Below are 72,089 nucleotides of genomic sequence, written 5' to 3' on the forward strand. Positions count from 1 at the left end.
TAGAGTCTATTTTTACTGAGACTCTCTCTCCTCATGGCCAATCAAGAGGGGGTGAGTTGCTGCATAGTGCCAGCCTACACAAGTGTAGGTGTGGGTGCATGAGGGTGCCTAGTTAGGTGCCCATCCTTTCTTTTTTAGGACTCCTTTGATAAGTTATGGATTAATTCAATGTCTGTTTGAATTAGGAATCCTAGTCTTATGGGTCATAAAAAATCATCTATAAATAGGAAGGACCTCTAACTATCATAGCATAACAATCAGATTGTGTCCTAAGGTGAGAAAGAGAGAGAGAAGAGGCGTAAAGGAGGAGTTGGCGTCACCCTTGGCATGTTCCCCCTTTGGGTGTCCAATGTTCTCCAAGGCATGGAAGCACTTTGGGCATCCCCTCTTGCTGGTGTGAGGCATCACATCTGAGATTTTCTTTCCTCCCTTATTGCTTTGTGAAGATGCTTCAATCTGAGGCTTCATTCTGCTTTCCTATGAAGTTTGGCATGCATGTGAAGTAGAGAATTTGTGGATTTAGATTTATGCGAGACTTTGAATTCAGCATCTTTGGAGATTTGATCCCTATTTCACTGTATATCAGGTAAAGATCTAATCTTTATTAAGTTGTTATAGAAAATTTTTAGATGCACCATAGCTATCCACCCCATTCTCCTAAAGAAATAGGTTTCTTTCCCTTCAAGAAGTCCAACTAGTTTGGACTCTAGAGTTTTGTTTATTTGGTTCTTAATTAGGTTTCATCCAAACCCAATTAATTTAGACCCAAATAAAATGAGTTAACCTAATCTAATTAGGTACCCAAACTCTTAATCTAATTAGGAATAGATTGAATCCAAGTTCTAATTAAATCAGGACTAATTCTTCCTTAGCAATTAGATCATCCTATAACCTAATTGGATTTGACCTAATTGAATCCAATTAAATTAGACTTAGTCTAGATTTTAATGCTCAATCAAATTGAGTTAATTAACAATCTAATTGTTGACTAATCCTCCTGAATATCACTGACTCTCAATGAATCAATTTATTGCAACTATTACACAGGGTTGATCATCAATCATATTGATAATTTTATCCTCGAATAATTCTCAATCGTCGATCAGTCATATGATCGGAGAGATACTTCTTATGCATGTGATCTCATAGGTTCGAACCTAAATTGATAGCACAAGAATAATTTCTATATCAATCGAAGTAACCATCTAATAATGGGATCCAGTGTCCAAATAGGTCAAATCTATGCCAAGCAACACTCAGAACCTACTGACGTATGGTTATCATATAATTCATCCCTATGACCCAATGCTTAAGGTAATCTAGGGTTTAACTGTCAACCCTAGAATAATCAACCATATTATATTTTAACCTTTCAAATCCATCACATGGATTATCCTGGTCAAGATTTTACTAAATTAAAATACAGTATGCATTAACTTCTATTTATTTGGTGGGGTCAATCCCATCTTGACTCACACACCGACCACCATAAGTACTTGACTATGTCCAGAAATCTTTCATTACTGAATTAAAAATTCAGGTAGTCTAGCATCAAAGCACAGTGAGTTGCTTGCAAGTCACCGTAGTGATTTCAGGTCAGAGGGACACTTTTACCCATATCCCTTTGGAGTAACTCTTGACAACAGAGTACTCCAGAGTTGGTCACGTTCAGTAAAATATACTCATATATCTCACCTGCATGTCATACCAGTGTCTCCACACTTCTTAGTTAAGAGGACAATCTATATGGTACACAACAACCTACACTTGATATAGCTATTATCCTAGTAATAGCATATCATTTGATCGAGAACACATTTAAGGACTAAACGATAAATTCTCCTTTATTGCTGCTAAATAATCCTAAGGACTTCATCATAATACAAGAGTTCATAAAAGAAGATGTACAACTTGTGATGAAAAGATGCCAAATAATTTTTATTAATAAAAATTTATATATATTTATATCAATGAGCTTAACTGTCAACAGGCTGACGATTGATTTTCGGATACAATTTCCAACACCAAGTCCCATTCAAATTTGGACCCATTTGAGTAAAGATGTTACAACTGCATTCTAGCTCGAGGTTGATCTAGCACATACACTATGTTTCTTGCATGATCGACTAATCTAGATACTGTCTATGCCAATGAATTATGTTAAGTTATATTTTTTCTTACTCGATATGATATCTATAATTAAGCACTAATTAGTCATACTCTATGCAATATCAATTCAACAATGCATAATACACGTACTAGAATATATAAAATATATATCAATCATATAGATACATCTATATATAATTTTTTATAACCATATAGATAATTATATTGAAAAATCCTTATCTCTATCGATGACTAACTCGAGTACAATGAATACCAATCCACTTTTCGGTCTATGAACTCAAGGACAAAGTATTCAGCTTACCTCCATCTTGTCCAGAAAATACCTATAGAGTCGGTTGTCACCATCAAATCAATTATAAATCCAAGACTTATGCTCAGACTGGTGTGGGACCCCTCCTAGGGTCAGCCCAAATCCACAAGACAACTCTAGACCACCACTAATTCACTAAACATGTAGAGAGAGAGAAAGAACGAGGAAGATAGAGAAAAATAGAGGGAAAAGAGAGTCAAATATTCTTTTTCTTTGCTCTCTCTCTCTCTCATTTTGTTCATCTTCTTCATGGAAAAATAGAGGAAAGGGAGATTCCAAGGCCGGCCACACCCCTGATAGCAACCCCTGACGACTTTGTCCCTTGGCAGCCCAAGCATGGCCACCTCCATCGATGGCTGCGGCAACATCCAAAGTGATGGTTGTTGGTCGGGCAAGAAGAAGAAGAAGGAAATAGGGGAAGGCTCTAATTATCCAAGTTTGATGATCAATCAACCTTAATTCGACCAACAAAGGCATAGAAAAGGGATCAAAGGTTCCTTACCTCAATTCCAACTATGAATCGATGATGGTTTGCCATGCATGCTCAATGAAAAATCAAGGAGTTTTCACTGGATTTCATCGGTGTTGATCAAGTTTGGGGTGAGATGGGTAGATGGAAGAGGCCATTTTATAGATTCAAATCCTAGGATCTTTGCTGGAGTCCAACTTAGCCTACGACTTTAATTTCCCAATGGAATTGGCAGAGAAGACTCCCATTGGGAGTTTTCCTCTCCACTAGGCACATGCTGAGTCATGCATGCCAAAAGCAATCCAACCCCAATAAATTTGGGCCGAACCGGATTGGGTCGGTCATTACAAGGGTGCCTTGGTTACTTAAGTTGAACCAAGGATCCCAAAAAACCTTTGGTAAAGCCCCTTTCATCTTCGGCAAGTAATATTTATTCCAAAACAGCCCATTGTGGTGTAGTCCACATAGAGGACAAAGTCTCTCTCTTTTTTTGTATTTTTTGGATGCAAATGAGTTAGGGAAAACCTAACTCAGAAGTTGGTATGTTAGGTTAGAAAATAATTACAATACATATTTACACATATGCATATAGCGGTGATAAGATGTTAATTCCAGAGTAACACCTGCAAAGCAGTAACAGGTTGTTTACAGTTCTTTTGTTTTGATATTTCTCAAATCTTCCCGTGTTGTCTTGATACATCGAGGACAAAGTATCATGCTGAAAAATACTAACATATGCATGTCAAGCCAGTTGGAGAAAATTGGCTAGGTGCAGAAGAATACGAAGTCATATTGACCATGCTGAACCGGCATCATTGATAAAGGTTGATCTATTTTGATAATCAGAGCACCACGGGGTGCATGCATGACTCGTTCCAGCAATAATTTGGTATGGTACAACAGGATGGCATGGACAAGCAAGGAAGTCAAATTCTAGTCAAATAGTATTTATTAAGTACATAATTTCGATGGTTGTGTCATAAATGATGAGAAGATTCATAAAGGTGGATTCTCGATTTTAGTCAGCTTGAAAACCCGTTGCAATTGTCTCTTGGAAAGTAGCAATGAATAGGGAAAGAGACATTCAATATAAAGGCGCATCTTGTATGGATTACAGATTTTAGTCAGCTTGAATTAATGGTCGATTATAGATTTTAGTCAGCTTGAATTAATGTAAAGGGACATGAAGATGCATCTTGTATCAATATAAAGGCATAGAACAGAGAAAGAAACATTCCATATTACCCTTAGATACCTTCTTGTCACCTCTATCTTCCTTTGTGCTGCAGTTGGAAGACAGAGCTCCCATGTATCCACCATTATAGGCCGTTGAAGTCATGCCTCTTGCATTTGTCACATCAGCATCTTTTACTATCCTCTTAATTCTAAGCATGCCCATCAAAGAACCAAAACCAAGAAGATAGGGTGTGCCTCTTGTAGTTTTTGCTTTTAATTATAAAAATCTCAAAATCCATAAATGCATTAGAACTAATGAATATATGTTAAAAGTTCCTTCAACGAAATATGATTGACAACAGTAAGTCTTAGCTTGAGTTGATAGCATGTCTTCATGGTTTTATTCTCTACAGGGTGCGGCCACAACATGTTACCCAGCATTGCATCCACAAGTCCAGGGAGTGAGCAGTAGGTATTTTGTTGACTGAAATGAAGCCGAAGTAAAATCTCATGCTGCTGACACAAATCTGGCAAAAAAGTTGTGGGATTTTAGCATGCGGTTGAGCGGTTAATGTGAGCATACCGATGTTATTGCTTTCTTTTTAAATGCTGGACGTGGGAGTTGTATAAATATTATAAATTTAATCACTAGGAACGCAAGCTGAAGGAAAGGGCTCGAACCATGTGTTTCAATAACTTTGTTTACAGGTTGAATAATTTTCACATCCTGATTATCATTTATATCAGGCTGCGGACTCCTTCAGCATTTTCCAGCAAAAGATGGTATATTATTAATCGGCAAATATTCTTAGCTATCACCTCAACCAGAATTACTTGTGCAACGTACCTAAACACTACTTTGGTTCGACCACCATCCAGATATCATGAAGACATGTTACTGATTATTTTGAGACTCAAGCCACTTACAGTTCAGCAGTGTCAAAGTTGCGAGCTCCAAGAATGACCATACTAAATGGACAACCTTTTTATCCGGGCACCTTCAGTATTAGTATTTCAGTCTTTCATTTAAAGTGCACACAAAACAGTTTTACATCGGAGTGGTGAACTGAAAAATTGCATTAATCTCTAAGTGACTCATGGGAAAGGTATATTCCAATTGCAAAGCCTTTTGTTCCAATCTCCAAACCCCTTCTAAACCCCTTTGAAGATTGGCCACTAACTAACAAAATTAAGGAGAATAAAGCTGCTAATAATTGGCCCATGATATGATAATCATATATCATTAGCAGGTTATCTGCAAGCAGCAGTTGTGGCAGTCACTTTTTCTTCAAAGTCATGGCGAACATGTTCCGATTCAACAAAACGCTTTACGAGGTGCCTGCTTTTGAATGAGCTGCCATTGACCAGTCCAATTCGTGAGGACAATGAATGCATTAGGTTTGCTGGTAGTCGAACGGTTGGTTAACTCTGTAACTCTTGTAGAAAGTTTAAGCCCATCTCTAATATTAATTCAGGTCGAGTACAAATCCTGTAAATTGCTGATAAGCCTGCCACGTTAGGTGCAGATCAGAGGTGATGGAACCGGTGCATAGCCTTGGTATGTCAAAACTTTGCCATGAATCTTAGTTGAGGTCCATCTCTTGGCCGTGATGTTCTCCAGAAAAAATTGAAAATTGAGAAGTACAGGTTTAAGAGATTGGTCCCCTCAAACCGAGCTAAAACTTGTTCTGTACTTATGTGACCTACTGGCAGATGGAATTAGTGCATGTTTAGCAACAGATTTGTATACACTAAATACTTAACATCACAGGCCAGCAACTGGAATATCCAAACTCATGGACTTCAAGCACCACTCAACGCAATCCTCTGATTTTAAGAATCGCCTCACAGCAGCTATCCCCCAATCATGATTCAAATATGGAATATGACCAAAATCATGATAATCTGCAGCATTTTAAATCAAGTGAGACAGCATCAAAAGCAACCTGCTGTTAAGTTTCTAGTCTTCTCAATACATTTCCAAACATGAATATGATTAGCCAATTTAGCAAGGAGGCTCCATACAAGCATATATCACGACATGGAAAGCGCATCATAGATTTCTTCCACAATGAACATAATAAAACCATTCTCTAAGTTGGCCTTTCGGTGCCCCTATATACAGCTAAATTACCCACCATGACTGCTTTCGATTGGCTAATGCACTACCAAAGAGCAATATAACAAAGCAGATCCTGTTGTTGCTTATTAGTTTAGATGTTAAGCATCAAGCACACCTAGAAGCATCTTGGAATCCTTCGGACCATGGTTTCCATTAGCCTCATCCGAAACATGTTCTTGTAAAAAGGTCCAACAAAGCATTCTATTTTCCAGTTCATTTAGCATGATTAATTAAACACTGAATGGGCTCATTAACCGCAAGCTGCAATCCCACTCACTCCTAGAACAAATGTCTATGACCAAAAGTTTTCAATGTTCTATATATAAACATGTTGGAAAATTTTAAAACAGAATAGCTAAAAAGGAAACAATAGCAGAAATGTCAAATTATGACTGCTAGCATATCCCAGATTAAATCTCTATCAGCAAGAAACAACAGAAGAAATGCCATAACATCAACAAAGAATGAGAGGCTCTTTTGCAATTTCCGCCAAGTGTTCGTACAGCAACGATATGGCTCGAGTGCCTCAAGCAACATCTAGATATCCAGACTGACTAAATCTGATGAGGTAAGGAATGTATTGACAACACAATTTTTCAAGGGGTCAACCATCTTTGCAGTGCAAAATCTGGTCAAGGAATGAGGTTTCCCATCTTCTATACAATGTGGCCTTGGACCCAAAAAAGGGAGAAAAAAGAAGGTATACAAAACAAGCACAAATCCTACTATTTCCAGATTTTTTTCCCCTCCAGTATGATAGTTTCAAATATACAGTTTATCATCAACCATGAACTGTTGAAAATTCAATGTATGGACACTGCAAGTTTTAATATAACCATTCAATGCCATCCTCAATCAGATAATACAACTTCGAATTCTGACATCAGGTTAACAAGATGTCTATTCTGTGGAAAACCAGGGAGTTAAACAAAGTATTAATACAAAGAAAAGCAGTAAAACTATGCAGTGAGATTTATTTGCAGTCATTCCATAACCTCTATGTTGTCATGACACACCCTAAATTATGGATGTAGAAATATTTGGTCTTAAAACGTGAGGTGCACCAAAAAAAGTCACGGCACATGGAAATAGTTATAGGTGGAGCTCCACAGAAGCACCTGAAATAGTATATCGGGCATGTCATCAAGCAGTGTTGCTCAAAATTGACTGGCAAATTCTTATTCTCAAAGAAAATAATGTATACTATATCCGAAAAAAGAAATATTTGAATTTTAGAATATTCCAAGAAGATTGACAATCCCCTCAACCACTCAGCATCCTTATTTTAACTGGTACCCCTCAATCTCTATTGATTATAATCCTTCGTAAGAACTATCTCACTTCTTGCTTTTTCTAATGCACTCCACTTCCTATTATAGTTACTTATTTCTTCACTTTGTTTACCAGTCAAATCTCTTCCATCATATCCTTATTTAGCAATGTTACCATGGTTTGGAGCTTGTGAAAAATATGAACTGAAGAAATTGAGATGGAGTTTTATTAATTTCTGAGCAAATCTAGAATATTGTTGATGACTAACAGGATGCGGCTTAGGACCTCTGAAAATGGAAGCAATCCCCTGATAAGTGCCCATGGGGATTTTACAAATAATATTTGCATGAAACATATGATTTGTACACACTTCTTTTTTCCCTAAAACTCACGGTTTTGAAATCAGGGAATATTCTTTCAAATTCCATCACATTTTTTATGCTGAAAATATCCACACAGTTTCCTACAATACATAACTTATCCCTTAAAACCCCTCTCAATCTAATTCCTAGTAATCAGTCCCACCTAGCCAAGGGCATGCTTGGTATTGCTTTTACTTCTCAAAAAGTCATTTTCAAAATGTAGATTTATTTAAGTATTTAAATCAAAAGTACTTTTGGTTTATTTGATCTTTCTGCTAATCACATATGCATAACTACATTACTAATGGTCCTATCATGTTTGAAAGATATGGAGCATTCTCACAGGAGGAGCCAAAGTCAGTTTTCTAGCTTCTTCTAAAAGCGATTTATTGACTTCTGCTTCTCATATAAGCACTTTTGAAATGATATTACCAATCATTTCTTTTTAAGAAAGTTCTTTCTTTTATTTTAAAGTTGCAAAAGGACTTCTTTTAAGCAACACAAAAGATGCCCTATAATTCCCCTCTTGCCAACTAAGGTCCTGTAAACAACAATCCCTTTTAAATAAGGAAACCTCGTCCAATAAAAAAAAAGGCAAAAATGTGGATCTTTTTTTTTCAAGACTAGACGTAATAAACATAAGGAAACGTTACTTCCAACTCAAATCCTATTTGTTAGAAATTATTTTTTAAAAAATAATTTAAAAAACTCAATTTGATAAAGATACACAAAGATTGTGCATTTTTTTGTAAAATCCACATGACAAAAATATGAAAACATTTCTTCCCAATCAAGTTTTATTTATTGAGAATTATGTTTAAAATATAATATTTAATAATATCTTGTTTATAATTTCTATATAATGTAACTTAAAATTTTATTTCTATTTGTTCCCTCAAATGTGCATTGCACCTACCTAGTTGCCGCTACATATAGAATACATCTTAATGCTCTCCCTCTCTTTTATAGAAACAATAATAGTAGGTCTACCGAAAGGGCGCATAGCTAATAATTTGCATAAATAATATCCTAAAACAACCTCTTTTTTAAAAATAGATCCTATCTAATATCGAGAAGGAATCTATCATGCACCCGGCCCAAAATTGTGAGATAGGGACATGACAACCACCGAATACTCCGAGGCTAGGCTGTGCATGATTTAGTTTGGATCGGTTTGAGGTAAATCTTCAAATTGAACCGACTTGATTCGCTTTCGTAAAACCGAAACTGAAACCAAACTGACCACATACAAAAACCGATTCAAACTGATCTGAAAAAATCTGTTCGATTCAGTTTATCAAGTTATTAGAGTTGGGCTAACAGGCTTTCCCCAGATAAGTAGTAAATGGGCTTCTAGTAGGTTGCAAGGCATTTTCCTCTAGGTTGCTTAGATGTTTCAATCCTAATGCAGTTGGCATATATTGGTTTGGTACGTGCAAGCATATAACTTGTAAGGTTCAGGAAGATAGAGAGACCGAACTGCTTTGGGCCCATTGATCTAATCTATAAGAAAATTCTAGATGGACCATGATGGGAGGTTCGCGCTTGTTTGGTATCAAGTCTAGATGTGCTATGTCCAGACCAAGATCACAGTGGTCCAAACCAAAATCTAAAATACTATTACAGGTAGAATTTTCACCAATGAGGGTGGGACGGTTTGCCCAAATGATGAACCGCCTTTTATATATATACATGGGATGGATCAGTTTAAGTCGGTTTTTTAAAGACTTAAACCAAAACTGAAATGAATGGGGAAAAACCCAATCCAAACCCAACTAAAATAACCGATTCGGATCAATTTTACGGTTTGGTCAGTTTTCTTGCACATCCCTACTCATAAGGCATTTCCCCCACAAGCATGCAAGAATTCAAGCATAATATTATAATAACATAACAGAATAAATCAAAGCAACTAAAATCGAAATTCTAATAATTTAAAAATCCAACTAACAACAGACATCCAAAATTTTGTTCACAAGAGTCTTACATCAACTATTCCTTAAACACTAATCAAAATAAAAAAGCTATAAAATGTTTCCAGTATTAAATTACGAAAGCAATACTAATTGAAGCTACGTCAGTATGACTGATTCTCGCTTCTAACTATACGCCTATGGCAATACCCCGTCAGCAGCTAATTCTCTAAATCTATCAGGAAGAGAGGCTAGATAATAAGCTCAGCAGCCCAATAAGTAACATGAGTTTTGACTAGATAAAGTGGCATTCTTGCGACATGTAATATCTAAGGATGGGATTTTAATCGATCCAAAGAAAGTTGAGGTTGCAGCGTTGTGGAGCAGACCAACTAACATTTCTAAGGTACATAGCTTTTTGGGTATGGCAGGTTATTACAGGAGATTTATTGACAGATTCTCCTACACAGCTATACCTTTGACCTGTTTGACTTAAACGGGAGTCAAATATAAATGGTCTAAGGAGTGTGAGCAAAGCTTTTAAGAACTGAAGAAAAAATTGGTGACCATCCTTATTCTTACCATACCTTCTAGCAGTGGAGGCTTAACTATTTACAATGATGCTTCTAAGAAGGGCCTTAACTGTGTTTTAATGTAGCATGACACGGTGATGGTTTCAGTTTCCTGCCATTGAAATCTCATAAGCAAAATTACCCTACACATGATCTAGAGTTAGCAGTAGTGGTTTTTACTCTTAAAGTAGGAAGGCACCATCTTTATGGTGAGCAGTGCAGATATTCACTGATCATAAGATTACGAAATACATCTTCACTCATAAGGAATTAAATATGAGATAAAGAGGATGGCTAGAACTATTGAAAGATTATGATTTACCGATTAATTAACACCTTGGAAGAGCTAATATGGCAGTTGCCACCTTGAGCAGGAAGTCTGTAGGCAACTTGGCTACCTTAATCACTACTCAATGGCATACTTTGGAAGACCTGACTAGATTTAGGATAGAGGTTCAGCTGCATAATTTTGAAAATTCAATTAGATAGCCTTTAAGTACAACATACACTGACTGAGAGAATAAAAGCTGCTCAAAATAATGCTCCTCAACTACTGAAGATCAGTGTATCGGTGCAGTCAGGTGATCAGTCTGAATTTCAGATATATGAGGATGGTTCTTTGAAATTTGGGAATAGGCTTGTGTGCCAATGAATCCAAAATTAAAAAGTGAAATTGTTAAGAGAGGCTTATTAAATAGGATATACAACACATCCTCGAGGTACTAAAATGTATAAAAATCTGAAGTTGTACTAGTGGAATAACTTGAAACGGAGATTGTTCGGTTTGTGGCTCAATGTCTAATTTGTTAGTAGGTTAAAGATGAGCATCAGAGGCTAGCAGGACCACTTTAGCCTCTTGACATTTCAGCATGGAAGTGGAAACATATTACTAATGAAGTTTGTATTTGGGGTTATCCAAGACTCCTAGTGCAATAGATGCAATTTGGGTGATCACATACAAATTGACAAAGTTTCCGCATTCTTAACCTATTAAAGTTGGCTTTAATCTCGAAAAACTAGCAGCATTATCCAGAAAAGAAACTGAGGCTGCACAGAATTCATGTAACCATGCTGATAGGGACACCAGATTTCTATCGCAATTTTGGAAGAGTTGGCGCAAAAATTAGGGACTAAGCTGAACTTCAATACCGCCTTCTATTGGCAGACCGATGGTCAGTCAAGAAGTACTCAAATATTAGAGGATATGTTGAAAGCATGTATTCTTGAACTAAAAGGCCCGTGCGATGAACATATACCTTTGGTGGAGTTCACCTATAATAATTGTCACCAAGCTAGCATGTAGATAGCACCTAATAAAACATTACATGGTAGGAAATGTTGATCACCTATCTATTGCAATGATGTTTGTGATAACCAGAATCTTAAAGCAGCCCCAAGAAAAAAAAAAGGGAGATAAAAAAAAAAAAAAGGTTGAAGACTCCAGCTGGGAGTCTTCTTCTGCACCATTTCAATAGATGAGGAAGTGGATTCCGAGAAGGAATCAGCATCCCCTCCACTCTATAAAACCTCCCCTCCCTCCTTCAAAGCCACCTACAGGGAACACCGGTCCCCTCCCTCTTCCTTTTCCTAGGATTTTTCCGTTGAAGCCGTGGACACCCTCACCGTGTTCACCTTGAATCGACACCAGAGACATTGCCAGAGCTCGAAGTAAGCCCCTCCCCTTCTTCCTCTCCCTCTTCCCTTTCTCCCCTTGACCCCAAGCTCACCATCGGCCCAAAAACACCACAAAGAATAATTCCCTGTTTTTGGATATTTTTCCCATGATTTCTTGCTGATTGGTCCTTGTCGCAGGCCACCCGTGCATCGTCGCCTTGCCCTGTGACCATCAATCACTGCTGCCGGACCTCCAGTCATGCCGCCGCACCTCGCCGAAGCACGAGCCACCAGGCCCCCTCGTGTCCCTCTATTCACCCAAGAAAAGAAAAGAAAAGAAGAAAAGAAGAAGAAAAAAAAAGAAAAAGAGAAAAATGATTCTCTTATCTCTCTCTAGGATTTCTCTCTCCTCTCTTCCTCTTTCTAACTAATCAATAAACCCCACTATGAACCTAAGATTATTTTTCAAGGAGACCCCAAATTGCTTTGATATTCGTGCAGTGGATCGGATCTCAATCCGATCTTTAACAGATATTTATAAATTCGATCACTGTTAACCTCCTTTAAATCACCATAATATGACCCCTGATGATTTTGACCATGGATTTCTCTTTTGAGAAATACGAAAATTCTCTCCATTTTCTCTCTATTTTCTCTTCACCTACTCTCTAAGAAGACCTATGAATCCTGTACTGAATCATATTTTTCTCTTCTCTGGGTCCATATATGAACCTAAAATGATGTTTCCAAAAAGCCGAAAAATGCTTCGATATCCGTGCAACATGTCGAACCCTATCCGACCATGTCAAATACCCTTGAAACCTACTATTGATGAGCCTGTTGATTGATCTTGACCTTGATTCCAATTCATGCTTCATGATTCTTTAATCGGGTCACCTAAATCTAATCCTCGTTAGGAGGTCTTGAATTGCCCCGATATCCGTTCAGGCTATTGAACCAACCACCCAACCTACAGTTTTCTTTCTTTATGATTGAATTTATCAAATAAAAATTAATTATGCTTTTAATATGTTAAATAGGTTTGATAAATTCATCAAGTGAAGTTTGAAGGACTAGAACGGAAGAGATAAGTAATCCCGACACTTCTTACTTTTGAAATTATCGACTATTTTATCATGAAAAAAATTATTCTGCATTTTCATAAAATAAAAATCAAGTGTATGCATTGTGAAATTTATGATTCATGGTAAAATAATGATTTATAAATATTTTAATATGAATGACTTTTTATGAAATATGAACTCCATATTTATGAAATATATGTCTTGTTATGAAAAGAATAATTTACAATTGTTTTACTGTTAAAAATTATTTTTAGATCATAAATTTTATGAAATTATCTAGTATCTTATTTATGTATGATTTAAAAAAATATGATTCGATGAAATATGATTTAAGAATGCTTATTTTAAGAAACATGAAAAAAGACTCCCAGATAGCTATGTACGATCCTGCCAATGGATCATAGTAATTGGTACATGACCCTGCCAATAGGTAACAATAATTGGCATATGACCCTACCAATGGATAATAGCAATTGGCATACAACCCTGCCAATGGATAATAGTAGTTGGTATACGACCTAGACAACGGATAATAGTAGGTACATGATTATGGCCCTGTCACGAGTATAATAGTGACTTTAGCATTTAGTTTAAGAGAATTATTAAGAAGTATGATATGACAAAAAAACAAATGATTTCTGACTTTATTGATAAAGTTAATATGATTTATAAATTTATAATTGATTGTAAAATGACATTAGAAACTATGTTTATGAAAATTACATGATTTATGCATATGTAAGAGTATGATTTATTTATGATATACTATTTCGAAAGTTTTATATTCTAATGATCATCATATTCTTTAAGTGATTTATTGATGCATGTATAACCTTATGCTTGATCCGGATCAGATAGTGTAAGGTTTACTTACTGAGCTAGTGTAGCTTATATGTTTTTATTTTTTTTTTACAGAAGAAAAAAATTAGGACCGATAAAGGATGCAGGCTTGAGGATCTGCATTGCAAGCTTGAAAATTTTATAGCCACATTTGGTTTATTTGATGATCATGGATATGTAATCAATTATTGATGAATTTTGACATATGGTTTTGGCATTTGATTTTGAGATTTAGATGTCCTGAACTAGTTTTGGTTTATTTGCTCGATGAATAATAGAATTGAATCTTTTACTATAACTTATTTTTGATTGATTTTAGCTAATTATGATTGATTGACTTCATGTTATCGTAGGACCCATCTCTCGATAGTATAGCCGTGTTATGTCTCGAATTTAGGGCGTGACATTTTATAGTATCAGAGCAATAGGATTGATCATAGGTAGAACTCTAGCAATGGGGTAATTAGGTCTTGTTTAGCTAGATCATATTTTATTGAATGAGAATAGATAGTTTTCTTGGAGTTTCCGTTGCTCATTAAAGAAAGTTGATTAAGGTTAGTATTTTTTTATAGGTGATGATGAGCAACAGAGAAAATGAAATCTTGGCGAACCATGCCACTAGAAAGAGAGCAAGAAAGATGAGGGGAGTTGCGAACCAATCGATTGAGCAGATCCCTAATGCACCAGCCACTCAGACAGACATTACTGGAATATGCCAAGCAGTAGCCCACCTTCTTAAGCAACAGCAAACACAAGCCACTTCTCGACCTACACCATCTTTAGAGTTATATTATGAAAGGTTTAGAAGGCTTAACTCACCATTGTTTGAAGGTGGATCTGACCCTTTAGTTGCAGAGATCTGAATTAAGGAAATGGAAAAGATGTTTGATGCACTATAGTATCCTGAGGATGTGAATGTTAGACTAGCCATTCCCATGCTAAAAGAAAACACCGAGTTTTGGTGGACTACAGTAAAGGCTGTATATGAAAATAATGATAATCAGCTGACATGGAAAGAGTTCAAAAAGATATTTTATGATCAATATGTTTCTGAGTCAATTAGATTAGTAAAAGAGAATGAGCTCTTAATCTTAAGACAAAAAGATGACATGACAGTACTAAAAAATGCAAACAAATTTAATAAGTTAGGTCGATTTTGCCCCCAGCTTATAGAGTCTGAAAGAAGCAAAACAAATAGATTTGAGCATGGTCTAGGATATAAAATTCAATCTCGCTTGTCCTCTCACCTTTTTAACAACTACAAAGATGTAGTAAAACGAACTTTGAAAGTTGAATCAGATATTAAAAGATCAGAACAAAAAAAGGAGTATAGGAAGAGATCTAGATCACTAGAAACTCGAAGTAACCAACATGACAACTTAGAGAATAACTCTAATAAGAAGAAAGGCACAAAGACTTGTGAGTATTATGGTAGAAATCATGGTGGGCCTTGCTATAAGAAACATGAAATGTGCTTTGAGTGCGGCAAGAAGGGACATTTGGCATGGGATTGTCTTAATAAAAAGAATGACTCTTAAGTCTGCCAGTATTTGCTTTGACTGAGCAGGATGCCAATACAGGTGATCAAGTCATTACAAGTACGATTCTAGACAACCCGTAAATGCCCATATGTTGTTTGATTATAATTTTCTTATTCTTTTGTGTTTTCCAAATTTAACTACATATTCAAAGAATTGAATAAGTTACTGTATGTGATCGCTTCACTTAAGAAAATTTATTCTCACTGATACTTCATTTAAGAATTGCATCATAAGAAAACTAGGATTGACGGAAACTAATCTAAAGTATGATAAAGATGATATGAAGATAAAGTATCCTCACTGATTTGAAAATGAAGATACGCCAAATTTCGAAAACGAAACTTGTTTTTAAAGGGGGTAGAATGTGATAACCCGAATCTTAAAGCAGCCCTAAGAAAAAAAAGGAAAAAAAAAGTTGGGAGTCTTCTGCACGATTTCAATGGATGAGGAAGCCGATTTCGAGGAGGAATCGACCTCCCCTCCACTATAAAACCTCCCCTCCCTCCAAAGCCACCTACGATGAACACCGATCCCCTCCCTCTCCCTTTTCCTAAGATTTTTCTATTGAAGCCGTAGACACCCTCACTGTGTTCACCTTGAATCGACGTCGGAGACATTGCCAGAGCTCAAGGTAAGCCCCTCCCCTTCTTCTTCCTCTCCCTCTTCCCTTTCTTCCCTTGACCCAGGGCTCACCGACGGCCACCGATTTGGCCGGAAAATGCCACAGAATAATTTTCTATTTTTGGATATTTTTTCCCATGATTTCTTACAGATTGGTCCTTGCCACTGGCCACCCATGCACTGTCGCCTTACCCTGTGACCGTCAGTCACTGCTGCCGGACCTCCAATCGTGCCACCACACCTCGTCAGAGCACAAGCCACCAGGCACCCCTCGTGTCCCTCCTTTGTTCAGCCAAGAAGAAAAGAAAAGAAAAGAAGAAAAAAAAATGATTTTCACTCTTATCTCTCTCTAGAATTTCTCTCCTCTCTTTCTAACTAATCAATAAATCCCACTATGAACCTAAGATGATTTTTCAAGGAGACCCAAAATTGCTTTGATATTCGTGCAGTGGATCGGATCCCAATCCGATCTTTGCCAGATATTTATAAATTCGATCACTGTTAACCTCCATTGAATCACCATGATATGATCCCTGATGATCTTGATCATAGATTCTTCTTTTGAGAAATACGAAGATTTTCTCTCCACTCTCTATTTTCTCTCTTCACCTACTCTCTTTAAGAAGATCTATGAATCCTGTACCGAGTCATATTTTTCTCTTCCATGGATCCATGTACAAACCTAAGATGATGTTTTCAAAAAAATTCGAAATTGCTTCGATATCCGTGCAACATGTCGGACCCTATCCCGACCATATCAAATACCCTTAAAACCTACTATTGATGAGCCTGTTGATTGATCTTGACCTTGATACCTTGATTTCAATTCATGCTTCATGATTCTTTAATCGAGTTACCTAGATCTGATCCTCGATTAAGAGGCCTTGAATTGCCCCGATGTCCGGTCAAGCTATTGAACCGACCACCCAACCTACAGTTTTTTTTCTTATGATTGAATTTATCAAATAAAATTAATTATGCTTTTAATATGTTAAATAGGTTTGATAAATTAATTAAGTGAAGTTTGAAGGGCTAGGACAGAATAGATAAGTAATCCTGACGCTTCTAACTTTTGAAATTATCAATGATTTTATTATGAAAAAAATTATTATGTATTTTCATAAAAGAAGGATCAAGTGTATGCATTGTGAAATTCATGATTCATGATAAAATAATGATTTATGAATATTTTAATATGAATGACTTGTTATGAAATATGAACTCTATATTTATGAAATGTAAGTCTAGTTACGAAAAGAATGATTTCACGATTATTTTACTGTTAAATTATTTTTGGATCATGAATTTTATAAGAATGCTTATTTTAAAGAACATGAAAAAAAGACTCTCAGATAGCTATGTACGATCCTGCCAGCAGGTAATAGTAATTGACATACAACCCTGCTAGTGGATAATAGTAATTGGCATATAATCCTGCAGGTAGGTAATAGTAGTTGGTATACGACCCTGCCAACGAATAATAGTAATTGATACATGATTATGGCCCTATCACGGATATAATAATGACTTTAGCATTTAATCTGAGAGAATTATTAAGAAGCATAATATAACAAAAGACATGATTTATGACTTTATTGATAAAGTTAACATGATTTATAAATTTATGATTGATGGTAAAATGACATTAGAAACTATGTTTATGAAAATTGCATGATTTATGCATATGTAAAAGTATGATTTATGTATGATATACTATTATGAAAATTTTATATTCCAATGATCATCATCTTCTTTAAGTGATTTATTAATGCATGTATAAACTTATGCTTAATCCAAGTCAAATAGTGTAAGGTTTACTTACTGAGCTAGTGTAGCTCATATTTTTATTTTTTATTTTTTTTACAGAAGAATAAGACTAGGATCGATGAAGGATGCAAGCTTGAGGATCTGCATAGCAAGCTTGAAAATTTTATAGCCGACATTTGGTTTATTTGATGATCATGGATATGTAATTAATTATTGATGAATTTTGAGATATGATATTGGCATTTGATTTTGGGATTTAAATGCTCTGAACCAGTTTTGATTTATTTGCTTGATGAATAATAGAATTGAATCTTTTACCATAACTTATTTTTGATGGATTTTAGCTAATTATGATTGATTGGCTTCATGATATCGTGGGCCCCATCCCTCGATAGCATGGCCGTGTTATATTCCGAATTGAGCGTGACAATGTTGGTGAAAGAATGATGTTAGGACCTAAGCTTGTACAATGAACAATGAAAGAGATTCGATTAATAAAAAAGCGACTTTTTGCAGCTCAAACTAGACACTAATCCTATGCGAATGGGAGGAGATGGAAACTAGAGTTTCGAGTAGGTGATCATGTATTTCTTAAAGTGCCTCCAACAAAAGAATTTGCAAAGTTCCCAGGTTTGTTAATTCATTTGAGATACCGGAAGGAATTGGTAAGATAGCTTATAGAGTTGCTTTTGCACCTTCACTAGTTGGTGTACATGATATCTTCCATATTTCTATGTTGAGGAAGTATGTGCCAGATCCAAACCATATGGTAGAGCTTGAACTTGCCTTAGAGAGGAATTGTCACATGAGGGGCACCTTTATGAATTGTGGACCGTATGGATCAAGACTTGTGACATCATATCATTGGTTATGTCAAAAAGTGTAACGAAGTCACCATTCCTAAATGCTGTTGAAATTATGATATCTTAAATTGTTCTTGTACATGTGAATATGAAGATGAACCAAGGTTTGCGGACTCGATACCAGAACCTATGTCAGCCGACCGACAGTACGGGTTCGTACCAAATCGGACCAGTGCGAACCAACATAAAGGAAAAACGGACCAACCGAACCGATGCAAACCAACATAAAGGAAAAATGGACCAAGAGGAGAGGGGGAGGGAAAAGGGAGGGAGGGATAGTGCGGCTGAAGGAGATGCTGGCGATAGCCATAAGCAAGCCGCCAACGCGCTCGGAGGGCCACCAAGTCTCTGCTTCATCCGCCGATCCTTAGCTAAGAGAGAGGGGGAAGGGAAAGAAAAGGAGGGAGGGAAAACCACCGAAGAGGCTGCCGGAGGATCTTCGACTGGCTGCCAGACGGCGCAATCGCGGCCTCCAGCGCCGCAAGCATGAAATAGGGGCAATCGCCCCGTTTCATGAGATTTTTTTTTAAACTCCAATTACAGTGAAGCCAGCAATGGATTTGTCGGCTTCACTATTTCTTAAAATTTTTGAAAAAAATTCTCAAACAATGAAGCTGACAATGAGTTTGCCAGCTTCACTATTCATCTTCCTTTTAAAAAAATCCAAGTGAACAAGGACGACCGCCCCTGTTCCATGATTGCAGCTCCGTCGGGGCATTTTCTACTGTCCAGTGGCCACGGCGGCCACCCAGCACCCTCTGACAACCCCTCCATTGGCTGCTCCTCCCTCCGATACGATCACTCTCCCTATCTCTTTCTCGCTCGATTAAATGCTCTATCAGGCGATCTCGCCGCGGAGGCTTTTGCGGCCCTCCGATGACCTCAACAGACGACCGTCAGCCTCCAACAGTGTCATGCTGTCTCTCCCTCCCCTCCTCTCTCTCTCCCTCTTTTCCTCTCTTTCCCTCTCCCTCCTCTGGTGTGCCATTTTTCTCGGCCGAACTATCCCAGTTTGTCGTCGAGACAACTCGAAACACCCTACACCATCTGGTTTAGGATGCTTCAGCATTCTATGATGAATATAAGTATGATTACTTGAAGAAACACAAACGTTCTTGATTATAAAAAAACTTAAATAATGATTTTGCTTGTATGCTTAATATTAGAAAAAACATTTGTCAAAATTACTAATTGAATGATCTAGTTAACGAAATATTACTTATTGAGCTGTTGGGCTCATTATCTAGTCTCTTCTTTCCTTGCTAATTCAAAGAATTAGTCACTAATTGGATACTATCATAGGTGCATAATTAGAAGCTTGAGCTGGCCGTACCAACATAGCTCAGAATTAGTAGTATCTTCATAGTTTCATACTGGAAATATTTTACAGGTGTTTTATTCTAATTAATGTTTGAAGAATAGCTGAGCTGTTGGGCTCATTATCTAGTCTCTTTTCTTTCCTTGCTAATTCAAAGAATTAGTCACTAATTGGATACTATCATAGGTGCATAATTAGAAGCTTGAGCTGGCCGTACCAACATAGCTCAGAATTAGTAGTATCTTCATAGTTTCATACTGGAAATATTTTACAGGTGTTTTATTCTAATTAATGTTTGAAGAATAGCTGAGCTGTTGGGCTCATTATCTAGTCTCTTTTCTTTCCTTGCTAATTCAAAGAATTAGTCACTAATTGGATACTATCATAGGTGCATAATTAGAAGCTTGAGCTGGCCGTACCAACATAGCTCAGAATTAGTAGTATCTTCATAGTTTCATACTGGAAATATTTTACAGGTGTTTTATTCTAATTAATGTTTGAAGAATAGCTGATGTAACACTCGTAAACAAAATTCTAGATACTCTTCTTGGTTGGATTTATTAATTATTGGAATTTGGATTTTAGTTGCTTTGTTTTTCTTTCGCTGCATGATATCATGATGGAAACCTTGCATGCCTGTGAAGAAAGTGCCCTATGAGTATACAGTAGTTGCAAAAACATCCCAAACTCGCAATTTTAGGTTGGGAGTTGGGACCATGACAGAAACAATTACTCCATTTCTAAAATTTCATATCAGATTCCTTGATAGCCAAGAATCTAACTTAGCCCACATATCTCTCTCTTCTCTTTAGCTCTCTCTCATTTCATATTTCATTTCCTCTTTTAATTGCTATTCTCTACTTCCTCTCCTGATTGATATCCAGCATAAAAACTCTCTCTCTCTCTCTCTCTCTCTCTCTCTCTCTCTCTCTCTCTCTCTCTCTCTCTCTCGTTCTACACCCACAACATTCCTATTACAGTTGCTGATGCAGATGGTCCACCTTCCTCACCATTTTTTGCCCTAATGGACTTTGCCCTATTTTGTTTTTCTTTTTCACCATTCAAATCTCTTTAACAGTATGCTTATTTAGTATGTCACCATCCTTTGAATTTGGGAAGTAATGTGTCATACATAACCCTCCTTTTTCATATTTACATAAAATCTCTTTAACTCTTTCCCTCTTTACCTTCGGGAGTAACTAGAAAGGCAAGTCCAGCATGAGGGGTCTATTTAACAATTTTTAAATAAATAAATATTTCTAGAGATGTCAATGACCGATGATTGGATGGCCAACTGATGGAATATTTTTGTCATTTCTTTATTTTATTTTAACATTATTTTTGATTAACCATTTTATATTCTGTTTTGCTTGTGTTTTTAGCCTTTTCTATATTGTGTTTTATTGTTATTTCATTCTATATTTTCTATTATACTTCTAATTATATTATTTATTAATTTATATTATATTTTTTATTCAGTTTTATTTTATTTTATTTATTATCTTTCATCTGATGTGCATTGCATGTGTCCATTTGCCAGAAAGAAGCCAAAGTCTAACTGTTTCAATAATGCCTAATTTTGCACACTTTTTGCCCATATAAGATATTATATAATTATAAACTAGGATTTGTGGATCACTACCAAGAGGTCTTCCAAGACTACTTAATAAATGCAATAAGTTGGTGAAGAGGAAAAAGAAATGCAACCCCAACCCCACCCCCACCCCAAAAAAAAAAAATAGAGATTACGAGTAAATTACACTTATACCCAATAGTTTGAAAAACGTACACGTAGCTCCTTTTATTCAACTGTTTAACTCATAACTTAACAAAACATTAGTCAAACTGTTAACCCCAAATGAGACCCAAATACCACATTAGAAAAAATTTCAAAAATAAACAAAATAACATTAGGTGACCTGACAGCTATCAAAGGACATAAGAAAACATGTGCATCCTCCTCCCCATCCAAGGGAAATTTTAACTTTTCGCATGAGATAAACGGTTTCACTAACATTATTGATTTAATTGGGTATAAGTGTAGGTTTTACAAACTATTGAGCGTAAATGTAAAAAACATAAACCTCAAGGGTGTTTTTGTAATTTACTAAAGGAAAAATCATTTGCAGATCAATTAAATGTTATTAGAAGGTCTACGACCTACTTCTGTAACTTGGTTAATTTCTATCACTCCAGACAAAAATGACAAACTTCCCATCATTGACGTCATCAACTGAGAAAACAAGCAATTAGAAGAGTAACTTACCAATACGAACTCGATGCAAAGTAGTGCAGGTACGGACTTCACACGATCATTGCTTCAGCCTCCAACTTTCCAGAAATTTATTCTCTGGTTAACTTCATGCACTTATCATACAAGACTGATTTCCTACACAAATGAAGATGATCTAACCACGCTAGAACCAAAAAAATAATCTGCTAAGCTCAGAGCAAGCCAGCACTGGCTGACCAGCTCTTAACAAAATCAGTACCATTTGTACGGCCAAGGATGGAAGAATCAAGGCTTAAGGTCTAGTGACACGTTCAGTTTTGTGGGATCTCTCAAGATCTGATGAGGCACATGATAGTCCATTACAGACTGCCTATCACATGGGTCCCAGAGATTTCCAGGTCCTGCCCTTCCAAATTGAGTACCGAGAATGTCAGCTTCAGATGCCATCCTTTCTCGAAGAACAGGAGAGCCTTGCTGCATCCCTATAAAAAGATCAAGCTTGGGATCATGATAGGTCGTCCCACTAGTACACAGATCATGTGGGGATCTTAACATGCCTATGAATCCCTCACGAAGGTAAGCTGACTGGTTGGGATGACTAAATGGAATGGCACCATTACCACCTGTCAAAGGTGTGGATGAGCCAGAGGTGGTTCTAGGGCTTGATATGGGCGATGGGGACATCCTTCCATTGATATGTTGTGGAGACCTTGAATTCAGCAGAGGGCTTCCAATGGGAGAGACAGGACAAGATATGTTCCTCATATGGATATCACTGCAAGGCACAACAATTTAAGTCAGAAACATATCGAATTTGACCTTAACAAGACACGGACATTAGGGAGAATAGGAAAAGAAAACTGGATAAAGCTGACATTCAAGATAGGTGTGATCATGAGGAACCTTTTCTAATGAAACATCCAGGAACATTACATGTACAGTTGTGGCTTAGAAAAGATGCAGATAAAATAAACATTAATTGTACTTGCAGCATGTACAGTTTTCACAGCCAAACTAGATATCCTGCATAACCTCAAGCTATGTTTGAACCAGAAACTAGAATAATTAGTCTCAGCCTCATGAATGAACTTCTGTATCTCATCTGACCAACCCTTGGACACGTATATGAGATCAAAGCATCAATTATTTTACAAAATACCGAGCAATTCATGTCAAAACTGTCTAAAAAGAATTGTTCTGTATACAAAGTGACACCAGGACAATTCAAAAAAAGAAAGGTGATACAAGAGTAGGATTTGCTCAATGCCTTAAAAAAAAGCCAAAGCATTGAAAGTACTCTTAAAAAGAAAAACCAAACCATCATTCAGAATAGCAAATTAACTAATTTACCCGTCAGCATATATAAATATTGATAGCCTGAGAGTCATGTCCCTTAACCAAACTAGTAATTTTGTTGATCTAACCAAACATAGACAACGTATTACCTCAGGTAATTGCTTCCACAAGAGGCTAAAAAGAACAGCATACCCATCAATGGGGAGGAAAAAGGGGGAATATAGACAACAAAATTATAAGTCTATAGTATATTATTCCTGTATTAAGACCCTTCTGTAAGAGAGAACTTTTCTGATGAGCATCCTTGGTTTGGTAAAAGGTGTACTGAAGAGAAATCACCATAGCCAGTATTTTTTGCTTTTGGCCATGAAAAAATTAGTGATCAGCTCAGTTCATCATCTAAAATGAATCAAATTGGAGTTGATTTCCTTTTACTAATTTGGATTCATTGTTAAAAAAATAAAGTTAGATTCACCAAGTTGCCAAAAAATTGACTGCTCTCTCATTCTTTTAGTGATTAGGGTTGTAAAAACCATGTGGGGAACTGAACTGCTAACAATTGAATCAACAGGTTGGAAAAAACAATAACAATGAACTCTAAGAAACTTTAAGGCAATGTTTTCAAACTAGACCAGACTGGCCGGTTGGCCCCCTAGACAACTACGAACAAATCAGCATATTTTATTATAACCACCTGATCACTGGTAAACCAGTGACATACTGAAACCATTTAGAATTCAAATGAACAAAAATGATTTTGTCATATATAAAATCAATTTGGGGGACTGGGACTAAGGAATGACTTTTATGTCTTCCATTTACAAATACTCTCTTCCTCAACAACTCTGGTAGCGAGCAGTTGCAACAGCAGCTCTAGCAGCAAATAGCTATGGTGGCAGCTCCAGCAGCAGCCAGTAACGGACAGAGGCCTCTCTCTCTCTCCATCCATCCATCTATCCCCCCTCCCCCACCCCCTTATTTCTTCTTCACCTCCTGCCCATTCTCTAACCATGCTCAGCCCCAAGCTCTAGCAAGGACAGTAGCTGTCCTGCTTTGCACCTCAAGCTCTGGCATGACCAGACTAGGTCCTCACCCTCCCACACCCCACCTTTTCCCCCAAAACTTGTACCAACATGTGCCGCTTCTTGTTTTTTTCCTAGTAATACTCATTAAATGAATAGATCCCATCTTTGATTCTGTTCTAATGTAAGCAGATATTATTGTTGTTGTGATTCCCAACAACTTTGGAAGAAATCTTTCCATATTTCTGTCATGTGGATTTTACCCCAAAAAAAGAAAAAATCCACAATCTGTTATAATGTAAGCAGATATTATTGTGGTTGTGATTCTGTTCTAGTAACAACTTTGCATGAGATATCTGTGCCAGGTTTTGTATTTTTCAAATTATTTTTAGAGGGTTACTTAGGAACTTATATGCTTATATTAAGGTACATATCTTGGGATGTATTTTTTGTTTCTGCAATCAGATTTTTCTTCTCCCAAGAAAGAAAAATTTGATATACTAATGCCCATACCAAAACTAGTAAAGGATGGAGACGAAACAAGAGAACCATCATTCCTTCAAATCGCCCTTTGCTGTGTTTAGAGATCTGAAGTTTTAAATGAGGGCACCCAACTTCCTTTGATAAAAAAAACTAGTGTATTTCATGTGACTGTCTTCCTCTTGATGGACTTGATCCGAAGTCTCTCTCTCTCTCTCTCTCTCTCTCTACAGTGTCTACGTGAGTTTGCATGTGTCGCTGTGAGTGCAAGTGCTAGTGCATAACACCTGTAGATGTGGTGGTTGGATCTTTGTCTAATTGCATTATAAGCCACCCTCCTCGACAAAGCCATCTTAGCGAAAAATTTCCTAGCATAATTAAGAACAAATTCTCAACAGCAAAATGGCATCTCAGATCTAATGTGACTGCATGAATTTCAGCAGTTTGCCACTGGAAATAGTCATTAGCGATATTTGTTACCCACTCTTACTACCACTGAGGCTCTAGTATCAGAACATGTATTTGTTAAAACAAGTCAAAAAACCTCAGCCTTAATAATATTAATCATGTCAACAACAAGCAACACTAACTCACCAGTAAATACTAATCTGATCCCATAAGAACTATGGTTACATAAAAAGCAGGAATCAGCATTGACAATTTGACATATTACAGCTATCCTTGATATTATACTACTAAAGTAGGTTTTCTTTATTTATCAATTTAATGAGAGAGACATTTCCATCCATATGGAAATTTTAATGGTTGAACCAGAATGGAATAAGAATGCACCAATTTAGTCCCATCCTAGTTATTTTGCTGATAATTCTCTTAAATGGTACTGCATTGTTCTCTTGATGTATATTAGTCTCCATATACGCCATCCAATGGTCAATAGCACAGCCATCCAGTTTATCGTCTAAAACAACATCCCTACATCTCCAATTCTTTTAACAATTCTAACTACAAACAGAAGTCCAAAATGCCACTTAAGTTCAAAAAACAATTCCAAGTCCTCACAACTATTAATGTTTAAGCTGATGTCATATCAAACTTATGGAACCTCGATGTTGGTGTTGAACAAAAACTGTTGACTTGAAGTGCTCTAAAGCAAGATACTTTGATCTCAATGCTTCAATAATTAGGAATTGAAGTAAAGGAGGATCAATACCAATAACTAGATAACTGTGATGATAATTGAAAGCAAAACTTTCTACAGCTACATATGTTTATTTATTCAACAACACCATTTCATTCCTTTAAACCTGGTCCAATATGACATGTATGCTCAAAACTGAAAAGCAAGGACAAGGAGAAATCACACTCATTGAAATAACAATTTTTCACCTGTATCTCCACCCAAATGATCTTATGATTAGAGGACATTTTTTAGGCCATGACTCCAGTTTTGTGATCCAAATTCATTATGATGCAATAGATAGCATATACAGAAGACATGTGCTGCCCACCAACTTCTTTTCATGTGCTTTAATCATTAAAGGAAGTTGAATGTGAAAGGGAAAAGGCTGGATAGGTTACCTGCTCATTGTACAAGCCTTTGCACCCCTTATCTGGTGAATTGCTACTCCTTCCATATCCAAGGAAGAAAGGTTTCTAGCATGCCCAACACCATGAAAGTTTACCTACAGCAACATGAAAATCAATTGTGATGCATCAAAAAACAAAGTACATGTTGCATGCCATAGGAACCCATAAAACTAGTGAAATTTCCTCCTCTTTCCTTGATTGCACCTAAGACATTCAATGCTACTAGGCCTGGCTACTTAACATATATAGTGACAAAACAAAACCAAGAGAAAAAGCAGACCTAGTGGTCACATTTCCATGAACATTAAGTTCGACGTAATAGAAAATCCAAATTAACAAACAAATTCTCAAAACCTCAAGTAGTAAAGCTTGCATGAAGACAAGCAAATGCATGAGATTTTGTTTATATGTAAGAATCAGTAAATCTTGATGTCTGATCAAAAATCAGTTACTCGAACAGGGTCTCAAACATGAAAATTTTGCTGAAAAAAGCATCTTGAAAATTTAGTGAACACACGCAGAAATTCAAATTCAAACATGCTAACAGAAATGCACGTGGCCCTAGGAAAATATTATTTTCATTTTTTATCTCAATCACTGTCACTACAAGCCATCGCACTTTGTGTTGGTCCATCCAACAGGGAGCTGGTCTTGCTGCAATTTTATATCTGAGACATGATGTCATTTCCATTATAATTTTTATATAAGCTTCACATGAATATCATACATAACAGTTTATCTTCTAAGTGTGTTAATTTATATTAAGAACTCATTCAATATGTTCACGGCCGCATATGCTTTGAAGCATGTCAAGATTTTAGCTCACCAAAAATAGTGCAACATCTGAAAATAAATGAATTAGTTGAATTTAAAAAAAAATGTTCCTACTCGGTCACCTAGGTGATCATCCAGGTTCCTAGAAGACAGGCTAGGTCTTTGCCTGAGATAGCTTGACAATAAGCATTAACAGATGAAGAAAAGAACCAACTACACTTTTGCCAGAAAATGATAACAAAATTTTTACAACTTCATGCAAAGTCAAGTCAAATCTCAAATATTACATTTTAAAAAATTAAATTAGACATAACAGGTGATACCTTGGAATTTGGCCCACTTGAAACCACCGTAGGCCGTTTCAAAAGTTCAAAATTGAAAACAGATTTTTCCAGTAATGCTGCAGTTTGCACAAATGGATGCTGCAAAAGCTCAGCTGCTGTAGGACGATTAGATGGTTCACGTTGCAGACATTGCCTTATAAAATCCTTGCCCTCGTCTGAGAGATGATCAGGGATTGCTGGAAGCTCCTTACTGTTACCAATCTTGAACATGGCTGCTATCTATAGACCACAACAAGCAAATGTCATAACTCAAAAGTGAGTGTAAGAAATAGCATGTATTGGAAGTATAAAAAGTGGTAAAATGACCAAAACATCCATGGGATTTACTCATATGTGGTGAGAAGAACTGAGGTATGCAGGTCATTTGACTGGTGCAGTTATGGATAAGCTTTTCATTCTTTCAGATGCACCAACTAAATTACCAAAATGCCTTCTACTTTTTACCATTCCATGTGAATAAAATCGAGGGTGTATTGCTTGTTTTAACACCCACATGTAAAACTTGCAGAGTTCAATATGTGCAATTGTATGCGCACATCCACATATCTAGATAACTATGTCTGGAGATGTACATGTTATTGCACAAACCATGGTTGGAAGAAGTTGGTATATAGAATTAAGACTTACATATAGTAAATATCCAGGCACCTTAAATTCAAGAAAGGGAAATGACTAGTTACCATAAATCTCCAACTAGCAGCATACGATACAAACTGGTAGATTTTTCAATGATAAGATAAACGATTTCTTGAACTTACGATTTTCAAGTATCCAAAACTGCTAAAACGTTATTGGTGTTTCAAGATGCGAAATAACTGATGATCGGGATTCCCATATGGCCTATCACACAATATGGCACCCTGGCTTTAGTGGCACCTTCCAGTTTGCCTAGTAGAAGCATTTAAGTCTGGGATGTGAATCTTTTAAAATTTAAAGTTTTAAACCTTACATCTTGAGATCCAACCGATCATGGAAGGTTTTTAAGTTCTCTCTATCAAACATTACATTTTCTTATACAAGGAATATTTGCAGTGAGGACAAAAGAATAAGTAATAGGATTCGGAAACTGTCTTCAGAGGCAGTTAGATTACTCCCTTCCCAGCATTCTGTCAACTGCAAATGTAGCTGTTTTCTCGATTACAAAAGTAAATGCAGTCATTTAGTTAAACCCATGGACTTAAGTGTCATTTGGCAAGGCAGCTACATGAAAGTTATAATGCCGACGTATTACTAGCATGCAACACTGGCATGGTATTGACTGCAGGCCAGTACTTGGCATGCTACCATACCACTGCATGTGTCACAACACAACACGAAGCGTTTCCTGCCATTGCCAAGCCATCATGTCACCTGCACGCACTTTGGTTAAATCTGGAGAAAAAATACCAAAAAAAAACACTCTAAATATATTCACAAGTTAAAAGAAAATGGCATTTTAAACTCAGTAGAACATGGCAAGCTAAGTTTCTGCAGGAATTCATGCTTCTCAGACTTCATCCTTAAAATGCTAGGCATTACTAGGGGCCTCTAATTTAGACAACAGTTGAGAGTTGCTCTGATGGTTGGAATCTAGTAAGCTAATGGCAACTTTCTAGGGCCAAGTGTTGCAAGTTGCAACATCCCTTCTTGATTGTACTAGGTGACATTATTATTTTTTTTTTTTGTTAAACACGTTGGTTTTACATATCAATCCATTTCTAAGACTCAAATCCATCATTCATTCATGGAATGTAAACTGTAGACCTGGCAATCACTTTGTGGCCAACATGAAGCCCCGTCTTTGAAGTGGAAGCTGGATTCTGTCACTTAAAAGGAAAGGATTATAAAGTGTCTCTATTCCTAGATCTTCAGAATAAGCAAAATGAAGAAATGTTAAAAAACATAGATCTTTTTTTTTGGGTAAAAAAACATGGATCTTATGTTTCAAATGCAAAACTCCAATTCATGGTTACCCAAAAATAATTAAATAAAGGAAATTAAGCGAATGAAGAAGAAACCATCACAATTTGAATTTGGAAACAATATACAAATATGAAGATATTTAGTCAAGATCATAGATTCTTTTTTACATTTGGAAACCATATATATCTATATGTATGCATATGCACACACACACACACATATCTGTCTGTCTGTCCGTCCGTCCGTCTGTATGTATGTATGCATGTCTGTCTGTCTGTCTGTGCATGCCCGCGTGCGCGCATGTAAATGTATCATATATGAAGTCGAGTTAAATATCTGAAATTATTTGGACTGTAGAAAGGAAGAGTCCAATCCAAACCCAGGTGAACCAACACAAATGGCAGATGAAGGCAATATGCCTTTGGTGAGGGCCCCTATAAGCAGGGATTCTTCTTAGGTAGATTGGTTGGTTTTCCACATCTGGTTGAGAAGGCCCCAAATGCCCCTGCTATTCCATAAACCCATCTTTCTTTTTTTCTCTCTCATCCCCAATCCCCACAAAAGCCACAGGGTCCTTCTAATTCCACCACTGCCTACAAGGGTAGAGGTAATGGCCCATCTAAACCCTCAATTACCATTAAGATTTAAGACCAATATCAACACAAGGGATCAACACTCGAGAAGCAGAATAACCATGATGACTCAGACACAAGGAAAAGATAGCTAAAGCACATGCTAGCTCCTCCCCATTTATTTCACTTATGTTATTTTACTTTTCTTTGTTGACTAGGATTTGAAATAGGACCAATTTGTGCAGGAAAGATGACCCTTTTTTTTTTCCTTTTCATTCAATAGCGGGGAAACATAACAGCTGCAACCTCAAATCAAGCAATCAGCAAACCACAGTGTCTATGACAAAATGCACATATCACACATGTAGTGTCATGTCCAAGTAGAGACCATTGTTCATGTAACACTGATCACTTAAGAATAATATTAGAGAAAATCTGAAAAACTAGCATAAGCTTATGTATTCAGAAATCAATACTTCCTCTAAAAGCATTTAAGGAGCTTGATCTTTTCAGAGAAGATTTCAGTGGAACCTTTGTTTTACCTATCAGTTAATTAAAAGCAAAACCAAGGCTGGAGGAGGACTAGTTGAAGTGCTCAACGGTAGAGCAACAACATATTAAAGCTAAAACCAAGATACTGTATCTAGAGAGTGGAGTTCGAAACATGGAATTTTTCACTCTGCTCAAGCATGTAGACTGTCACAGGAACAATATCAGGCAGCTTAAAAGAAACATTGGTACGCTAACCACTAACAATGAGGAAATAATTACATTTTGGAGCACAATCGCAAACAATCTACTAGTAGTTAATGTTTTAATAAAGATTTTAACTTATCCAAGCCAGTTTTTGACTGAAAGAAGAAAATTTGTGGGAATCTGAAAAAAGAAATGACTGAATTAACAGACTGCTGATCCTGACAAAGCTCCAATATTAAATGGGTCACCAACAACTTTTTTGTACCAGACTAACTACATTGTGGTCATAAATGATGCTTGCTGTCTGGTCTACAAGTGCTAAAATTTGGGAAATTTCTGAAACAGGTGGATCAGATTTCCAGCATTGATAAGAAAATCATCAACAACAGATTCAGTGGACCACTGCAGACCAATAACACTGTGCACCAAAACTACATAAAATAATCTCGAGAATATTATTCCATTTACAAAAAGTTACAGTGAAGTCATAAGCACAACATATGGCATTTAGTAAATAAAGAGGATTGCAACAATATTGCCAAGATTATTACACCACGAACACAAAAAGATCGAAATATGTTTTCCAGTATATCAGCATATCAGACCCCCAGATACTCACAATAAAAGAATTGTTTGGTTATAAAAATTTCTAAAGTGCATCAGAAAATACAAATAGCTTAGATGAGAAGATGATTAAAGAAGTGAACTTGTTCTCCATTATATTCAAACAATAAACTTTAAGCATATATAATTTATTTATTTATATAAACTGTAAATTGGGTTCAAAAACTTCTATAGCAGAGCATAACTACTTTTAAAGAAAATGAAACAGAAAAAGGCACTTCAGATTGGCTTACATAGTATATCAGTATATTAAATATCATAATACTACTTTAATGAAAGTGAATGGGCTTAGGCATCCCTTTCTATCAAACAAGGAGAAAAAAAAACCGACTCAAGATTAACCATTTATCTCCAAGTCCAAGTACAAACCCCTTCATATTGGCTCCATGGTGGTTTTGATGTAGCCATCTCGAAAACAGTGCAACCTAGGCTCCATATGTCCACAGCAAGATTGCAGCCATTGGTGTTCTTTATAACCTGAGCAAATGGCATCAGTGAAATGAAACAGGAAGCACAGTGTTGTAGGGGAAAGGAAGGAAAAAAAATGCCCAATTGGAACTTATGAAGGAACAAAATCTATCCATACTTAAACATGCTCACCTCAGGTGCCATCCAGTAGGGACTTCCTTTGAACGATAAGGGGCATGATTGTCCAGTAATCTGGAAAACAACAAGCATGACACATAGGATTATGCATAACACTCAAGTACATAACAACTGAATTGTCAAGTTTTATGTCCCTAGAAGTTCAACAGTTATATTATAAAATACAATTGTTGAATTGTGTCATGGCCATGGTTTCAAGTTCCTGCATGTGCTATGCCAGTATCAGCACTTGCTACAACATACCAAGCAAACAGCTTTTTATGGGTGGTGCTGACCCATATAGAACCATGTCAATTCCTCCCAGATTGACATGGTTGGGTACCACCCAGCACCAAGACAAAAAGGTTCTTAAGTAATTTTCTTTTTCATTTCATACGAGCACATCAAGTATGTCGGTAGTGGCACTACATGCCAAGTGACAATGGCACTTAAATCCTTGATCATGGGAGCATTAAGATAAATTTGAAATGTAGATTCCACAATATTTATAGAAAATTGAGAACTAAAATTGAACATTAAAAAGTTATGAAATTAAGAAGTGAAAGTTGATGAAGATGGGTTTAAGTGTCAAGTTGCACATGTAACATGGTTTGCTGAAACGCCCTAATCCATCCGATTCAAGGCATGACGAACAATACCAATGGCCGACCGGGACAGTTCCAACATTCAAAACGAGACACCAGTGAGGAGGGGGAGAAGGAGAAGGAAAGAGAGGGGGGCACAATGAAGTAGAGGGAGAGGGAGAGAAAGCCTCTGGAAGCCGCTAGAGGATAGTTGAGCTTGCTGCACATGGTGGAAACTGGAGGACAAACAAAGGGAAGGAGAGGGAGAAGAGGCTGCCTGAGGGCAGCAGGCGAGGCCGCCTCGCCGCTGCCAAGGCCAATGGAAGCCGAAGGAGGGGCTCCGCTCTCCTTCCGATTGAAACAAGTACTTCCACCCCTATTTCCCTCTATTTTTTTGCTATTTATCGGATAACATTGGCAACACATTTGCCAACTTCACTGATTTTTCTATTTTTTTTAAGATTTTCGGATTTTCAGTTGAGATTTATCAGGTTGCCAACTTCAATCGAAAATCTCAAAAAAATAGAAAAACCAATGAAGTCTGCAACTTTGTTTCTGCAATGATGTTGCCGACTCCACCCGATAAATGGTGCAAAAAAAAAAAAAGAGGAAACCAGGGCCAAAGCCCATGTTTTGATCTGGAGAAGGGTGGGAGCCCCTCCTCCAACCTCAATAGTAGCAAAGCGGCATCACCAGCCCTCCAGAGGCCTCCGACAGCCTCCTCTCCCTCTCCCTCTCCTTCCCTCCCTCTGCCCTCCTCTAGTTTCCACCATGTGCAAGCTCAGCTGCCCTTCGGAGGCCCTCTCTCCCTCATCCTCTCTCGTTCTCCTCCGCCCTCTCTTTATCTCGATTCGGGCCCAATATGGAACGCAATATACACTGATAATAACAGAAATAAGGCATAAAAGAAGAAAACCATGACATCCTAGAGAGTTTCTTCTTTCCATTTGTTATTTTTAATCTCAGTTAGTAGTTAGTTGAAAGTTTCTCCTTCAACCTGTTAACTTTATTTTTCTGTTAGCATGACATTTTTAATCTCTACTTTGGTTGAAACACATATTCCTCTCATGCCAGCAGACACTTGGATCAGCTGGCTGGCAACACTCTTTTGTTGGGGAGAGGTCCCGAGTTCAAACCAACATGGTGGCATTCTCGCTGTGTTTCTTAGAAAAAAAGGGAAAAAAGCTTATCCACTAATAATCAACCAGTCGACTCCATGAATCATCAGGAAGTCATGCCTCTCCTTTCCCTTTACGATTTCATCTTCAGCCTCTCTATAAGACAGTGAGATATGATGAGAACACACTCATTTCATAGGACACTTTTTCTGTCCTGTCTCTAAAGCACTTACAGCTCAAGCATCATACATTATAGCAAATATATTCATGCCTAAAGTTAGCAACAGATATAAGACCACCTCTGGATGCTGATAAAAAGCTGGATCTCTAAAGAGTGGGAAATAGCAAAAACTTTGACAAATGATATGAACATAAGCACCTGAGCATCAGAGAAGATAAACTATAAAATCATCAAATTTAATGTTAAGTGCAGCAGCACAAGAATTAGGCAAATGCATATTCCCAAAATTATGAAAGGCTATAATAGGAAATATAAAATTATACATGCTTTGCCATCCCAAAATCTGCCAGCTTAACACGACCATTTGGGTCTACAAGAATATTTGCACCTTTGATGTCTCTGCACAGGCAGGAAAAAATTAATTAGAATCAGAAATAATAATCTAGGAGCAGGAGTATCAGACACCCAGAGGGAAATTTCAGTAAAATGAATTCTGATATTGAATTATACCTATGGACAGTATTCTTAGCATGCAAATATGCCAGGCCTGAAAGTATTTGTTGAGTATAGCTACGAATTGCTGGTTCACCTAATTTCCCATACTCTTGAAGAAGTTTATGGATGGAACCACCAGAGACATATTCCAGGTATATATAAAGCTTATCATCTATCTGTTTAAGAAAGAAAAATACAGTATCAGGTCACTGAACAATAAGAAAAGGCATTGCTGCTGACCTGAAATCTCAACAGGCATTATGACAATATCTACTAAACATGAAACCATGTTAGATATTTCAATTAATTCCTGCACCCCCTAAATTAGATGTATTAGTTTCCTTTACAATTAAAAGAAGTATTTCTGTTCACCTACCACAGCTCTAGATAGAATTATCTCATAAATATATGTACACTGAGGTAGCTGTAGCTGTCGCTGTAGCTTTCATAACAATCAACAAGTCATCCCATCTATATTGCATCATATGTTAACCCTTCATCTTTATTTGTTCCTACCAAGGCTATAGCATTGGTCATCAATAAACACCAGCTCGTCAATGCACTCCTCTCACAAGTGACAATATTAATCCAGATCTTCGTATAGGTCCTCATCTCATTTTTCCTCAACTCTCTAGGACTTACACAAACCAAAACACTCTATTTATAAGATATTGCATCATTCTTTATTGCAGAAACCCATATCATCTCAATTTCCTCCCCTTCCTTTCTTTTCCATTGCAACAAAAGTCTACTATGTTTACACATTCTTTATTGTCCAACCTTATGAACCAACAATGATCATGTCTGACAATTTTTGTCTTAACATTCAGGATTCGCTTGGTTCGTGGCAAAAATTTTACCTCAATATTATGTTTTTCTTAAGAAGATGCCTGAGCAAATGACACCTGAGAAAGTAGTTTTTGCATATTTGGTAGACCATAGGAAAGTGGCATAGGAGACGCACCTTCAAGAGTAACTTATATTTGGTTGAACATCTACTTTCTCAGGAAAATTGTGTAAAATACCTTATATGCCCTTAATAAGGGGACTACAAAAAAAATATATCACATGCATAAGTTTTGTAATCAAATACTTGAAATACCAAGGTCTAAAGGTTTTGAAAGTTCAACACCAAAGAGATCAGAATATATTTTTAACAGCTATTTTAACTATTAAACTTACCACAATTCATAACATATTTGGATACTTGTCTAACTATTAAAATTAGCACAATTCATAATATATTTTTAATAGCTATGTTTAAATATTTTTAAATCCAAAAATATTTAAAAATAGCTATTAAAAATATCTATTGGGTTGAGTTTTTAGTTAATAGTCAGATAACTTCTTTATATTGTGATAATTTCAAATAGTTCCTCATATATTTTTATATCAAAATTACTACAAGTCCTTTATATTGTTGTAATTTTTAATAGTGTAAGATTAACTATCAAAAATAGCAATTAAGAACATAATGATGGCTTAAGGGCACTTTTCGAAAAAGATTACCATAATTCCCATCCCGTTGGAAAGTGGCTTTCCCACATCCCACATGGGTTTTTCTTTCCTATGAAATATAGAAAACTTATTCCCATTGGAAAGATACCTTCCCATTGTTGGGGATGTCTAGTCAGGACACCACCACCTCAAGACCTTTTCGATACCACTCGCGTCGCAACAGGAAGAAAGAAGAAAACAATACAAACACAATCAGGTACGTGGAATAGCCCAAGCGCTGCCTCCACGGGGCATGCAAGCTTCACTATGAGAAAAAAATAAATACAAGAGGAGAACATCCACTCTCAACTCTCTGTATACCACCCTCTCTCAACTAGAAGCTATCCTCACAAAAGCTCTCTCAAATCCTCCAAAAAAAACCTCACAAGCCTGCCAGTACCAAGATCCTCAACGCCCCTGGACACTTCCTATGGAGCGAACCGCTACATCGTGCCTCTCCACAGCTCTCTGTCTGATGCTCTAGTCTGCCCCTGATCTCCTATCGGTGCTCTGCAGTGTCTGCTCTGCCCGCTGCGCACACTCAGCACTCTACCGGACTCCTTCCGATGGCTACTCGATCCTCCCTCGCACTGATGCCTCCGCTCACGGCTCTCTGCCGCTGTCTCTGCATGTTCATGATTCTGTTCGCCGACACGACCTCTTAAAGGCCCTAAAACCCAGCTCGGATCGAAATCAAACTCTGGATTGGACTCCTATAGCTTCTCGACCATCCGATTGCACCTCAGATCGAAAACTGGCCATTAGATCGTGCCCCATCGTGACCCTGCACATCCTCTGATCATCTGGAACGGCTCACAACCATTGGATCTTGACCGCAAGCCTTGCAAGCCGTCCGATCGTGCACTGGTCCACGAGAGCGCCGCATGAGCTGCGAGAAACCACTGGGAAACCATCTCCAATCCACGATGGACTGTGAGAAACCAGTGGAAAACATCCGCTTGATCCATAGAGCCTCCCATGGACCATTGGTCCACGCACCGCACATGGACCACGTGGAGTCGCCCGGGCTGTGCCTGCGCGTGCCCGCTTGGGCCTGGACCACACCTGCATGCGTGCCAGCCTGGGCCTGGGCCGTGTACCGCACGCTCCCACCTTGCCGGCGCTGGGCCACACGCCCGTGCGTCTACCAGGCCTGGCTGCACCGCCATCGGCCTCCGCCGTCCTGTGGGCCGTGCCACCTGCTCCAAACTTCTCTTGCGTATATCTTTGCCATCTGGACTCCGTTTGGGCTGATCTTGGGCTCGTTAAACTCCGTTCGTCGTCCTGAATCTCCTTTGGACTTCTTATGGAACAAATCTCGAGACGTATTTTCTACCAATCTCCATCTCGACTCGATATTCGATCTCTATCTGACTTTGAGAGTTCTGAATCTCCTCGCCCCCATGCTCTGGGACAAACGTCTGCTACTCATGGATGGACAAATATGGGAGTCGAGCAAGACCGTTCCATCCCATCTCCGTCATATGCTGTACGCACCTCACAACACCTGACCTGAGACCTACTCGGGGTAGTAGCCTCCTAGTGACATCACTTATCCTCCTCTCGAGTCTCCCGTACAATGCCGAATCCATCACCTAGAGCTCCACCTCGCACTAGGCTCTCACTGGCATCCTCCATATAGATGGCCCCTTGCACCAGAGAGCATCGATCAACCCTCCGCGATTGATCTCTACCTTGATTGTGCATGTCTTCTCCATCTTTAATCTTGCTCACCACCGCCGCAACCTGCGCTGATACCGTCTAACTCTGATACCAATTGTTGGAGATGTCTGATCAGGACACCACCATCTCAAGACCTTTTCAATACCACTTGCGTTGCAGCAGGAAGAAAGAAAAAACAATACAGACACAATCAGATACGTGGAACAGCCCAAGCGCTACTTCCATGGGGCATGCAAGCTTCACTATGAGAAAAAATAAATACAAGAAGACAACACCCAATCTCAACTCTGTATACCATCCTCAACTAGAAGCTATTCTCATAAAAGCTCTCTCAAATTCTCCAAGGAGACCCTCTCACAAGCCTACCAGTACGAGGATCCTCGACGCCCCTGGACGCTTCCTATAGAGTGAATCGCTACATCATGCCTTTTCGCAGCTGCTCTGTCTGACGCTCTGCTCTGCCCCCGATCTCCTGTCGGTGCTCTACAGTGCCTGCTCTGCCCACTGCGCACACTCGGTGCTCTATCGGAGTCTTTTCAATGGCTACTCGAGTCTTCCTCGCAGTGATGCCTCCGCTCATGGCTCTCTACCGCTCTCTACATGTTCACGGTTCTGTTCGCCCACAGGGCCTCTTAAAGGCCCTAAAACCCAGCTCAAATTGAAATCAGACTCTCGATCGGACTCCTGTAGCTTCTCGGCCATCCGATCGCACCTCGGATTGAAAACTGACTGTTGGATCGTGCCCCATCATGACCCTGCACGTCCTCTAATCACCTAGAATGGCTCAGAGCCATTGGATCTTGACCGCAAGCCCTGCAGGCCGTCCGATCGCACCCTAATCCACAACAGCCCGCATGAACCGTGAGAAACCACTGGAAAACCATCTTCGATCCACGGTGGATCGCGAGAAACTAGTGGGAAACGTCCGCCCGATCCACAAAGCCTCCCATGGACCGTCGGTCCACGCACTGCGCGTGGACCACGTGGAGTCGCGCGGGCTGCGCCTACGCACGCCTGCCTGGGCCTGGGCCACACCCGCACACGCACTCGTTTGGGCCTGGGCCAGGGCCGCACACCACACACTCCCACGCTCGCCAGCACTGGGCCGTGCGCCTGCACGTCTGTCGGGCCTAGCTGCACCGCCGCCCTATGGGCCATGCCACCTGCTCCAAACTTCTCTCGCGTGTATCTTCACCGTCTGGACTCCATTTGGGCTAATTTTGGGCTCGTTGGACTCCGTTTATCATCCTAAATCTCGTTCTGGATTTTTTGTGGATCGAATCTCAAGGTGTATTTCAAAAGAGATGTGTATCTCTCTCTTTGAGAATTCCAACCAAATATGAGGTATTTTTTTTATTTTTCTGCTAACTACACTTCCCCCCTCCTCTTCCTATGCGCCAAATGAGTCCTCAAAGGCATGCAGAAAAACCTTGCAATCCATCGATGATCCACCCACTCTATTTATAGTACAAACGACTTCATTCTCAAATACACTATAGACAGCGAACAATCACATGGGGGCATCCCTATGCCATCAATTGCATTACAACTAATGGGACCTAGTTGAAAGTTTTCCCCAAGTAAATAGCATTATCTTATGATTATTTTGAAAGAAATTGTCATACAAAAAATCAAGTCGTGGATGTGTCAATTCATTCTATGCCCATTCCTATCTCAAAGCAAACACATGCAAAATGATTGAACAATTTCCATAGACAACAATTCCCACCACATTGAAACCGTATTTAATGCTTAAGTAGACTTTCAACTTCCCTATAACTTATAAGAAAACTATGGAAAAGGAACATCTCTCTCCCCCTCTCTCTCTCTCTCTCTCACACACACACATATTTAGTCCAAGTATTGATACTCATAGCTGGGTAAGACATACCAAACAACAACTACTATAAGAGTTACTGTCCTAACAACAAACTCAAAGTTTTTATCCTTATTGTCTTGCCTAATGTTCATTCTGACCATTAAGGCAAAATATCAGCCTTTCAAAATACCATATTCCAAAATATCTCATTGATTTTCAATAACTAAAGTTACCAAGAAAAACATAACAGCTGCGACAAATTTATGCATGTTACCAGCCTCTAATTGGTTAGTTATAAGTCTCGTGAAGATTAAATACTGCAGCTTTTTGGCAGGAGGGGACCAGCTAAAAGATATCCTTTGGCTGGACCATGCCAGCAAGGAGGTCAGGCAATCAATTCAATTGGCTCCTTTCTTGGGCCTTAAATTTACCTTATTTTTTTTTTCAATGAATCTTATTTTCAATTTTGGGTAAATTACAACAACACCCCTTCAATGTTTCACAATTTACACTCGCATCCCAAAAGCTCCAATTTTTTCAATTAGACCCCAAAACTTAGGTTTTTGTTGCAATGTGGTCCAACCATCTAGCTCCGTCATGATCTATGAACACATAATAGTCACGTGAGATAACTTTAGATAGGAAATATCAACAACACCCTTGTTGGCAGGAAATACCAACAATACCCTTGTTTTGGCAGGAACAGAAGGAGATCGACCCCTTCCATTCCTCTTTCTTTCTTACTGAACAAGCGCTTCCCAATCTAATTAATAGAGAGAAGAGGAGAGAATGAAGGAAAAAGAGACTACTGATAGAGGGAAGGGAGAAGAGAGGAGGAGAGAGCATACGGAGGAGAGGAACCTGAAATTTCCATGGCTCCAAGTATGAACTCTACCCAAAGCTCTAGTTAGAGCTCCCATCAGCTCCTTCCCATATTCTACAAATGTGGGCTGAAGGCTCCATTAAAGACCTCATGAACTACGGCAAATCCCGGCCACCAGTTCTAAGGGTGATCCATATATGAACCAAGGCATCTTTAATGTTAGGCATATTTTTTCCAAGCAAGAAAATAAATTTAACTGATTTTTCCAAGCAAGATCTCTCGCAAATCTCTTAAATATATGGTCACAGGGCACTGAAATGAAGCGTTGAGAAGTGGAATGAGATGGTAAATATGAAGAGTTTCACCTCATAAGCAGTTGTAGATATAGCAATTCGGGAAGGGATGAAGTATAACTTTTAGGAAGTTTTGGGGTGCACATGCAAATTGCAAAAAGTTGAAGAGATGTCTTTATAATTTTCAGACAGTTTTTTTCCAAGTTTAAAATGAGAGGATAAAATACTAATTTGACGGTCATCAGTAACAGCATTAGACATCTACTGGACAGTTGGGCCACATTGCAACAAAAATGTATGCTTGGGTGTCTAATTGAAAAAATTAGAGCTTTCGAGGTGTTGCTGTAATTTACCCTTCAACATTTTAGGGATATTTACATGGATCTTTGGGCATCAACATGGGCTGCAATTAGCCTCCCAATATATACTTATTTTCTTTTCAGGTACCACCCAGCCTCATATTTGGGCTATTATTAAGTGGCTAGCCACTCCTTTCAATGGGGCTAAAAAACAGTTCCTGGTTTCCAATTCTGAAGAGTCCTGATGTCGACCAAACAGGACCCAGTCAGTCTATTATAGGTCTATCAGTCAGCTCTTCTTGCTGATTTAGGAGTTCTTATAAGAATCAGAAGGGTACTTGACTACTTTATGTTTCAGAAGATTTCAGGAGGCTGCTAGGTCCAGGTTTGTTTCCATATATTTGTATATCCTATTGGGAATAGGAAAGGTGGTCAGTTACACCTAATAAAAGGGACTTGTGACCGGTTGTTTGGGACATTGCAAATGAATTGTAATGCCAAGATACTGGTGACAAAAAGAAAACCAGAATGCACAATGCACCTTGAGGATAGGCTTAATAAAGCAGAAATCAGAATATAGAAACTATGAACAACAATAACATAACATAAAAACAAAAAATGTTGTTATACATGGAAAGAAAACCAAAAAAGAAAATACATAAAAAAAAAATAAAAGAAAATAAAATAATTGTATATAAAAAATAAAATTAAAAAGAGAAGATGTTCAATGGATGGACATGATCCCATCAAGCCTTGATATAATGGAAATTATTCATTTACTAATTTGTGCATGTGAATTGCTGAATGTACTCATGTTTTTAATTAACTCACCCTTTTTATGTATTTGCATTCTTTGTGGAAGAAGATCAAGGAGAACATACTAAAAAAAGGGCCATATATTATTGGATCTCGTGAATTTAACAAAAAGGAGAAATTGGATACCACTGGACATGGTTGTTTGCTTAACAACTTGAACACAGACAAACTGACACAGTGAGAGGGGTGGGGAGAGAGATTTTAGATGCAGGTTAAGTTGAAGAGAGAGGGTTCAAGATTATCAGAAAGGTTGGTGGGGCTAAGAAAGAGAGAGGAAATTGATATGAAAATGGGGGAGGCAAACATGAACACTTCTCTCTAGAGAGAAACTTTAGGTGGAGTTTGTACATTCAAAAAAAGAAAACTGACGATTATCGGGCAAATGGCTGAGTGAAATTCGAGAGGGGTGATGCAGCCTATGGTCACATTGCGATGGAAAGAGAAAGAAGACGCACGAAATAAAGAAAAATGGCAAAAGAAGAAGAAACTCTCTTCTCTAGAGTTGGCTTCAATAATCACAAAATAAACTATATTCTAATTACAACATTGACCAAAGGGACCGTATTTATAGGAAGAAAGTCCCAATCTAATAGCAAAAAGACTCTGAAACAAAATAGAAAAAAGATTAACATACGAATTGAAACTCCCAATTTGACTAGAATTCTTTCGGACTCTCATTGACCTATCAAATAATAGAATTAGGCTCCGAAATTCAAAGTGGAGATAAGGCTGCCAGCCTCGTAGAACACAAAAAGAGCTTTCCAAAATTGGGTCATAATAGCAATTTTGACACCGGATGAGAAAGTTATGGCTATTCTAGCATGGAAGTGTCAAAATCTACAGGATTAGATGCAGTCAGCCCAATTTCTTGATCTTTTGGGTCCGTTTTTCAAATCAAGGTATCTTCTGACTAAGACATCTGCGTCATACTACCCAGGCTGAAAAAAACTCATCCTCGAGTTCGAAGAATCCAATACTTCCTATAAGTAAAAGTAATTCATTAGAAGGTTGATGCTGATCTCTGGCTTTGGTGTGGGTAGATCTTCTTTCTTCATCAACGTCAGAGTAATCTTCGGACGGTCCTTCCAAAACGTGTAGGTATTCCAACGACCATCATAGGTGACACTGCAATCATACTACCAAGACTTCCTAAAAGCTGATAACAAGCATCCATGACAACGATGTCGCACCAAACTTCATCAAAGTACTTCTATCCGATAAAAAATAAGACAAGAAAGTGACTATTGACAAACACCTAGCTCTCTTTCCGAAACCATGATAGCTTGCATGGCTGAGAATGCTTTTCTGTGATCAAGTTCAACTTAGAGACGGCCCCTTAAAAGATGATGTTCTCGTAGCTATCTCTATCGATGATGACCTTGCTGACCTTGTCTTTAATAGAGCAGTAAGTATGGAAGATGTTGGTCCGTCTCCACTCTTTTTTTTCCTCCTTTTTTGAAGCAAGCAGACTCTTTCGAACAACTAGAACCTCTCCTCTATCTCCCAACAATAAAGCACCATCATCTTCTTCACCTCCATCACAGATAGGCTCTTAATCCTCATCAGATGGTTCTTCTTCTTCGTTCAGCAACTGCTTCTCGAATCGTCCAGCAACTATTTCTCGGATCGTCCAGCAGGCATCTTGCACTTGCCTTGCATATATCCAATCTCGCCATAATTATAGCACCACAGAGTTGACGATCCAATCGAGATTGGCTTCAATGACCTTGCTTCAACAGCAGCACAAACAGGAAGGATAGATGTTGGGTTGCGCCGTATATCCTCCTGATTCTCGGACATTTGGTTGCTCTGCAGGAGAGGATCAGATCTGGACATGCCTTCGTTGCAGCTGCTCCTCAACAATCATGGCTCAATGGTACGCTTCCTTGACCATCCACAGGGAGTGGAACCTAAAGACGTCTTGAATCTGCTGCCGTAGCCCACCAAGGTACCTCGCGACCATCTGCTCCTCACTATCCATCAGATTGTTTCTGATAATCAGTTGATAGAACTCCATGTAATCGTCCACAGATCTAGGCCCTTGTCGAAGATTTTGTAGGTGCTAGTACAAGGACTGCGTATAGTTGAAGGGTAGGAATTGCTCTCTCAACATCTTCTTCATCTTTTCTCAGTCCTAGATCTTTGGCTTGTCTCTGCGCTTCTTGATCTTCTTTAGCTATTGCCACAAGCCAGAAGCCCAACCCGTCAACTTCAGCATGACAAGCTTCACCTTTTTGTCGTCTAGGACCTCCTTGTACTCGAAGATGTGCTCGATCTAATCTAACCAATCGAGGAACACCTTCGTTTGTAGACTATCCGAATATTCAGACAGACCTACTCTGATAGAATCAAACCAGTGGTTGGACGCTCGAACGAATCGCCTCGTCCTTCATGTCAGTGGGTGGAAATACCCCTATGGAAGAGGTTCTCGAAATCTGAAGCCTCTTCATCAGATCTGTGATCTTCTGGATCAACCTCAAATTTCACCTCCAAAGTTTCCAACTGCGTAAGATGCGCAGTCAGTTTCATCATCTGTCTCCTAAAATCTTCGCACTCCATCATCAGATCCCGCTCCTACTACATGATTTCTTCAGGAGCCGCCATCGTCTGGATTGTGGTTTGGTTTCGTTTGCGGCAACCAACACCACCCGCCATCTCAACTGCAGGGAAGAAGCTCCGCTCAAGGATCGTTGGGCTCTGATACCAACTGACGCAGCCTATGGCCACGTTTTGATGGAAAAGAAAGAAGACACATGAAACAAAGAAAAAGGACAAACGAAGAAGAAACTCTCTTCTCTGGAGTTGGATTCAGTAATTACGAAATAAACTATATTCTGATTACAACGTTTGCCAAAGAAGCCATATTTATAGAAAAAAATCCTAACCTAATAGCAAAAAGATTCTGAAATAAAATAAGAAAAAGATTAACATAAGATTGAAACTCTCAATTCGACTAGAATTTTTTCAGACTCCCATTGACCTGTCAAATAATAGAATTAGGCTCCAAAATTCGGAGTGACGGCAAAGTGGCCAACCTCATTAAGCACAAAAAGAGCTTTTCGAAATAAGGTCATAATAGCGATTTTAACATCGAATAAGAAAGTTATGGCTATTCTAGCACGGAAGTATCAAAATCAACAAGATTAGGTGCAGTCAGCCCGATTTCTTGACCTTTCGGATCCATTTCTTCAAATCAAGTATCTTCCGACTAAGAAGTCTACGTCAAGGGGGCACAAGAATCTTGGGGATAGAAGAAAATGTTTGTATGCTTGGTCAGAGAGGTGGCATGCATGAATTAGTTCTATCTGCGAGTTCATGGTATTTTGGGAACGAAATGTGATAAATGATATATTCCTGGAATATTGACCACATTCAAAATTCACATATTAAATTATATAGTATAGAGAAAAAGCACGGGACTAGTCCTAGTTTTCTATACTTTCCTCCTTAATCCTCTATTTTTTATTTCCTAGTTTATTGTGATAAAATGCTGCAGTTGGTTATCAGTTGACCATTACAAATAAAATCCAAAAAAAAAAACAGAAAGAGAGAGAGAGATGGATCAATTTCTACTCCAAAACTCTTGTCAACTTATATTCTTAATTATTGTTAATTAAGGTCTAAAGCTTTTTACAATATTGAGTGTGAAATAAGGGACTTCTTTGTAAATTAGTTCCAACTAGCATTCTCCGAATTGGCCAATTTGGGACATGCCGAACCATATGGGCAGCCGACCAGCATGGTTCTAGTGTCAAAACAGTACACCAATGAGGAGGGAGAAGAAAAGAGAGGAAAACAGAGAAAGAGAGAGAAGAGAAGGAGACGAAAGGCTAGAGAAGCCGTCGGAGGCCTGCTGAGGCCACCGGAGGGCCGCTGAAGCATCCGGAGCTCCGCCCTCCATAGAGAAAAAAATAGAGAGAGGCACAGAGAGTGAGAGGGAGGTAGAGAGGAGCGGAAGGAGGAGTCAGCAAGGAGGCCGGTGGTGGCCATTGGAGGGCTGCGGAGACCCTCAAAGGGCGAGATCTTCCTCCCCACCCTCTGTCGAGTCGAAACAAGGTTGTCAACTTCACTATGGATCACAATAAAAAAAAAATTGATCACGATCGAAACAAGGGCAGTCGTCCCTCTTTCAACCCAACAAAGGGTAGGGAGGAAGATCCCGCCCTTCGGGGGCCTCCACGGCCCTCTAACGACCATCGCTAGCCTCCCCACCCACTCCCCCACCTTCCGCTCCTCTCTCTCTCCCTCGCTCTCTCTCTCTCTGTCTCCGATTCTCCACCTCCGTTGCTTACTTTGCTGTGTCAGTTCGCGCCCAATATGAAATGGTACGAAGACATACCGAACCGTACCGCCAGCCAACTAGCACGCAATCCAGTTCCGGCATGGCAAACCTTGGTTCCTACTAATCTACATCTGAACCATTTCAATTCACTGTTCAACACTCCTACAATTATCATTAAAATATCCATCATGCTTCAGAAGCATGAATATCCGCGTACAGATGAAGCTCTGCGACAATATGTTGCCACATGGGTTAGATTGCAGATTCTTTTTTTTTTTAATCTACAGTGAATGTCTGGAATTTGGGAAGTATTTTAATCATGGATAGCCTCATACTAGAAACTAGAAAGCAAGCTTATGCTCGTATAAACAAGAAATGAACACTGAATCAATTTCTGTGGAAGACAAACCCATAGATCTTCCTTGGCTGGCCTGATACTTGCACTAGTTTCTTGGATTGGCAGAAACTTTCTAAAGATATAAATATGAGAAAGTTACATATATTCAGTGTTTTGGTGTACCATCTGGAGATTGGTGGGTTCCAGAAATACATCATTCCAACCAAATGTATCCAGAATCTATGGAGTTTGCTAGCAGAACAAAGCATAGTGATACATTGGTTCACTCTGTTTCCTCATTGACCAAAACATGCAAGTACTGCTGCATATCTCAATACGGACATTTATCCAGCTAACGCTCTTTCAATCAGTAAAGTTGATTGGCAGCATTAGAAAGCATACAGGGATGTCTGTGAGCATATGTATCATTTAAGTATGTGCATGTTGTGAATCCATCCCTATTGTGCATGCATGTGTGCCCATTTGTGTATGCAAGCATACAGAATGAACAAGCAACTTTCCTGACAAACATAAGTATTAACACACTGAATTTTGATTAGCAATCAATATGACAGCTCAAAAGAAACATTTCTGTCGAATATGTCTGGTGGACTTCAGTTCCAGATTGTATTTTATATTGAGTGATGAAGTTATTCGAATCAACTAGCCAGTGTCATAAACTACCGGCCAGCAGTATGTGTCATATGCATCTCTCAAAACGAAAATTATTTAGTTGACTAGCCAGTTTCCAGTAGATAAAGAGATCAAAATCAATTGATAAGATATGGCACAACTTAGAATGGGACACAGCCAACAAAAAACTACAGAATCACAGGAACTTCAAGCAAAAGTAGAATACTAAAATGAAAACTAATCTTAACCCAAAAAATGACAATCTAGTTTAAACAATAGACAAAAAACATTTAGCTAATCAAGGGAACAATAATACCATTTCACTTCCATAATATTGCACTATATTCTGATGACGCAACCGACTCAAGAGAGATATTTCCTGTGAAAATAAGCCAATAATAAGGAACAAAATTCTTAACCAAAAAATGAAAAAAAAAAAAACATAAATTATATGCAGTGCCCATGTTGCAGAATAGACTAGTAAGATTTAAAAAGAAAAGTACTCACTTGCCCCAATTGCTTTGCACTTTCTTTTGACTTAGCATCATCCATGAAGAGGGTAACCTCCTTCATTGCACACATTTCACCACTCTCACTAGATTAAAATAAATCAAGAAAAGAAGAGTAAGACATAAACACAGAAAAGAACTAAAACAACTAACAATGAATAAGATTTAGAAACATTGTGGATGACCATCAATATTACTAAAAGGACTTCAGAAAATTATTTATGTAAAATTTGGAAAGTGAAAATGATATGAGGATTCGTTTTGAATTTCAAATCCCTGTTTAATTAGCCACTAACCATATGCAAGGTATTAATATTGGCATCATCAATCTTGTTTTGCCATTTACTATGATGCACCACAGAAGATTTTGTACTCCATGATGCAAAACTTTCCTCTATGATAGATATCTTTTCTGCTTTTCCTTCTCTAAATCTAAATTCTTTACCTTTCTCTACTATATTGGTTATCCCATTTTATACAATCATATTTCTGAATATAATATCATTTCATATATGAATTTGTGTGTCACAGCAGGCATATAAGTAATAGTAGGTTAATATAAGATTTCCTTATGAGCTGTCTGACAATTGTCAGCAAAGGAACAATAAGATTTTTGACAAGTTTAGTCATGTGTGATGAAAGATTACCCTACAAGCAGTTCCATGGTCACTAGAAGAGAGAAAATAGGCATGCAAATCCCTGATGAAAATTAAAAACAACATATGCACCTGTTAAAACCAACATAGACATGTCCAAATGTGCCACGCCCAATCAACTTGCCCTTCTTCCACCGTGATCCAGGGCTTGTGGGATTCTCTGCCCTTCCAGGACTTCGAGGTATTGAGGATGTAGTATTTGATGTTGTGTTGTTTGAAGGAAAAGGAGAAGCAGAAATATTTATGGGGGGTAGGGGCAACCGGTGGCTTTGCTTCTTCCCGTCATCATGCCTACTAGTAGGTGATTCTGGTGCTGTCCCTCCAGCCCGTGGATGCAGTGGAGAGACAGTTCCACTATGTATCCTAGAGCTAGGACCAGGACTTGTCATTCTCGGGCTAGGCATTGGAGAACACTCTGGGCTACCCCTGCTGTGCTGCCAGAATAACTGCCCTAACATATCTCCTCCTACTGAATTGTGCCCAGAGGTCTGACCAGAGCCTGGACTGGAGCATTGGCCTGATCCAAGAAAAGTGACATCTGCATGAGGCTTCGCTGCCCAAAAAGCTGAGGCAGGAATCTGCTCAGGGCATACAACTCTCATAGGACTTCTAGAAGGACTTGACATTGAACTATCTGGGGCACTTCCAAAAACACCAGGCAGAGGTACATGTATATTGGACTGGTTGCTGTTCAGAACACCCTGCTTGGGTGATGTTGAAAGAATTTGATTTGCAAAAATCAAATTTGTTGGCTTTGTCATTTCTCTCGAGTTCTTTCGAGTAGCCACAGGAGACTGATCTTTATGCCCCACACTTAGACAACAACAAAAAAGGCAGTTAAGAGGAAGCATTAGAGTGAGTTTACAACATATTCATATTGAGATTAGTAGCAAATCACATAATTCACATCGAACTACAAGGAGCTTACCTGGACTGGTTGTTTGCGATACCTCTGTTTCCATTTTCAAGATCATTTCCTATAGGGCTTTGAAGTTGAGAATCTGCCGGGTCATCACTGTCAACGGAGCAGTTACTAGAAAATGAAGCAATAGCAAAATCTCCATCCATATCAGTAGGATCTGGCCTTTTTGGATTGTGATTTGGTCTAGGAAGTGGTAAATGCAGCTGTGGTCTGCCACGTTTTTCCAACATTGGCTTTGAGGTACTGACATCAGATGAAGTGCGCATAATGCCTGAGCACAAGCCAGGGAGAGGAAGTGGTTGGGCATGTGGCCTATCTGCAAAACTTTGACAACGCGATACCTGTGTTGAGGGTGATGTTGATCGTGATTCTACTCTTGATCTGGACCCCTTCTCAGAGGTTATATCATTACTACGTCTTCGAGTCCCTCCAGATTTCACGACACCCTTTTGATCAGTTGGATTTATAAACCGATGAAATGTATCAATCAGATTCTCCTTTGCTGTCTTCTTCTTCACATCTTTAGAGGAAGATTTCCCCCACCATGAAGGCATTTTAAAGGTGGAGAGAACTCTTATCACAGATGTCTAAATTGCAGCACAGCTATTTAATAATACCAATCATAACCCAAAGCTCTAGAATCAACTGCAGAAGAAACTCATATACTCATTTAAAGCAACAGCTTCCACACGCAGTAGTAGCATTCACAAGAAATGACTGACGAATGATGAAGCCCATCAAACAATGAATTTTTGTCCAACATCATCCAACAGATACCACAACTCAAGGAACTTCCTTTCTTGACCTGAATGAAATTGCATCATTAGCAAAGCCCCAGAATATCATCATAAAAGATCATCAAAAAAATATATCATACTAGCCAACCAAGAATAACATTTTACAATTGCCATAACTCATTATACAGAGAATGACAGATAAGCAAAAGGCTTGAAAGACACGCATGAAGAAAGAAAAGCTTGGCAAGCTACATATCTCAAATGTTTTATCTATAGGAGAATTAATAAAAGAACTTAGATGAGCAAAGTCAATGTTGACTGCAAGACCATTCTAGGACAACCTATGATATCTAGTCTCGAACTAACTCCCAAGTTTTTGGATAACAAATAAAACTTGAAAGGCTATATTTGGAGGTTTTTTGCATAAAAATTTCCCTTTTATAATATTAATTGCATATAAGGACCCCTCAAATACATATTTGCGTATTAAGAATTTAAGACCTCCTTTATCCAACTCCAATAGGACCCAATTTACTTGCTATAGGAGAATAATCCCATGCCTCTCATCATTTAGCATCTAAAAGCTTCTAGCCAGTGAGCCACCCATGCTTTTGGAAACCTAGTTGTCCAATTAAAGATTTTTGCCACCACCATTGGCATAATTGAGACTGTGATTCTATCTTGAATTTGGATGGAAATGTTACAAAGTAATGCATCTCACTGGCTAGAAGGTCCAAACCCCAAAGGATCGAGTGAGAGGAAGAATAGGAAGAAACATGGTAAATATTCTACTATAACTTATCGAAAGTTATTTTGGGGCCTATTGAACAACTTTTATGGTACGGAGTTCTTGAACTGCAAACATGGAAAAGAGGAGTCTCTATATACAATTAATCTATAGCCGAAGGGATTATATGCAAAAAAGAAAAAAACTCATGTAAATAAGCGCACTTCTAGTTGATTTTGCCCATCAAAAAACCAGAATCATTCATAGCATTATCAAAATAATATCCATACATCCTTTTGCCTTCGTTCTCTTTATTTCTGAGTTTGCTTTTGTTCTCTAAGAAGAAAAAAAAGATTGTCCTACCCAGGGTTATCAAGGCAGCTAGGTGATGGCCAGTCAATAGGGATCCTAACTACTTAGGCACCTCAGCAAACTGCCATTGACTGAGGCGGTCCATCTTTAAAAGGAGCAAAAAAAATACATAAAAGGTATAAAATAACTTAATAACATCTTTTTTTTTTCAAATTATACATATGAATAACCACATGCACCATTGTAGCAAAACAGGAGCTAAGATTAATTCAAACGATTATGATTCCATCACATATTAATCAACCAAGTCAAATATAAGGGGGATAAGTAATAACAAAAGCAAATTGTTAAAGTTAATCTAAAAGTACAAATTTGAAAAAAAAAAGTCTAAGAAAAAATCCAAATCTCATAAGTCACAATTGGAATCCCATATTTGCATGCCGAGATAAAAAAGAAGGAATGCAACAGGGATGAAAAATATAAAATAAACAGAGAAAAAACAAAGAAATGAAACAGAAAATGGACAAAGGTAGGGTTAAAAAGGAGAAGGAAAGAGGAAGAAGAGAAGAGGAAAAAGGAAGGTTCTTTGAATGAGAAAGGAAGTTGAGGAATAACATGAGAAGAGAAGAGAAAGGAAAAAGAAAGAGACATTTAAAAAGAAAAAAAGACACTTTTATGGGGCCCTTGGGTGATTGAACAACTATGGACAACCTATTGAATGATTGTTGGTGGTTGAATGGCTGTTTCCACCAGAGCCACCTCCTGGCGGTGCATACATGGGCTGGTCAATAAAAGATGGTAATGGGCAACTCACAGACTCTAACAACAAGAGATGAGAAAGGCATCACGTTGGGGGAGATGGGATGGAATATGCATGTTATTTAAACTTCTACTTTATTAAAAATAGGTTTATTTCACTCATGATAGTGAATATAAGGTCACATACATACATAGAGAGAGAGAGAGAGAGAGAGCAAGAGTGCTTGATGATATTAGTCCTACTACATTGTTCTTTTTTTGTTTTATATTTTCTTTTTGTTTATGTTTTATTTAAATATGTATCCAAACATATTTAGAAGTCAAATCATTATAGCAGTAGTGTATATTTAGGAAAATATCCTATGTTTTTCTTCTTTTTTTTATTTTATATATATCCTCTTCTAAAATGTAACTGTGCAATATTTTAGTTTCCGAAGCATGCCCAGCACATGGCTGTTTACTGTTATGAATTAAACAAAAACTTGAACTGTAAAAGGACTGTGACATCATTGAATAAATTACAGAAATATTTAACTTTCTTTAAAAAATCAAATGACATTTCTGTTTTACATGTTCCTTTGAGTTTACAGAACACTAAACATTGCATACTATAACTATCATATATGTGAATTAATGGGCTGTGGAGGCGTCTGAAAATTAAATTGCCTTTTGAGAATCCCAGGAAGCTAATCTACAAGCAACGATCCCTTTCTGTCTTCTTCCACTCAGTACCAAGCTAATTATGAATCATTACAGATAACATTTATCACAGAATTACCTACCATAGTCAGCATTCACTGGTTAGCTTTCGGCCCAAACCTCTTAACAAATTTTACAATTGCCATAATGCTGTGTCTTGCCTTAGTGCCTTATATTCCAAACAATAAGGTTTTGGTTAGTGATATGTGAAAGAGTGAAGGTAAGGCATAAGGTGATGGGGTAATTAGAAATAACACATGTAAAGTCAAGAACCCATCTGAAAAAATCAGCAAGAAACTTGCCAAATATTGTCAGAACACCTTGGTTTAATTATATAAAGGAATGATATGTCAAGGAAAGCCCAAATAGGATCTAAGAAAGGTACAATAGGTATGTGCCTCCATACTTTCATGGGATCTTCTTATATTCATCAACACATAAAAATATGAACTTCTATGACAATCATATGAATTTTGCATACGAGTAATAAAGAGATTGCATGATAATAAGATGACCCATAAGATACGAAGAAGTTAAGGCGGAAATCTGGCAATGCAAGGAAGGATGAATTAGAAAGGAAAAATCAAGGAAGCCCAGAAGAAGCACTGCATGAGCATCAAGTGACTGAGAAATAAAAAGTCCTGGATAAGTGTAGGCCAAAGATCCGTCTAGTAAGTAGGGAGTCTCATCAACAGTGACTAGAAACCACAATATTAAAAAGGAAAGCTTTCAGAAATGTCTGAAAAATCAGCCAAGCATTGTGCAGAGTATATAAGAAAACATGCTGATATTCATTACACATATCCAGTGGCTTGTAGATCATGATTGGATAAGTATTGTTTCATTGGTATCAAAACACAATTCTGCCTTTTATAGGCTATCAGAAATAACTGCATCAATAAATCAAAATCATCAGTCCCAAGCCATGTGTGCTGATCTCGTTTGAAGCCTCAAAGTTCAGCAGTCACATTTCACCATACCAATACATACTGCCTAGTATTAGATGCACCATACCATACTGGTATTGTATTGAGACTCAACGCGGAGGGAGCATGGTACACTGAACCGATCTCCATATAGGGCACACAGACACTGTACCAAAGTGGCACTGGTACAGAATCCAGTACCAAGACAGGGAATTTTGGCCTGTAGATATCAAAAACAATAGGCACAAGCATAACCATCAATTAATTGCAGTCTATACATGCAATGTACCCTTCCATGATGGACTAAGAACTTGATAAGGGGCTTGACAACTGAAATCCTATGTACAGGTGAATGTTGTTGTCCTCAAATTAACAGGATCAGACATGTGTTCATGCTTACACTTGCAAAGCCAAAGGACCCAAACCTTAGCCTTCCAACTAATGGTCCTTCCTACCCTTTTAATGGTACTGTAATTCTTTTTTTTCTCCTTGATTTCTTTTGCTTGTTTTAATTAAGTCTGTGCATGCCCTTAATAGAACATAATAACAACATTGCCTTATATTCTGTCCTAGGATACCAGCTGAAAATAAAATAAGTAGCTCACTTATAGGAATAGAAGCAAACAAACCATACTAGCCCTGACACTTCCAAAAACAAAAAAATACCAAGATGTAATAAAATAAATTTTACTCCAAAAAGCAGTATGCAATATATAAATGTCATAGAAACTACAAAAGAAAGAATTCATTAAAGGACTCCACTCCTCCTCCCCTCAATCCACTTTCTGACACAATCGCACAGAAACCCATTGGCTCCCACACCTTCATCACGTTTGTTGGTTCACCATTCTGCACGATTTAAAGATCAATGGAGGAAACTTTTCAGCTATTTCAGCATCTCACCAACCATCTCTGATTTTCTACCAATGATACCGTTCCTGGATTAGCACAATAGAAAGATTTATTCCCAAAAAAACCAATTGACATACTTGCGACCAAAATTCAAACTTTGATGCCCGATCTCTTTCCTCTCTCCGATACAGATCTAAAATCTCAATGATCCACTAAAATCAACAAGAGAAACTGAACAAAAACAAATCTTTCACTAAAACACCAGCAAAAGTAACAATTCCTCTTACTTATCTAAGCAAAGCCATCCGAACACCCGAAGCAAGCAAACTCCCACGAGCTCTTGCAGCAATCTACAGATCAGCGCCTCGCAAAACCCTCAGATTCCACCCAGTTGAACTAGTGAGGACGACGAGCGGCAATCCCAGCACCACTACTGTTCTTCCTTGCCCAGTCCTTACCCTAGATGGGGCCAGCTCTCGGCGCTCGATCCCGCACCGGAGCTCGAGCTCGCTCCGGCGAATGGAGCGCCCAGAACCCTCGAAACCTTAGACAAGAGAAGAAGCCAAGAGAAAAGAAACAGATGAGAAGGCATTCGGAGAATTGGAAAGCGCGAGCAGAGAAAGAGAGAGAGAGGAAATGGAGAATGGAGAGCGGAAGACGGAAGAAAGAGAAGACAAAAGAAGGGAAGGGACTGAAGAATAAACGGGGGAGAGAGAGAAGAGAGAGAGAGAAGGGGGCTTTGTCTGCTGCGGTGTGTGCGCTAAGCAAATGGAGTTGTCCTGAAACATTAAAAAAATTAATTATTAAATTACTAGATATTGTCCCCGAGTCATTTTTTAGGAGACTTACTAACAAGCCCCATTTCCTACGTCGAGATCTACCTGCCTCAAATTGTGTGGAACCCACACGGCATTGAGGAATGGTGAACTTAAGGGTCTTTTTTGTTTCTCAAGGAGTGCGTTTTTTGGAGTTTGGTAATTAGTATGTGTTAATACGAGATTAATGGGTGGCTTTAGCGCTTAATCGACGCACTTGCGGTGTACGCAATAACATTTTAAAATGGTTTTGAGGTGGGGCTGGGTTGGTTAGTTTATTCTTGTGCAGTCTCATTTGTTGTCACGTTCCGACTCCGTCCCTTTTGGGAATTTTTGGGATTGACTAGTGACCTCGTTTTGCATCAGTAAAAGTGATTTATTTAATAAGAGTTTTGTTTTGACATGAGATGTTTAAAGAATCTGATGGATTGTGATTGGTTAGCCATGTTCCATTGTTCTGCTTGGGTTCTCAAAATGGCTATAAATGATTAAACGCAATCATCAAATTATTTATCCTCTACTTGGTATGATGGATGGATTGATGGGATGGTGGATAGAAGAAAAAAAGATGGATAAAGAAATAATGAATAGATCTTCCATTCATCTTTTCACATATTTGCTAAAATATAAAGGATAGATGTGAATGATTTCATTCTCTAAGAGATAGTGATCAAAAAAGAGAAATAAATTAGATTTTTTAAAATTAAAAATTTAACTTCAACAATATATGCACAAAAATAATTCAAAAAATATTTGTGATGGGCTTAACAAAATAATAAATAAATACAGTGAAAATAATAAAGCAAACAAAGGAAGATAAATACAAATATAAGATCTTTTATAGTAGTTCGGCACCAAACTTGGCACCTACGTTATTCCTCAAGTAAACCAGCTTAAAAATTAACTACAATCTTTCAAAGATTACAGTTCGATTATATTTTTAGATTCACAATCCAACCTAGTTAGTTTTCACTAGATCACCAATGATAACTATTAGAGCAAAAAAGATTATCAATGACAAAAATTTTGAAGATAAAATAATTTTTATCAACAAAAATATATATTTAGTGACGAAAATTAGCATTCATCATGCTATTAAACTTAGCAATTTCTTTTGTGACAAAAATTATTTTTATCATAAAATTACATCCACTAATTAATATATCATTAATATATAATTTATAAATTTTATGATAAAATATCTTACATCACTAAATATTTATATTTTCAGTGACTTGAATTTCTCGTCATCTATTTTTATTTCTTTTTCAAAAGTGAGAAGCTATTTATAACTGCTTCTTGTAACAAAAATAATAGTATTACTAAATATCTGACACCAATTCCTACTATATAGAGAAAATTTTATTTCTGACAATATTTACTGTATAGTGACAAACTGTAGTGTCATTAATAATTAGTATATTTCTTGATAAAATACCTGAGATTATTAAACATCTATACTTTTGATGACTTGAATTTGCATCAATTTTTTTGTTTTATTTTCAAAAGTTAGAATTTATCTATAACTACTTCCCGTGACAAAAGTAATAGCATCACAAAATATTTGGCGCCAATTCACACCATATGGAGGGAATTTTATTTTATAACGCTATTGATTATATCATGACAAATGTCAGCATCACTAATAATTTTTATATTTCATGATGAAATATCTTAGGTTACTAAACATGTATATTTCAATGACTTGAATTTATGTCAGATATTTTTATTTAATTTTCAAATATTAGAAGTTATCTATAACTTTTTTTTTTGACAAAACTAATTGTACCACTAAATATTTGATACTAATTTCCACCATATGGAGAGAATTTTTTTTGTAATGATATTTACTATATCATAATAAAATTTAGTATCACTAACCTTCTATATTTTTTATGACTTAAATTTCACGTCATCTTATTTGGTTTATTTTAAAAAGTTAGAACTTATCTATAACTGCTTCTCATAACACAAATAATAGCATTACCAAATATTTGTCATCAATTATGACCATGTAGATAAAATTTTTTTGTGACACTATCTATTATATCATGATAAAATTTAATGTCACGAATAATTTGTAAAGTTTATGATGAAATATCTTAGATTATTAAACATCTATATTTTTAATAATTTAAAGGTCACGTCGTATATGCTTATTTTATTTTCAAAAGTTAGAGTTTATTTGTAACTACTTTTCATGATAATAGTAATAGCATCATTAAATATCCAGTACTAATTATCACCATATGGTGAAAATTATTTTATAGTACTATTTACTATATTATGATAAAATTTAATATCATTAATAATTTATAAATGCATGACCAAATATCCTGAATCACTAAATATTTATATTTTTGATAACTTAAATTTTGCATCACCTATCTTGTGTTATTTTCAAAAGTTAGAATGTATCTGTAACTACTTCTCATGATAAAAATAATAGTATCATCAAATATCTAATGCCAATGTTTATTATATGGAGAGAATTTTTTAGTGACAATATTTTCTACATCATGATAAAATTTAGCTTCACTAATAAGTTATAAATTTCATGATAGAATATCTTGGATTACTAAAAATTAAAACTTATTCTATTAGTACTTTTCATGACAAAAAATAATCGCATCAATAAATATCTATCATCACTTTCTATTAAGGGTGCAAATGGGTCAAATCGGATCAAGTTATGAGTGATCCCGACTTGACTTGGTTCTTTGATCAGATTCTAATATTGGACCTAAACCCAACCTAATATTTGATCAGATGCAAATTGAATCAAGTAAAGGAGATGATGTAGAGTGGATCAAGCTAGATAGACAAGATAGGTCGGGTCAGGTAAGGTACTTATCATGCAAATATTTTAAAATAATTATGACCTTGAAAGGGGGGGCTTAGATTAAGATTATATCAAATTAGATTTGAGGTGAGGCACACTGTTACCTACACTCGATCCAAATCTACTTCAGATACTTTATCAAGAACACATGTCCATCATGGGGTTTAAACTGGTCAGATCAGGTATCCGATGCTCTAAGGAATCAACATCAAATTTGATGATCCTGTTGATGTTTAAGCTGCATTATTATTAATCTTATTCTTATTTGATGCAGAAATTGAGTAGATGAACCAATTCAGTCTTCAAATTAGTTCAAGCCAAAAATTACAAATCAAAAACTAATTTAACCTTCAAATTGAATCCACATGTCTAGCCTAAGAGATTACCCAATAAAGATGCAAATCTAATTTTTATATAAAAAAAGAAATAAGATAATTTTAAGTGCCCAAACATCCAAAAGTGTATATTACTTTATAGCCTTTCAATTAGGGGTGCCATCAAGTCGAATCAAGTAGTCAGAGGCTCGAGCTCAACTCATTTTAAAGTACTCAAGCTTGAAACTTGATTTGAGATCGATTGAGCCTCAACATGCAAGCTTGACTACATTCAACCAAAAAAATAGATACTCGAAATCAACAAAATTCAACTTGACTTGAATATGAACCAAGTCATACTCAAGTTTGGGTTTGATATTTGATTATAGTTAAAAAATATGGTTAAAATAGAATATAAAAGGCATAAAATATTTAAAAATAAATATATTTATCTAAGCTCACGAGCTTTTAAGTCGATATTAAAATCAATAATTAAACTTGAGTTGAGTTCAATCAAGTAAATCCTAAAATCTAAAATTTGTACTAGACCTTTACACCATGAATGTCAAATCTCGCAATGTATTTTTTTGGTTCTTAAAATTTTAAATGTGGTATGATTTGTTAATTTATTTCATATATTCTTTATCTAGATCTTCCTTCTTTTAGGATTCTAATATGCTTGATTTTTTTTCAAAAGTTGCCTTATAGAAAAAAGTAAAAATCCCCACACATCTACCTATCTTCCTAATAAAGTGCCACACCAAAATCCAATTTTTTTCTTAAGAAAATCTCACACTTCAATCCCAAAAAGTCTTTCCTCCTATGATTCTCACGCCTCCAATATTTTTAAAATAAAAATCCCATGCTCCCACTTCAAAATACATTTTATTTTTTTCTTTTCAAATATACTCGACAGTCTATGATAATCGAAAATATTTTTTATTCCCTAGAAATATATTTTCATATGTAAATCTTCCTCTCTTTAGGACTCTCAAAATATTCAAAACAAAATATCCACACTCCCTATCCTTTTTCTAAACAAAGTCTTACGCTTAAAATGCCAAAATAAATTCTCACGCTAAAACAAAGACTCCACACTCAAAATATATTTTTTGTTCTCAATGCTTGCTATCCTCTTCCTAAATAAAATCTTATGCCATATTTAAAATCTAAAATTGTAGATTTTTTTCTCACCAAAATTCCACAATCCCATATAAAAAGGCCTTTCCTTCTATGACTCCCAATCTCCTAATTCTTTTGAAAATAAAAAATCCCATATGGAATATTTTTTTTGTTCCTTATAAATATATTTTCATATGTAAATCTTCCTCTCTCTAGGACTCTTAAAAACGTGCAAAAAAATCTCCATGCTACCTAGCTATCCTTTTTCTGAACAAACATTCAGCTCCACGCTATCTAGCTATCCTTTTCCAAAATAAACACTCACACCGAAAATAAAATCTCTATGCCCGAAACAACTCTCATGCCCAAAAATCCTCTTTTTAAACAAACACTCATGCCCAAAATAACTCATGCCCCACACATCCAAAACAACTCTCACTCCCAACAACTTGTGCCATTTTTTTTTCCAAATAGATTTGGCACTCTGTGTATATAAAAAATATTTTTTTAGTTTCCTCTAAATATGTTTCTGTACCTAGATCTCCCTGTCTCACTAGGACTCTCAAAATGCCCAAAATATAGAATCCCCATCTCTTCCAAAATCCCATTCTTCCAATCATTTTTCAAATCCCTACCCTTCCATCACTTTTCCTCACCAAAATCCATCATGAGGCCTTTAAGATCTCTTCCAAGCATCTGATTTTTTTTTTTTTTAATTACTTTCAGCATCCACCATCAAGCCTTTAAGATCTAGGCATCTATTTTCTAACCTTCGTCTTCGAAATTTTCTTTCCCTTGCTATCTAGGTACTCTATCTATTTTTATTTTTTTGATATTTTTTTAATATTTTTTATGCATGTAATGCTTGCTTTTTTGTAAGATAATATGTCTCATATGTTTTAATTAAACTATAAAATAATGTCATCATGAAGTCATCAATATAGTTTGTTCTTACAATCATAACTTCTCTACTTGTTTATCTAAGCATTTTATCATTTTGTTGTAGTATAATTAAACTTTGTAAGTAATGCTCTTATTCTTATCTATTGCTATTTTAGTTATGGTTATATATGTACCGATCCAACAGTCCCATATTAAGAATGTGTGCATCATGAATCATATTAATAAAATAAAAGTCAATTGTTGCTATTGTCTAAATTTGATTGTGCAAGAAAATTGGTTGCTTTGCATGGGCATCACATCTGAATAATTTAAGAAAAATAAGCAAATATTTGGTATAGATTGAAGTGAATTAACAATGATCACATAGATGACACAAAAGCCATCAGCTTATTGTTAATCATGGTATTGGAAAAAGGATGTAGGATGCACAATACTGTACTTAAACTTCTAGAGTAAATCATACAAAACATCACTTCCAAAGTCAAAATATAAGTCAATACTAAAAGATAAGATCAAAGATTGGTGATAACATCAATTTCTATAGCACTAAAATATAGAAACCTCTACTTATACTCTATCTAAATATTATTCAAGATAAACAAGTTGTCGCAGAGTTCTATCAAAAATTTAGTATATTGATACTCCACAAATCAAATATTTTAAGATATTTTTTAAATACAAACATGGTAAAATAGAAAGTTGCGAAGCTCTAGATCAAAAATTTACTAAAGATTTTGTTATTCCCAAAGATAAATAACATAAAAATTGTTAATTTATCAAAGAAGAAAATGTGCAAGGGATCTAGGAAAAGGGAATATAAGTTAAATCTTAGCATAAATTTTTTTTTTTTCAAAGATACGGCAAAAAATACCTTAGTCCTAACTTCACGCTGGTTTTTTTTAGCCTCTAAAGCTTGATGTTTTTCTTCTAACTTCAAATAAAACTAAGAAGAAAGGGAAAAAATAATAGATAGGATTTTCTTCATAGTCACTATAAATATTCACAATGCTTAAATGGTAAGAGATGAGAAAACAACTACCTCCTTCTGCTTTTCTGCGCGCTCACTAATCTGAAAATAGACACAGATGCCATTGTAAACTTGCCTTTTAGTATTTTTACTGATACAGTAATTCTATACACTATTTAAGAAGCTCATATCAATCCTTACCTCTACCTCTCAACTCAAAAAATAAAAAGAACAAAGACCAAACAAAATAGCAAGAGGATACGAAGAGGCAATAGAGCAAGCATCTTCTTCCTTGGTCTATTATCTCCTCAATAAAACTAAAAATCTAAAAACTTATTTTCTACAAAGCTAAAAAATTAAGAATTAAAAACCTGTAAATCTGAAAAAAGGTAAAGCAATGAACTTGAAACCTATAACTTACAGCCCATAAACTTGCAATCTGAAAACTTGTAATCACATCCCCTTTGTTGGTTGACCAAAGCCAACCAAACCCCACTTCCATATTTAGTGGTAAACTTCTCTTATAGAATAATAATTTAGGGGGACAATACCTCTCACTTTTATTAAAAAAAATAAATCAAGCATCTTCTTCATCTGGGTGCTTTGTATTATCAGGTTGTAGATGCTTCCTTGATGTGAGAGTTTAGTCAGTCTATAACATATTAGAGAAAACTATAACAAATTCAAAATCTTTTCTGTTTGTAGTAACCTTATGAATTTCTATAAATCTGAGAGCTAAAGTTTAAAAATATATAATCATATTGATGATAGTCAGTAAATTAAGGATATACCTTAAAAATATCAAGCTAGAATGATACCAAACATTTGCTCATATCACGAACTGCTTGTATCACTTCAATTTAAAGAAGAGCTAGTTTATAAACTTTGAATTCTTTCTTTTTGCCTGAATTAAGTGTTTAAACTGTGAATAGAACACACCGAGGAAGACATATAATTTGCAACTTCTATTTTCTTTCATAACTGAAATAGAGGAATAATATATTTAAAGGTTTTAAAATATATGTTGTTGTTTATATTCATTTAAATATTTACATGTTAATATATTTTTAATATATTATAATATTATATACTTTGTTCCTTTTGATTGCATTAGCTAGAGGCTTGATTATGGATAGAAGTTGAATGCATGCAAAAAACTACTCTCACAAGTATGAGTTAGGAGTTAGATCCTTCATGTAGTTTGTAAGAGATCATATAGGTCCAGAGTGTGATATTCACTGTTCATATCGAGATTGTTTGAATGTATATATCAAAAAGCAAGATTTCTTATATGATCATCTATTAATAAATAGCATAATGGAAAGCTACTGTAGATGGATATACCATGAAGAATCTTCTGAATTTAGGATTTAAGGAGATATTAATGAAGACAATGATGATGAATATGATAATGAAGAAGGCATTATAGAAAATGAAGAGGCAGAAGATGGAGTATATTATGATAGAAGATGCATTTTGAGGAAGTGTCATTAATGTTGATTCAAGACAGACATTCAATGATCATAGTCCTAATAATACTATTGAAGGAGAAGTGGAAAATTATGATAGATTGTCAAAGAAAGCACAACATGAACTATATCGAGGTTGCAAAAAGTTTTCAACATTTTTTTTCTAATAAAGTTGCTCCCCTTGAAGGTTTACAATCATTGGTACAATAAATCATTTAATATGTTGCTAGAGTTGTAGAATGAAGCTTTTTCTGATGGTGAGACTTTTCAAAGTCATATTATGATGCAAAAAAAAATTTACTAGACCTTGGATTGGGATACATGCCAATTCATGCTTGTAAATATGATTGTGTACTATTTTGAAAGAAGTATGAAAATAGCCAGAAATGTCCAGAATGTATCACTTCTAGGTGAAAAATTAATGATAGAATGGGTAAAATTTTTTTTTATAAGATCCTATGGTACTTTCCATTGAAACCTAAATTACACATTGTTTATGCCAAGAAAAACTATCACAAATATGAGATGGTATAAAGAAAAATATTCTAATGATGAGACAGTAATGAGATATCCAGTATATTCCTAAGTGTGGAAAGAATTTGATAAAGAGTATGACTGGTTTGCTAAGAATCCTCATAATGTTAAGTTTGGCTTAGTAACAGATGGTTTCAACCCCTTTAGCAACATGAGTAAATCCTATAGTATATGGCCTATGGTTTTTATACTATATAATTTACCATCTTGAAAAGGTACGAAGGAGCCTTACTTCATGATATCATTACTTATATCTGGACCTCATGCCCCTGGAAAGAATATTGATGTATATGTGCGACAATTGATAGATGAGTTAAAAGAGCTATGGAAAAATGGTATACAAACCTATGATGCTTTGACTAGACAGATATTTCATATACATGCAGTAGTTTTATGGAATATAAATGACTTTTCAGTATATGCCATCTTATTAAGATAGAGCACTAAAGGATATATAGCATGCCCTACTTGCAATGAGGAAACTTCTTCACATAGGTTGTGAAATAAGATTTGTTACATAGGCCATCGTCGATTTCTACCATAGCATCATAGTTGATGAAAGGATAATAAGTTTGATGGAAGACCAAAGCATCGACGAGAACCCAATGTATTATTTGGGGACAAGTCTAAAATAATTAGATTATCTTAAATATGTCAGACCTGGAAAGCACTCGAATAATAGGAAAAGAAAATATGCAATTGAGGAGTTAAACTTGATGAAAAAGAGCATTTTGTTTGAACTATCTTATTAGCAAAAGTTCAAGTTACGGCATAATCTTAATGTTATGCATATTGAGAAGAACATATCTGAGAATGTATTAGAGATATTATTGAATATTGATGGAAAAACAAAGAATACATATTAAGTGAGGCAAGATTTAGAGGATATGAGAATAAGAAAGGAGTTGCACTTAAAGAAAAACATAAAGATGGTTCTTATACGATGTCGCAAGCTCATTATACATTAGCCAAAAATAAAAAATAAAGATTTTATGAATTTTTAAAATCAGTGAAGCTTCCAAATGCATATGCATTAAACATATCATGATGCATGAATATTAATGATGGTAAGATATCAGGATTAAAAAGCTATGACTATCATGTCTCTTACAATGATTACTACCGGTTGAAATTCATGGATCTTTGCACAAAAATATTTACATTGCATTAGTAGAGTTAGGTAATTTTTTTTAACAATTATGTTATAAAACATTAAAACAAAATATACTAGAGGATTTGACAAGGGATATAGCTCTATATTATGTAAGCTTTAAAAGATTTTTTCACCTACTTTCTTTGATGTTATAGTGCACTTAGCTATCCATTTACCATATAAAATCCTACTTGAAAGACCGGTTCAATACCATTCAATATTTTTTATTGAAAGGTAAAGCATCAATCTTCTAATATCTATATATTTAGATATTTTAATCATGAGTTTGATTGTATTTGTTTTCCTTTACTTGATTTATTTAATAGGTTCTTAGGCACACTCAAAAGATATGTAAATAATAAAGTCTAGCTAAAAGGTTTAATTTTAGAGGCTTATATTACAAATGAGTGTCTAACATTTTGCTCTATGTACCTTACTGGTATTAAGATAAAATTTGATCGGAAAGAGAGAAATATTGATATAAGCCATAGGGAGCAAGAGGATGGATTGTTTGTTTTCTCATAAAAGGTTCGTCCATTTGAAACAGCAAAATTTGATGACCTTACAAAAGAAAAATTTAATATGACTGGACGGTATATGATAAATAATTGTGAGAAATTGGAGACATATACTAGGTAAGAAAGAAATTTTATTATATATCCATTTATGTCTACTTGTGTAAGGATTCTACTTGTGTAAGGATAGTTTTAATTAATACACATACATATGCACCTTATTTTTAGTGAACATAGAGAAGACTTAAGCTAGAGAGTGAGCAACAAATAGAAAAGAGGCATCAAGAGTAATTTCATCTATAGTTTAAATGATATGTAAATATTTTTTTTTATGATGTAAATATAATAAAATGATCAGTTTACATTGACTAATTATTGATATTTTCTCTATTGTAGATTCGTTACTATATAATCAGAGATCATCAAAAGCTACAAATGAGTTATACATATTAGCATATGGTCTTATAGATGTGTGAGACAGTATATAGGGTGCATTATTAATGGAGTTAGATTCCACACCAAAGATTATGATAATCATCATAATCATCAGAATAGTGGTGTGGTAGTTGAAGGTTTTTATAAAAATGAACCAATTAATTTATGGTGTTGTAACTGATATTATTGAATTAAAATGTAACAAGCATAATCGTGTTATCCTATTTAAATGCAAATGGTTCGATACTGGTAGTAAGAAGATAAAATTACAGAAGGATGCTAACTTCATAAGTGTTAATATTAGTGCTCATTAGTATAATAATGATCCATTCATATTATCAACACAAGCAAATCAAATTACTTATAAGGATGATAAAAAGTTGGAAAAAAAATAACAAATCGTATAAAAATTTCAATATAGACACTTATACGATATTTCAGAGGTCCAAAAAAATAACTGCAGATACCGACAAAATGCTAGATGCGGATGATGAGGTGTACCAAGATGATGAATCATTTGATAATAATGGGACTATTTAGCTCGATGATAATAAAAGACAATCATTAAATAGGATGAATGTTGATCCTTACATTCTTGAGACTAGTAATGTATAAACTAGCAAAAAATGAATCCATACTAATGATGATTTCAGTTGTGAAGATAGGATGAGGAACATAAAATAATAGTAGAATATTATAATACTGATGAGAAAAAAGATCAATTTATTGAGGAGGATAGTGATATAGACTCATGATGCAATTATTTTTATTTTATGTATGTTGATTTAACTGAATTACAAAAATATTTTCCTTCATGATTGCTATGATTTTATTTATAAATTATTGGTTGGTGGTTGTTCTAATGAACATGTGCCTTACATTTATGAAAGCCAATTTTAAATCATGACTCTTAATTTTACTAAATATTTTAACTAGTATTCTTATTTTTTTAATTATTTATTTTTATAATAAAGTTGATTAATGGCACCGGGAGGTCGTGCTAAGAAGAGAGCTTTATGTGCAACTATTACATATGATATTATGCTAACTAATACATCAAGATCACTAGAGCTAGAGCAAGCCACTCAAGATGTATGCACAAGCAATACTAGTAAGCTTTTAAGTTTTACAATTTATTCGAATTACATATTAATTCATTATATCCTTAGTATATGCTTGCTAAATTTTTTTATATTTTATGTCATTGCTTAATATATTTAATATAAAATTTTATTCCTTTTCTTATATTATGATTGAAAAATAGAATTATATAAATGTTCATATCATGCTAATAAGAGGGTAGCAAGTGAAGTGGTTGTTACATCTGATGTCATACTAAATGATTTATCTAGGTCATCTGAGCCAGAGCAAACTACTCATCACATATTTTTGAACAATATTGATAATATTTTAAGTATCAAATACTCTATCATGTTTGCACCCTCTATTTATATAATACATGTGGTATAGAATTAAATTGTCCATATTTTTTCTTGGCACATAAACCTATCTAAAGAATTATTAAGTACTAATCCTTTTGTAAATGTAGACTCTATTTCTTCTAGGATTGGTCGAGGTCCAACATGAGGGAAAGATCTTGAAAAATATATTAAAGCACATGAAAAAATGACTATTAAAATACGTAAAGAGAAGGGGAGATCCGTAAGTTATGTGCAATCTTTTAAGTTATCATCTGAACTTGGGATCATTTCTTGAAAGTTTATCCCAGTGCCAACAAAATGGAAGGACATAAATGATCAAGAAAAAAATGAAACATTTGAGCATCTCTATTAATCAAAAAGTTATTTAAAATTTTATATTTTTATTTATTATTTTTTAATGTAATGTATTTACTTTCTATCAAAATAATAATAGGATTATGTATGTGTATATTTTTGTAGTCAAGATTTAATATACAATTAGGCTATATAAAAAAAAGATACGAGAAGATGTTAATAAACTTATCTAGGCAAGTGTGATATAGACTGCATTTGCATTTCAAGAAGCATAACACTTTGCAAGAAGCACTTCAGGATTGCCCCCTAGGATTTCTCAAAAAAATTATAAAGATCTCTGTATGATGTGGAACGGCGACAAATTCAAGGTAAAGTTCTTCAAGCTAAAATTTTTTTAAGATTTTTTATGTATATATCCTTCTAAACATTTTAATTTATATGAATATTCTTTTAAAATTGAAATTTATTTATATATCCTCATAAAATATATTTTTTATATATGTATCTATATCATCTAACACCGTTAAAAATTAATGATTTAAAATTAAATTGACTAAAATATCTTTATGAATAGATATACAAAAAAAATTTATAAAGATATATATGTAAATAATAATTTATGAGGGTATTCATGCAAATTTGAATATTTGGAAGGATATATATATGCAAAAAATCTAAATTAAAATTTTTTATGTGTAATACACCTCTCTTGATTTGTTAATTCTTTTCTTATTTTAATAAAAAAAATTAACATATATAACTAAAATAATAAATATATTTAATTTATTGACTTACATAGATAAAATGATCTTTTTATCAAATGGTAGATCAAAATATTTTATTTAGAAAATAGATAGATTGTAAATATCTATATTTTCTTTAATGAATAATAATATGCTTCTGAAAAAAGTATCTGAATTTGATATTAGATAGATAACTTGTATATTTATATAGGATGGGCATAGTTGTGGGTTTGGATATTACGTAATAATGAGAAGTTGTAATCTTATCATATCTTATTTTAAAATTTTTTATCAAAAATATTTTTATAAAATATATAAGGTATATCATGATATTATAAGATGGATATAGTCATCTCATCTTATCCAAAAATAAAATATAATATAGTATTTTAATATATAAAATATTATGTGATATCGACATCATGTTGTTATATTATATAAAGTGTTACTACATTATAGAGTAAGAGGGCTCGATATCTATTTAGATAAAATAGATAAAAATTAAATTAAATTTTTTTTACATGCATATTTTTTTAAACATTCAAATTTATATAAATATTCATATAAAATTACTAATTACATATATATCTTTATAATTTTTTTTTACACATCTACCCACAAAAGATCTTTTAGTCATTTAAATTTTAAACTATTAATTTTCTAACGATATTAGATAATATGGGTATATATACAAAAAAAAATAAGAAAAAAATGGTATACATATAAAACAAGTATTTTATGAGGGTATATATATATATAAATATCAATTTTGGAAGGATTTTCACATAAATTTGAATGTTAGAAGGGTATACATACAAAAAACCTATTTTTTTAATATTGATTTTGTTGTTCAATTTTTTTAATATTGATTTTGTTGTTTTGATACCAAGACATATGGACTAATAGATTTAGATATGTTATAAAGGAAAAATATGCAAAAAATCAGAAAAATTGAAAGGAGTTGACAATTTTATATAATAAAGGATAAGGGCATTTGTGTCACTCTATTATGAGAATGTAAGTATCATAATTTTTATTTGAATAACATAAAAAGGAACTCTAGTGTTTGTTTCAGTAAATATATATTTCAAAATTTTTAAGTTAATCTTTTCTTTTTATAGCTTTAATTATATAGCGTAATAAAGATACTGATAAGAAGATGATTAGGATTGAGCTCTTCCATCACACTCGATATAAAGAAGGTAAGAGATCGATGAGTATTCAAGGAAACTGAAGATGCTTATATAAGAAAATATTATATTTTATAACATAAATTTTATATTATCTTACTTGAGAGGTTAAACTGATAATTATCTTTTATTCTAGAATAAAATGATAGAGTTGTAATCTTAACTCACACTAAAGGATAAGATTCCTATGAGTCCTGATGAAATATATGATTATGTTCTTGGGACAAGATCAGGATATATTAAAGACTTTGGGGATAGTTCAAAACGAACTACTTCTTCGACCAGCAAAAAGATTTTAGAGTTGGAGGAGGCTTTTTAGAGGACTCAGGAGGAAGCTGATAGAGTTCAAAATGAGTTAAGAGAAGAGATACAAACTTATCGATCTAAGCTAGAGGACATCACGACACAGATAGTTGCTATATTAGCTTACTAAAATCAATATGACCGTACATTTGTGTCTATGGCATCTAATGCATCTACTCCACATACCTCTTCCAATATATGATAAAATATAAGTAATATATGATTTTCAAACTATTTTTTATAATTAATTCAATAAATTTTCTTTTATAAGAAAAAAATTAGCATCTTTTTATCCAACTCTTATACTATAATTCTCTAACTACTTTTTATATTTTGTATGCAGATTGATGATGATAATTATGGCTCTTATGGTTTTGATATTTTTGGAGTTTCTTCAAATTCAACTCAAACTATATTATCACTTTTATTTATAATTTGACACTACATATGGAACATTATCTCTTTTTTTATGAAAAATGAATGTCATGAATTTTTACGAGCTTTATTGATATGTGAAATGAATATTTTTTTTATAAATAAAATTTAATTCATCAAAAATTTTATTAATATTTTGATGATTAAATTTTTTATCATTATTTTTTAATAATTAAATGCAATATTTTTTATAATAAATTTTAATTGAAAAAATGTAATAATTTGTGATAAAATTTGATGCATCATGAAATTATTATTATATTGAATGATAAAAATTTATTGTCACTATATGTTCCTCACAAATATAGTATCTACATGACGAAGTTCTTTTATTATTAAATTCAACATTTAGTGACATACTTCGACTCGTCATAAATCACTATGATATTCCATGTCAAAAAAAAATTTATCACCCTATAAAACATAAAAAATAATATTTTAATGATGAACTTTATTCGTCACCAAATTTAATAATTTATGATGAAATATCACTCATCATAAAATTACAAAACCTTCAATGATAAAATATTTTTGTCATAAAATCTAAGCTATTATGTCATATAACTTCATAAGAGACTCATTATAGAATCTTTTAGTGACAATGGTGTACTCTTTGATGATGAAATATTTAAACTTTTCTGATGAATAATTTTGTTATAAAAATATAATATCTTTGATGATAACTATTTTTATATTATTAGAAATTAACTTTTACTAATGAAAGATATGCCATAGCATGATAAAGTTTTTAATTTCTTGTGATAGAATATATCATTATCAAATATTATTTTGTTTGGTGACGTATATAGTTACGTCATAGTTAATATATATTTGGTGATAAAAGATTACTATTGTCATCTTATACTTTTAGCAAGACACTATTGATGACGAGCATGATGATGATTTATTTTTATTACCAAAACTATTTTACGATGAAATTATTTTTTTTGATGATGACTATGTTTACATCATTAGTAATTAACCTTTAATAATAAAAAATATATCATATCGTGATAAAATTTTTAATTTATTATGATAGAATAAATTATTATCAAATATTGTATCATTTGGTGATGAATATAATTTCATCATAATTAATATATATTTGGTGATAAAATATTACTTTTACTATGTTATAGCTTTAGCGAAGCACTTTTCATAATGAGTGATGTGATGATTTTTTTCATCATCAAAAATTTTTATGACCAAATTAAGTTTTTAAGTAACAATTATTTTCATTAAGAATTTTATTTTTTATCATAGTGAACCTTATAATTGATTGTTTTCTTTTAGGCTTACAATCAATCCATGATTATTTTCTTCTGAGATAATAATCAATTTTGATTAGTTTTTCTGGAGATACCAATCAAACCAATCACCATTCAATTTATAAGGCTTGGACCAACCCCAAGTTTTTACACCCAAGAAATATGTAACAAATAAAGCAATTGAATACAATAAGAAAAGTTTGAAATAATAAAACTCTTTTAATGCTGAAAAGTGGTGGTTGCTGAGAATTCAATGCTTAAACTTCTTTCTTGAAAATTTTGAGAAGTTGAGGTAGCATTTAATACTTCTTCTTAATGAATGCTGGCTGAAATTCACTCACACTTCCTTTCTTTTACTTTGACTTTGATATAGAAAGATGGTATTTATGATGCTCTTAACTTCTTTCCTTTTTCTCTTGAGGTTCCTCACTCTTTTTTTGAATAAATGCTCAATACGTTTATATGTTCAAGACTACCTTGTTCTCTCCATCAATTCTTCATATATATTGGCTCAAAAACCCTCCATTTAATGTTCTAGCTATTTGAATCAAGAAAATAGTCATTTGGAATTAATTTGCCTCGATTTTTTATTTTTAAAAACTAGCAATATTTTATCTATATTCACTGAGTCAGCTTACTCTATCATCGAGAAGTCTCACCTCAATACTAAGTTGGTTAACCTGAAATCTAAGTCAGCTTGATAGTGGATGCCAAAGATCTATCGTTCGATCTTGCTCTACAAGCCTAAGATAGAATCGATTTAGTTCCTGTGCTGGTTGACTCACTTGACAACTGAGTTAGCTCACTGATCTTTTAGGTCGCTCAGAAGAAATATTAACTTTTACAGCTTTCTGTGTTCATCTTCTTTTGAGATTGACTCAGATCTACTTTTCACTAAGTCAACTAAGCTCTAGACTAGTCTGCTAAGTTGATTACAGGACTGGCTCAGAGAATTCTTCTGTATTTTAAAGGCTTCTATTTTTCTTGTACTTTGAGACTCAGTTGACTCAACTTGGAACTGGATCGGCTCAGTGGCGTGCCAAGCATTCCATAAGAAGTTTCAACAATATTCCTTGAACCAAAATATTTTTACGCTAGGCTTGCTTCTTAAATATATTTTGAGTATATTGAGAGATGCATCTTGACTAGACTAAATTCTTTAGATCATACACTCTTTTGCCTCCAAAAATAAAAATTTTAAGAGAGGAAAACTAACTTTGCTTGAGAGCAGGAACTTAAAGTATGCTTAATATGAATTCTTTATTGCCCATGAATTATTTCTTCAGGATATATCTTTTTAAATTTTCTCAAAGATATGTCAAGGTAAGTGATCAG

The 72,089-nt window shown here is 35.6% G+C and overlaps 1 protein-coding gene across 9 annotated transcripts; it reads right to left on the reverse strand.

Moving 5' to 3' along the window:
* Positions 1-6,661: 6,661 nt before the first annotated feature.
* On the reverse strand, positions 6,662-54,760 carry LOC105033930 (mitogen-activated protein kinase kinase kinase YODA). Of its 9 annotated transcripts, XM_073246050.1 has the most exons (15): positions 54,298-54,758; positions 49,005-49,803; positions 48,149-48,889; positions 47,419-47,506; positions 47,228-47,290; positions 34,445-34,605; positions 34,258-34,333; positions 32,067-32,126; positions 31,836-31,943; positions 27,652-27,891; positions 26,546-26,649; positions 22,468-22,983; positions 22,242-22,364; positions 10,649-10,758; positions 6,662-7,325 (listed from the first exon to the last, which is right to left on the reverse strand). In XM_073246050.1, the coding sequence occupies exons 2-12, from the start codon at positions 49,550-49,552 to the stop codon at positions 22,494-22,496; spliced, it is 2,679 nt and encodes an 892-aa protein (XP_073102151.1). In that variant the 5' UTR covers positions 49,553-49,803; positions 54,298-54,758; the 3' UTR covers positions 6,662-7,325; positions 10,649-10,758; positions 22,242-22,364; positions 22,468-22,493. The 9 variants fall into 9 exon arrangements, with proteins under 9 accessions (XP_073102151.1, XP_073102154.1, XP_073102153.1 ...); XM_073246053.1 differs by lacking the exon at positions 10,649-10,758 and having other exon boundaries at positions 22,242-22,690; positions 22,832-22,983; positions 54,298-54,759; XM_073246052.1 differs by lacking the exon at positions 10,649-10,758 and having other exon boundaries at positions 22,242-22,690; positions 22,766-22,983; positions 54,298-54,759.
* Between the last annotated feature and the right edge of the window lie 17,329 nt (positions 54,761-72,089).

Source organism: Elaeis guineensis, chromosome 11, assembly GCF_000442705.2.
Source record: "Elaeis guineensis isolate ETL-2024a chromosome 11, EG11, whole genome shotgun sequence".
Classification (NCBI taxonomy): Eukaryota; Viridiplantae; Streptophyta; class Magnoliopsida; order Arecales; family Arecaceae; genus Elaeis; species Elaeis guineensis.

Excerpts from the sequence above, each read along its gene's own strand:
- LOC105033930 (XM_029261442.2), bottom strand. The coding sequence starts at position 49,552 with ATGCCTTCATGGTGGGGGAAATCTTCCTCTAAAGATGTGAAGAAGAAG. Across the intron at positions 47,291-47,418 it reads GTGCAAAGCAATTGGGGCAA|GAAATATCTCTCTTGAGTCG; the intron begins GTGAGTACTTTT and ends TTATTTTCACAG. Across the intron at positions 34,606-47,227 it reads AATATTATGGAAGTGAAATG|ATAGATGATAAGCTTTATAT; the intron begins GTATTATTGTTC and ends TTTCTTAAACAG.